The following is a 57415-nucleotide window of genomic DNA, read 5'->3' as shown; positions in this document are numbered from 1 at the left end:
TTTAAGGGTGTTTGGTGTTTTTTGGAAAGAGAAGCAGTTTTTTTTCTTTCTCCTTTTTTTTTTTTTTTTGCACTGTAACTTCCGATTCCATCAAACACCATTTAAATGCACTTGGATCCTGTAGTGGTGAAGAACGTGCATTTAATGTACATAATTAAGTAATTATATATATATATAATTTACTTTTCTTTTTTTAACTTAAGCACTAGTGGCCTTTTCTTTCACAAACTGTAATTTATATATATATATATATATATATATATATATATATATATATATATATATTATTAGACGTATAGTGTAATTGAAAACTTTTCCGGGATCATAACATGTACCATCATCATTCCTACTAACCTCTTCATTGCCAGAAGTGACTCTTGCTAACCCTTTATGTCTGAATGGGTACATCGCCGATGGCTTTTGCCTTTTCTTGGAAGGAGTTAAACGGGTAAATGACATTTGCTTGGTCTTGAATGCTCCAAAATGCCCAGAAAGTAAGCAAATGGATCCCCAAAACCCAATGAAATGCACTACATGATGGCATGCGAAGCACTACCTAATACTTAACATTCCTGCTAATGGACTCAAAGGAAGATTGTTACGTGTGCAGAATTTCTAACGTGCCTTTTAAGTTAGCAGGTAAAAGCCAGATTTCATCAAAACACTTGCCTGAGATGTCAGAATTTGAAGTTTACTTGCCGTCTTCGCTAACATTTTGATTTCTGCACCATCGGCAATGTTTTGTCTTAAACCCCATCCCAGGCGCTTGAAGACTTAGGTTAACGGACTTTGGTTGAGGGATGGAGTAGGCAACTGATAAATGTTTTGTGTTGTCGGCTACTAGCATTAGAATACCTTGTCTTATACACGTGTTTTAACACTTAAAGAGACAGAGCGGTGGGTGCCACTGCTTTGGCATGCGGGTAATTAAAGGTCTTACCTTCAGGTGTAAATTGTAGACCAAATTAACGAGGCCTGAAATAATGTCTTAAGTATCACCGTCTGTAAAGTGAAACGTGCCATCCCCTCATGGCAATTCAAAAAGTGATTTTGTAGAAAGTTGCAGCATCCTTCACTAGCGTTCTTTCTGCAAATACAAAAAGATTAAAGGACTTGCATTACTCAGATTTCAAGAGTTGCTACAGAAGGCGCAGATATATATTTTTTTCTTTTATATTTAAGGAATAAAGAGCTAACTTTTCTTTAAGGCGTTTCTTAGGATCGCACTTTTCTACATGTTTGGCCTGAAAACATGCAAATCATGCCGTTTCTCTACTAAACCAGGAGGCTTACAGGTATAATGTCAACATTGGGGGCTGGAAACCACTATGGCCTTTGTGGCCCTAGCACGTGAGTTAAAGAGAATCTGCAGTGTGAATGTTAAAGCCTCCTCACCCTAGAACACATACTTACCACACAGGTTCCGGACGAGACTTTTCTCCTTATGTCTTTTCCGTCCCGTGTCTTACAGCGGCCTCCGGGTCTAGTAATAAGGAACTGCTCAGGAGGAGACTTTTCCTATGCTTTTAATGTGGATAACTAAACGTCATCAGTACTGTTTAAATACAATTACCGTTGACATACCCAATGGCTACAATTTTTTTTCTCCAAAAATGTCCGAATCACCATACTAGGTAGCTGCCTGATGCTTTTGGGACAGCAGGGTGTATAGAATGGCTATTGACTTAAATCAAGTCATTTAAGAGGGAGTCCATAAACTGCCATTAAGTCTGTTTTGAAGCTGAGCCAATACAGTTTAAAATAAAATATTGCACTTTTTCATTCAAATACCATAGAGATACTACTGGTGAATTCTCCCAAAAGTTTTTCTTAAAATATCTTCCAATTCACTAATTTATACAAAATCCGGCTGTGGTGTCAGAAAACAAGTTGGGTTAATCCAGGATAATATGCGCGAATCTGGAAAAACTTGGAGGTAGTTATGGATATGCATGTTCTGGGCAAAGCTTTAGGGGCACTTTTTTTCTCTCCGTCTGGATGCAGACCACAGTTTTCCGTGTCTTAAGAGCCATGACAACACATCTCAATAAACTGATGAAATAATCATAATAAAGATAATTTTCAATGAAAAGTGCTAGAAATGTATGGCAGACGATAAAAGCTGCTGTGGCTGTTATTATGAGCTGTCCACCAAAAAATAGAGATAATTATGTTAAAACTATCTAAACATAAAGTAGCTCTCCCAGACTTTATCATATACACAGCATATGGTCCATAGTAGCTTAAAACATTTTATTTTAAAAAACGTAACAAAACTGCAATGAAAAGGCAGACCTCTTGTGAGTATTATGGTGACTCTTGCTATCTAGACAGTTTGGAGACAGGGACCTCAATGACTTTCCGCAGAAGCTAGATCTCCTTTGCTTTACTTGTAATTTTTGGAAATCTAAACCTTGATGTTGGAAATCATGTCTTTAAACTATTATAAGTATTTGTTTTTATCTTTCCATCCCATTTCCAAATGAGGACAGACTTTGGAATGCTGCAGAATTATTGAAAATGGCATATTTTAGATTTTCCCCTACAGAGCCTTTGATTGCACGCAAATTAGCGTCACAGGAGCAGTGTTTGTACAGATGTTAACGAGCCACGTTTTATTCCTGTTCTGTGGCCTTTTATTGTGCTTTGTATCAGTGTTCCTAAAAGTTGTAATAAATCACCTTAGTCTTATCCAGCTGTTCACTTGTTTTTATTGTGTATTAAAGTGAATTTGTGAATTTTAATGTAACATTGATAGATATAGGTGGAACTTTGTTTTTGCTTAAAGGGACAATCTACTGTCTCATGGTTACCAACAAATAATGCATATTAAAGCACCTTCTAAGCATTTGGGAAATGTGTTAAAATAATGATTTACCTTTCAGAGACCCTAAATCCTACATTCTACAGTTTACCGTATTTCCCCAAGTATAGGATGCTCCCTTGTATAAGAAGCACCCCTATTTTGGGGGGCCAAAATAAAAATAAAAAAAATACATAAAGTTATTGTACTGGCTGCCTGTGCATGATATGAGTGTGATTGATGTTGGCTGCTAGCAACTGTTGGCAATCGCACTCAAATCATGCTCAGGCAGCCAGTACATGCACATCACTTTCAGCCTCCCTGTGCCCCCTACACACGGATCCATGCTAACATACATACATACATACATACATACATACATTTACTCCCCAACCTTACCTGAACTGCAGATCTTCTGCTGCCGCACACCGACTTCCGTGGGGGCCGCTGTTTCCCCTCTGCCTTGCTCGACGCCACTGCACAGGAACTGAGCGGAGTCATGTGGATGCGATGTGCATTCACGTGACTCCACCGTGTTCCTGTGCAGCCGCGGCGGATGAATGTAAGCAGCAGTTAGTTAAAAAAAAATAAAAATCTACCACCACTGTATAAGACGCACCCAATTTTTAGACCCCATTTTTCTAAAGAAGGGGTGCGTCTTATACATGGGGAAATACGGTAATTTGTATAATAAACCTATTAACTCTTTACAGATGAAACATTGATTTATAGATCCACTTTATTGGCATGCTGGTGACAGCATTTGTGTTACATGCATGACACATGCTTTGTGTGAACCAACGTTCATAACAAAATAAATTGTATTGATAAATAGTAGCCAGCCAAAATAAACTAAAAGCTCACTGGTGGATACAACTCCTGTTTAGTCGTATAACTAACTTGTATTCCTAGAGCTTGAGAGTGATTGAGGTCTCTACACTAACTAATTAGTAATAATTAGGCGGTAAAAAAATTTGAATATTAATTTAGGAAAAAAAGAGCCTGAATATAAGACTACCCTATAAGAAAAAAGTTTTACTAGTAAATATTAATTCATGTAAACTAATTTTTCATATTTAATAAAAGCTATGATTGAGAAAAATGCTTTTTTTTATCTCCTTTTACCTCCTCTTATAATCGAAAAAATACAGTAATTCAGGTCACCAGTAATAGTAAAAATCGCTGAGCTGCTTAACTGACTATTATTCCCCCAAGGCCCGTTTGCCTCTGATGAAGCCAACGCGAGGATCGGCGAAACGCGTGTCGGGTGCTTCTGAATCCGGTGTTTGTGGACTTGCTCATAATTTCATTTATAGTTGCCCTATATGCGAACCTTTCATTTCTTGGGATATACTCACACTCTGTGCAGCTGCAGCAGACGAGCTCCCTCCCTATCCTCCTCGTTGAGGGATAGATTGGCAGCCTGTGCTATAAAATAAAGTATTCGCTGCTGATACAATGTATACAGATCTCACACCACTTGGCTGTGTTCCCAGGCATGTTACAAATCGCTCAAAGTACTACGCTTTGCTTGATTATAAGACGACCCCCTAAAATCTGAATATTAATTTAGAAAAAAAAGGAAAAGCCTGAATATAAGACGACCCTATAGGAAAAAGGTTTTTCCAGTAAATGTTAATTCATGTAAACTATTTTTTTTGATAAAAGCTATGATTGAGAAAAATATTTTTGTTTTTATTTCCTTTTATTTTCTAACCTGCCCCCCAGTTATGTACATCTGCTCCCAGGCTTGCCACTCTGCCCCAGAAATGCCTTATACCCCCTATATGCCACTGTGCCCCATGATATGCCTTTTAACCTTCTAAATGTCACTGTGCCCCATGATATGCCTTTTAACCTTCTAAATGTCACTGTGCCCCATGATATGCCTTTTAACCTTCTAAATGTCACTGTGCCCCATGGTAAGCCTTTTGACCTCCTATGTGCCACTCTGCCTCCAGAAATGCCTTATACCCCTATATGCCACTCTGGCATAACCCCTAAAGGGGGTTAAAATGCATATCTGGAGGCAGAGTGGCATTAAGGGGGTTAAACTGCATATCATAGAGCACTCTGCATACAGAAATGCCTTGTGCCCCCCATTTAACACCCCCCCCAAACTTACCGGTGCTTCTGACTCCCTGGTGTGTAGTCGGTAGAGAGGGTAGACGTCTATGCGATTCGCGTAGACAACTTCCGCTGCAGCCGGAAGGAGTTGCCGTTAGCAGCGGGGGTTGTCTGCCTCCATTGCGCATTTACACCCTCCAGCTGTCAGAGAGCATTCCCCGCAGCGGTGGGGGGAACTCTCCTCTCTGACAGCCAGGGAAGGTCTGTGCGATGGATGCAGACAACCCCCGCTGCTAACCGCTCCTTCCGGCTGCAGCAGAAGTTGCCTACGCGAATCACGTTGACGTCTACCCGCTGCCCCGACTACACACCAGGGAGTCAGAAGCACCAGCAGCGGAGGTTACCAGACAGGATGATCCAGGTCCCCTGCAGCTCTGTGGGGGATCTGGATCTTACTCTCATAATCAGACCTCTATTTGAGGTCTGATTATAAGATGACCCTGATTATAAGACAAAGGGTATTTTTCAGAGCATTTGCTTTGGGGGAAAAAACCTTGTCTTATAATCGAGCAAATACAGTATAGAAAGCAGTCTCTTCATTATGAGAGAAAGAAGCCGTCTTCATCTCCTATTAATCATCCTTAAAGCTCCTACTCGCATTAACCCTCTATATACCACATCACCACATCATGACATCATGATAACTGTGCTTATACACCAAGCATTGTTAGTATTATACACATAAAGCGCACCAGATCATGTTTCCACCATGAGCCCCTCACAAAAATTTCATTTTATTAAGTTTAAAGATGAACGAAAACATAAAAAACATATTAAATCTTACAAAATGGTGAATGTGTATTAGTAGTGATGTATCAGTATCCCCATATAGGTCAAGAGTGAGGTTTAATACAGTGATGTAAGTTTGTTTCCCAAAATCACATCCTAAACATTCTTCTATAAAGGCAGTTAAGGAGAAGCCCTCATCCAAAGCCTTCATACAGTCGCATTCTAGTGATGGGAAGTTTGGATCATTAAAGTGAATCGGATCATTTCAACTCGTTCACTGAAATGATCCAATTCATGATCCGAATCTTAGGATCACTCAGTGTGACTGTTTCCCAGTCCCTCCCTGCAGGCACACTAATGATTGGCCCCGCCCCTTTCATTATAGTCAATGAACCCTTCTGTCTGCCTACTCTAGTGATGTCACTGAAGGCAGAGAATCGTTCAAAGATTTGAATCTTACAGGGATTACCTCTAACTGCACCTTAAGTTAACATTATTAAATTAATTAAATTAACCCTCAGTTCTCAGCATTAAATTAATCCTTAACATCCCATCAACCATAACTGCCCCTAAAATTAACCCTAAAGACCCCATTAACCATAACTGCCTCCAGGGCCGGCCCAAGGCAAAATGCCGCCTGGGGCAAATTTTAAAATGCCGCCCTTCCTCTCCCTCCGTCCCTGCCGCCCCCCCCCCATTATCTACCCTTCCTCTCCCTCCGTGCCCCCCCCCCTTGTACTTACCTTTCAGCAGTCCTGCGGCTGAAATCTTCCAGCACTCAGCATTACAAGCCGGCACCGAGACCGAACAGGGAGACTCGCCGCAGAGGAGAGAGAGAGAGAGGCGCCGAGCGGGTACTGACAGCTTGGTAAGTGAAAACCACTCAGCGCCCCTTTCTCTCTTTCGCTTTTTTTTTTTTTTTTTTTTTTTTTTTTTTTTAAAAGGGCTTGGGGCGGCAAAGTGCCGCCCCTTCAAAAGTGCCGCCTGGAGCGGTTGCCCCATTTGGCTCCATTGTCGGGCCGGCCCTGACTGCCTCTAAATTAACCCTTAACACCCCATCAACCATAAATGCCCCTAAATTAACCCTGAAGACCCCATTAACCATAACTGCCTCTAACTTAACCCTTAACACCCCATCAACCATAACTGCCCCTAAATTAACCCTTAACACCCCATCAACCATAACTGCCCCTAACTTAACCCTTAACACCCCATCAACCATAACTGCCCCTAAATTAACCCCAAATACCCCATCAACCATAAATGCCCCTAAATTAACCCTTAACAGCCCATCAACCATAACTGCCGCTTAATTAACCCTAAAGACCCCATCAACCATACCAATTTATTAGGTAATTTATCTGGAGTACATGCAATTAATTTAGGGGCAGTTATGGTTAATGGGGCATTTAGGGTTAATTTAGGGGCAGTTATGGTTGATGGGGTCTTTAGGGTTAATTTAGGGGCAGTTATGGTTAATAGGGTCTTTAGGGTTAATTTAGGGGCAGTTATGGTTGATGGGGGTGTTTAGGGTTAATTTAGGGGCAGTTATGGTTGATGGTGTGTTAAGGGTTAATTTAATGCTGATAACTGAGGGTTAATTTAATTCATTTAATAAAGTTAACTGAAGGTGCAGTTAGAGTTAAAGGGGGGCAAACTAAGGGGAATCTAAATCCTGGGGGCAGTGAAGATTATTAATGCATTGATTTATAAGAGTATGGTGTCAGTGATATTCTCTGAATGATTCGATTCTCTGTAAGATCCGGATCCCTGTAAGATTTGAATAATTTGAATAATTTGTATCAATTTGTATCACTGAAAAGAATCGGATCAAATGAACGATTCGTTCATGATCCGGACATCACTATCGCATTCACTCTGCAATTGCCTGATATTAATGTCACCTTTTTTATGGGGTACTTTTTCAATTGTAATAAAACTGAGACACACAATGTCTACCGGCATGCTGCTGTTGAACATGGTGGGAGATATCGGTGAACTCTTAGTAATGTACAGAAGAGAGCTGATATGTTCAAGAATCCTCAATCTGAACTCCATAAAAGCTTTCCCTGCATATCACTTGCCGGAGAAACATTCAATTCAGTAAATCACCCCGGTAATTCAGCAATTGATTAAGTAGGCTTAATAACATTGATATCTTGCTTTGGTTCCTATCAAGAGTAGTGACCGCTCGGGATGCGGTAATTAGGATGGTCGGGCAGACATGGTGGGTGTAGAGAGGTCATTGGTCATGTTTTTGCATGTAAAGCACACACGGGTTGTAGTCATATTAATACCGTGTAACTGCAGGTCTGTTTCAGCCGGCTCTCGTTAAGGCATGTCACAGTTTTCTTGGGGTATCTCTATAAGATCCAATGCTGAAGAACGTCGTTACTGCAAAACACGATCAGCATTTTACCAGTTTATCCAAGTGTAATGAGAATGCAATAAAACGTCTGAAAATGTTACCAAACCTCCCGCTTTAAGGTCTTTATTTTTGTTGCAGGAATAATCTGCAGGAAGGCGCTGGGGTCATGGCATCTGATGGCTGGAGGTCTACCTGATTTCTCTAAATTAAAGCTGCTGTTCTACTTAGACTTTTTCCCAAACTATACAAATATAACTATATAAATTCCCTAAATACCTATATTATTATATGCTAATGTAATTTACATGGTAAACAAACATTTGTTTTAATATAATATACTGTTTGTAGTTTATTGTTGAAACTGTAGTTATTACATCAAATACATTGTGTTCTGGGCTTATACGCAAGGTGGACAACAAGTAGGACAGAAGCACACAGGGACTGATATGAAACAAGTAAACTAAAACTTTTATCATTAATACCTTTTCATTGTATTAAAAAGAAAGCTTAATACACCGGCATAACTGCTACTTTGCAAGGCTATTGAATTCCACATTAGTTTACATCATCACCATGGTAACTGGTCAATTGTTGTGTCATAGCTTTGTGATGTCACACATTCTAAGTGTATGCATTAGGGGATCACGAGCCCAGACAATCACTCTATTACTGAGAGCAGCGATAGTAGGTCACGTTTGGACAAACTGATTTATTCTGAGTTATAAACCCAGAAATTCTAGCTTGCAAGCCAAGCTTTTGTAGCAAATCCCTGTAGTTGTTATACTGCAGGACTATTGCTATTACTCATCTGTTGCGCATCCACTCCTCATCTCATTGTAACAGGTATGTTAGGGCTTTTTGTTTCATTTTACTATTGGATTAAAACACCAAAATCACTCATAACATCAAACAAGGAGCATGCACCCCGTGCATCATTAAGTGACAGGGTTATTGTACGGGTTTTTACTATTTCTTTCTTTAACAGTTATTTCTGTTTTTCTCGGTTAGTGTACCCACTCAAATTATATATACTTTTTGGGGGGCAAGAAGGGATTACCATTTGTCTGTAGCTTCTTGTTGAAACTGTAGTCATTACACCAAATACATTGTGTTCTGGGCTTATAAACAAGGTGTACAACAAATAGGACAGCAGCACACAGGGACTGATATGAAACAAGTAAACTAAAACTTTTATCATTAATATCTTTTTATTGCATTAAAAAGAAAGCTTAGCAGGCCAGCATAACTGCTACTTTGCAAGGCTATTGAATTTCACATGACGGTTTACATCATTGATAGGTTTATGATGTCACTGTGACACACCCATTTCCCACTACAGTTTTGGCATGGCAGTGCATCATCTCCATGATAACAGGTCAATTGTTGTGTCACAGCTTTGTGATGTCACACATTCTAAGTGTATGCATTAGGGGATCACGAGCCCAGACAATCACTCTATTACTGAGAGCAGCGATAGTAGGTCACGTTTGGACAAACTGACTTATTCTGAGTTATAAACACAGAAATTCTAGCTTACAAGCCAATCTTTTGTAGCAAATACCCGTAGTTGTTATACTGCAGGACTATTGCTATTACTCATCTGTTGGGCATCCACTCCTCATCTCATTGTAACAGGTATGTTAGGGCTTTTTGTTTCATTTTACTATTGGATTAAAACACCAAAATCACTCATAACATCAAACAAGGAGCATGCACCCCGTGCATCATTAAGTGACAGGGTTATTGTACGGCTTTTTCCTATTTCTTTCTTTAACAGTAATTTCTGTATTTCTCGGTTAGTGTACCCACTCAAATTATATATACATTTTGGGGGGCAAGAAGGGATTACCATTTGTCTGTAGTTTCTTGTTGAAACTGTAGTCATTAAACCAAAATGCATTCTGTTCTGGGTTCATAAACAAGCTGGTCAACAAATAGGACAGAAGCACACAGGGACTGATATGAAACAAGTAAACTAAAACTTTTATCATTAATACCTTTTCATTGCATTAAAAAGAAAGCTTAGCAGTCCAGCATAACTGCTACTTTACAAGGCTATTGAATTCCACATGGCTGTTTACATCATTGACAGCTTTATGATGTCACTGTGACACACCCATTTCCCACTACAATTTTGGCATGGCAGTGCATCATTTCCATGTTCACTGGTCAATTGTTGTGTCATAGCTTTGTGATGTCACACATTCTAAGTGTATGCATTAGGGGATCACAAGCACAGACAATCACTCTATTACTGAGAGCAGCGATAGTAGGTCACGTTTGGACAAAACTTACTTATTCTGAGTTATAAACCCAGAAATTCTAGTTTACAAGCCAATCTTTTGTAGCAAATCCCTGTAGTTGTTATACTGCAGGACTATTGCTATTACTCATCTGTTGCGCATCCACTCCTCATCTCATTGTAACAGGTATGTTAGGGCTTTTTGTTTCATTTTACTAATGGATTAAAACACCAAAATCACTCGTTGTTGAAAAAAAGATATTGTATAAAACTAACATTAAACAAGAAACATACACAACATGCATCATTAAGTGACAGGGTTATTGTACGGGTTTTTCCTACTTCTTTCTTCAACAGTTATTTCCATTTTTCTCAGTTAGTGTCCCCACTCAAATTATTTATAAATTTTTTTGATAGGAAATGTTTTTAAATTCATATATGTAAAGAAATTTTTTTTTTATGAAATAAAGTTTATAGCTATATAAATTATACACAGCTATTATAAATAGGAATAATTACCAACCATATATTCATTAATTTGCTCTGATTGAGAAATCATTCTATATAACTATTTCATTTTTTTATATTTTTAACCCCTTCCTAAGCATAGCTAACACATTTCCCACTAATTACCAGGGTAACTACACACAATAACCAAAACAAAAAATAACCATATAAAAAAATACTGCTAACAATCACAGAGAGCCAAGATGCAAGCATCACCTTTGTCTTTGGACTTTTTCCATGCATGTGATTGGTTGTAGCATTGATGATCTGCCACTGATTGTGGGCTCTGAACGGGGAGCCATCAGAAGCAGTGGCGCCCCCCCTCCATACTCTTGTTGATCTCTGTGATGTGGGAGCGATTGAACCGATGATGTACCAGGTACATCATGGGTCCTGTGTTACCATCTTTTCATGGGAGTAAACCTAAAGCAATTTTATTAATGTTATGCAATATTATAGTTATTGTAGTTTTAATGACTCTAATGTTCTTGGTGTCATCTTGTTTTCCCAGCTTCAGTGATGGCAGGTAAAATGAAGATTTATTCGGATCTACCTGGCCGGTCTGATAACTCTGAAAATGAAAAGGGTGAGAAGCAAGCGCCGGATGAATCTCTTGCTGAAATCCCTGATTTTGGAGGAAAATCTTTGGATTTGACAACAGCGATTTCTACGCCTAAAAAGGAAAAAATAAGGTTTGGTGGTTTCCTTGTAATATTCTGTAATCATTAATCAGCAATGCCTTTTCTTTCAACATATATGTAAGAACTTGAAACTTCTGAGTGTATCAATGATGTATTTTCCCTACTTCTGATAAATGTTATCACAATGCTGGAAAAATCTTGGGTCATTATCGATATCCTGTGCATTCCATACTCAGAAGTATACATTTTTATAAGATATATAGATGTGAGCATGTACTTATAGAATTTACACTCTTGTTTCCAACTATTGCATATTTTATGTAACATGTAACATTTTAAATGTGATGACTGATAGATTTTTCTTTCTTGTTTTTAGACCAATTGGAATAAATCTGACCAAGTGCAAATATGATAGTGGTAAGTATGATCTTTAGTAATCAATTACCGTTTAATATGAAGTTCCAAAAACATTTGAATTATCAGAGATCTGCAACATGCACAGAAACAATATATTCTTACACTTCTTACATCATAGATATTTTGCCCATACAAGTATTTTAGAGGAACCTTTCTATGTTCTGCATTCATAAAATTGGTTTCTCGGATTTATACATCCAGTCGTTATTATTCTATAAATGTAAAATAACGCTTTCACTTATATTTATTCCACGTGAGAAATGCCATCATATGACAAATGAATTAAAACACTAGTAAGTTTTGCTTTTTGTTGTATTCCAGTGCGTCGGGCTGTCCAACATTGTGGATTTAAGGAGGTCGGAGATGATCAAGATTGGACAGTATTCTGGTCAGATAGTTATGTTCCTTCAAAACAGATCATGGACATGAAGCAATTTCAGGTAAAAACCACATTCCCGTTAGGGGCTGTAGATTAAATAATTGGGGTTTCAGAACATTATATTTTCTGTCACTATTTAAATGGGATAAGGTCAGAATTATATGTATGTATTTTTCATCTAGCTGAAGAGAGACATATTTGTGTAAAATTATGCATTTTTACTTGAAACGCCTTTTTTTTTTTCTATTCATTTTTATTTACAGATAATCAACCGCTTCCCCGGAATGAGCGAGATATGCAGGAAAGACTCACTGGCGCGGAATATGAACCGAATGTTCAAGTTTTTCCCCAAGGAATATAACATCTTCCCACAAACGTGGAGTCTACCTGCTGAGTAAGTCTCTAAGTAATGGATATGAAGTCTGTAGAGCGTTTAATGTAGATAATGAGTTGCCTCTTCTCTATATAGCAACTCCTCCATGTTCTTCTATCAGTAGTAAAGCATGGCAGTTAATCCTCGCAATGTGAAGCCAGTTTATATATTTAATATTTATTTTATTTATAATTTATTTATTTTTATAAATATTTATTTGCATTTAATGTTTTCCAATGAGTATCATCACTTATACAGCCTGTTCTTCATTGATAAGGGACAACACAAATTACCTAACCACTATGATGGTCAGCCAGCATCCTAAAAGAAATGGACTGTGTCTGTGGTTGACTGAGCATTATGGGAGTTGTTATTCCTGACCTGAAACCTTGTTGACAAATGCAATTTTTTTCTTCAGCATCAGTAATTCTAACCCCCTTTCTAAAATCCATTTGTTTTTCCCATAGCTATGAGGATTTCCAGGCATACAGTCTCAAAAGAAAAGGAGAGACCTATATCTGTAAGCCAGGCAGGGGCTGCCAAGGCCAAGGTATTTTCTTGACGTGCAATGCGGATGACATCAAGCCTGGAAAACCCATGATCTGTCAGCAGTATCTCGAAAAGGTAATAAAATGTGGAATATTACAGAATTCTATGCTTACATTATAACTGAACAGACATATTAAGTGCTCAAAACATTCAATTGTAATGTTTATGTAGTATGCTGTATATGCTATATACCGTATTGGCATAGCAGTAGGCAGTAGGGTTAGGATACAGATCCCCCACAGCGGTGCAGGGGACCCGTAGCCTACTCTCGGATGTGCTCAGACAGCCTCCCCTGCCTGCAGAGCCGGCCTTAGGTGTTCTGGCGCCCTGTGCGGACTACTCCTCTGGCGCCCCCCCATCCCTAAAAAAGAAAGGAATAAAAACTTGTAAGAAAACCCCAATCACTATATACTATGCCAAACATTGATGTGGTGTAGGCCTACCACTTCATTGTCTGGCTTAGTAGTAGGGATGCACCGAAACGAATTCTGGACTGAAACCGAAAGTGCAGCATTTACCTGGCCATACCAATCCACATATACACTAATCCACACATATACACTAATCCACACATATACACTAATCCACACATATACACTAATCCACACATATACACTAATCCACACATATACACTAATCCACACATATACACTAATCCACACATATACACTAATCCACACATATACACTAATCCACACATATATACCAATCCACACATATATACCAATCCACACGTATACCAATCCACACGTATACCAATCCACACATATACACCAATCCACACATATACACCAATCCACACATATACACCAATCCACACACATACCAATCCACACACATACCAATCCACACACATACCAATCCACACACATACCAATCCACACACATACCAATCCACACATATACCAATCCACTCTCACTGAATGCTTTCCTACCTTTCCTCTTTTCTCCTTACAGCTCCTTTTCCTCCTCTTCTTCAGTTCTTCTGTCTTCTTCCGGGTCAGAGGGCACGGACAGCGGTGGGCGCGGCTTCAGTGTTGTGCGCCGGGATCTGACAACAAACCCCGGCGCACAGCAGCTGTTGCCGCGCGGATCACAAGGGAGCGGTATCGGAGGTCTTTAACAGACCTCCGGCTCCCTTCAGTGATTTTAAGACGGGTTCAAGGGAGATCCTTGAACCGGATTAAAATCACTCAAGGGAGCCGGAGGTCTGTTAAAGACCTCCGATACCGCTCCCTTGCGAGCCTGCTCCTCCAGCGGCGGACATTACTGTCTGTCTCTGGAGGGGTGCCGGGTGCCCCCCTGATGAGCGGCACCCGGTGCGGACCGCCCCCCCCCCCGCTAGGTACGGTACTGGCGGCAGCAGTACGTTACGGTGGCGTCGGACCCGGCGGCAGCGGTGGAGCTCCCTGGAGTGTGGCGCCCTATGCGGTCGCACAGGTCGCACACCCCAAAGGCCGGCCCTGCCTGCCTGCACTTCCCACGGGGGGGAGTGCCGGCACGGGAGATTGTCCAAGCGCATCGCGCAGATGTTCAACGGCAGCGGCGATGCACGTAAACAGCCACCGCTGCCGGCACGTCTGCACGATGTTCTTTAACAATCTCCCTTGGCGGGAATTCCCATTTTTAAAGCGCATCTTGCAGACGTGCCGGCAGCGAAGGTTGTTTATGCTTGCATTGCCGCTGCCGGTGAACGTCTGTGTGAACAATCTTCCTTGCCGGTAGTGCTGGCACCGGAAGTTGAATACGTGTTATGTGTAGATGTCCCCTGCCGGCCCCGCAAGACCCCGTGGAGTCTGCACCGGTAAGTCTGGTGGGGGGGGCATCTTGGGGACAGAGCGGCAGCATATCTAGGGGGGGTAGAGTGGCAGCATATCTTGGGGAGGTAGAGTGGCAGCATATCTCGGGGGGGGTAGAGTGGCAGTATATCTTGGGGGGGTAGAGTGGTAGCATGTCTCGGGGGGGATAGAGTGGCAGCATATCTCGGGGGGGATAGAGTGGCAGCATATCTCGAGGGGGTACATCTTCGGGACAGAGTGGCAGCATATCTCGGGGGGGCAGAAACTTTTTTCATTAAAAAAGCACCTAACTTTTAGGGTGCGGCCTATATGTGGGTGCGGCCTATATCCGAGCCAATACGGTATATAGAAATAGGGAAATATGAAATACTTACCTAAAGCACTTCTATGTAAGTACTGTAAGTAGATGTTGTATAAGTATCTGTATACAATATAAAGTTCTGATCACTGTAAAGTTCTATAGACATCTGATGGTTCTTGTCTGCACTTCATGAATTATACTAATATATATATATATGTGATTTATCCACACAGCCATTCCTGATAGACGGATTTAAATTTGACCTTCGTATTTATGTCCTTGTCACTTCTTGTGACCCTCTGCGCATTTTCATCTATAACGAGGGTATTGTGCGGTTTGCGACCACCAGCTACACCAAACCCAACAGCAAGAACCTGGTAAGCATCTTTCATTGAAAATATAATGGTTACTGATTGTAAAACAAACAATAAGAAATGATTACATGATGTAGTTTTTTCATCTTAAGGAAATATGAGGGGTATGTATACTTAAATGTATGTGAGCATCAATGTCTACGTATAAGTGCACGTATGCAGAATCTGTATAAATTGTGTGAGTATAGATATGAATGCGTGAGTGTGTGAGCACAGATGTGTATGTTTGTGTTGGGGTGTGATCATATGTGTAAGTGGTGTGAGATGGTATGTGAGTTAGCATGAATGTGTCAGTGTAAGTATTTACGTGTTGATGTAGATGTGTTTTATGTGTGAGCATAAATGTGTATTGCGTATATAAGTGGTGAGAGTGTTTGTATTAGAATGAGTGTATATGTGTGTTTATTGAGTTTGAGTAAGTGTATGTGTAAGCATGTGTACGTTTGTTAGTGCATCTACATATGTGTGCCAAAGTGTACCCAAGGGGGCAGAACAAAGGTCAAAGAAGGCATAGACAAGCTGTTTGAGGGCAATAATGGCACAGACTAGCTGTTGAGGTAAAGATGACACAGATAGGCTGTTTTTCTTTTCCCTGTTTGAGGGCACTGACAAGCTGGGGCACAGAGGGCACAGAGAGACTTTTTGGAGGTTGGGATGGCACTGATAAGCTGCTTGGAGTCAAAGTTGCCACTCACTAGCTATTTGTGGAATATGTTGCTTCTTGAAGTTACATTTTTTCACACCGGGGACATATGGTTTCTAGGTATGCCCCTACATGGTTCTAAGTAATCTCAAGGGCTCATGCATAGCTCCTAAAATGTCGAAGGAAGAACCCTTCTTTTTGTTTGGGGGTTACAGTGAAATTCCAAAGGAATCTTTAATCTAATCCTCATGGGAAAGAGGATTATGCATGAAGTACCCTGGTCAATAGTCAGATATTATATAATGATACAATTCTAAATACCATAAAAACAGCTAGCCACAGGCAACCTTAAATAGGCTGGGAGAAGGGAGATAAGTGACCAGGTAGTGGATGTAGCTAAATACCCCTATCCTGCCCAGAGCCGGCCTTAAGTGTTCTGGCGCCCTGTGCGGACTATTCCTGTGGTGCCCCCCCATCCCAAAAAAGGAAAGGAAAAAAATCTTGTCACAAAACTCCCCTTTCTCACTATCTACCACCTCTGCCCCTTCTCACTGCCTTCCCTCCCTCTGCCCCTTCTCACTGCCATCCCTCCCTCTGCCCCTTCTCACTGCCCCCCCGCCCCTTCTCACTGCCTTCCCCTCCTCTGCCCCTTCCCACTGCCTTCCCTCCCTCTGCCCCTTCTCACTGCCATCCCTCCCTCTGCCCCTTCTCACTGCCCCCCCGCCCCTTCTCACTGCCTTCCCCTCCTCTGCCCCTTCTCACTGCCTTCCCCTCCTCTGCCCCTTCTCACTGCCTTCCCCTCCTCTGCCCCTTCTCACTGCCTTCCCCTCCTCTGCCCCTTCTCACTGCCTTCCCCTCACCCCCTCTACCTACTTCTCATTATCCTTACTTACCTTGTTGAGTCCTGCGGTGGGAACGGGAGGCGCCTGTCTTCTCGCTCTGGATGTTAAATAAAGTTAAAACAACAACAAAAAACCCGATGCTTTAATTTAAGTCCCGGGCTCAGCATGAAACGCCGGCACCACGACGGCGTCATGGAGAACGAGGGGCGCTGAGCAGTTGCTGAAAACTTCACGAGCAACCGCTCGGCGCCCCTGCCTGGGACTTAAATTAAAGCATTGGTTTTTTGTTGTTGTTGTTTTAACTTTATTTTACATCCTCCATGTTAAATAAAGTTAAAAAAAACTTTCTTTAACATGGAGGATTTAAATAAAGTAAAAAAAAAAAATGATGTTTTAATTTAAGTCCTGGACAGGCGCCCCTGTTGCCATGGCGCCCTGTGCGGCCGCACAGGTCGCACACCCCTAAGGCCGGCCCTGATCCTGCCTGGAGCAGAGACAAGAGACCCAGGGAAGCAGGAGACTCTGGGTCCACCCTGGACAGTTCCCAGGAATTACTGTTTAATGTAACGATATCAATAATTTTTTATATTTTTTTTCTAGGATAATGTCTTTATGCATCTGACCAACTATGCAATTAACAAACATAGTGCAAACTTCATCAGAGATGACGTGAAAGGGAGTAAAAGGTGTGTAATTATAACCAACAAATATTATTTATTATATATATATATATATATTTATTTTCTGATGTTTGTTTTTTTTAATTCTTTACCTCAACAGAAAACTTTCAACACTGAGAAGTTGGCTGGAAAACCATGGGTACGATACAGTGAAAATATGGAGTGAGATCGATGATGTCATCATCAAGGCCCTGATTTCCATTCAACCGATCTTGAAGCGCAACTATCAGACATGCTTTCCATACTGTGCTGGTAGCAACTCCTTCGAGATCATCGGGTTTGACATCATTCTAGACCAAAAGTTGAAGCCATGGCTCCTAGAGGTAACAGTAAACATTTTAACTGGAAATATGTATTAATGTATAAAAGGCAAGGAATAAACTCATAATCATACATAGAGCTAGAAAAAACTGTAGAAAATGGCAGAACATTAAATTTTCTATGCTGTAAAGTTAATCGCATGCATCATAAAACTAGTGTCAGTACATAACATCATGCTTATAACACATGCAATATAAAATCGATCAGATGCTAATATTTCTGCATTTCTTCCTGTTTTATATTGTAATTGGTGTTAATTCCTCTGTATTTGCAACCTTTTTGTATTCCACGGTTCCTCATCATCTGCTCTGGACATCCAACAAGCAATGTTAGCAATGTTCGGAGCTGATGTCCACCATCCTAAGTGCCGGATATGACATCACAATCCAGTGCAGTCTGGAGTTAGGTTGTGGTGAGTCAAGTGTGTCAAGTGTGTACGTGTAGTATAATGTGTGTATATATATATATATATATATATATATACTGTTTGTTTTGGTGGATTCCAGACTCTTTAAACATGTAACATTCCCATGAGGCTATTTTTTCCTAGGACAAACTTCAATTCAGTAATTAGTTTCCTAAACTCATATTTTTTTTCTATGCTCATGCAGGTCAATCACACTCCAAGTTTTGCCACAGACTCACGGTTGGATCACGAGGTCACAGATGCACTGCTGCAGGACACCCTTAATATTATCAGAATCCGTGCCAGCGACAAAAGACAAGTTATTGAGGAAGAGCGCAGAGTTAGAGAGCATTCAATACAATCCAAGCTCTCGAAGGTAGCAAGGTGTGTTTGAAGTCATTCCATTTCATATTGCCTTAGAAGCAGAATTCATTTTTTATTATTATTATTATACTTTCAATGACCTCATAACAATGAAAAACAAACTTAGCTTCTCCCATAGCTTTACATTGTAATAATATATAGCCAATTGTAGTCCTATTAACTCAAGGCAATAAAAGAACAACAAGGATGTTATGAAAACAGATACAAAATATACATAAATGTATATGTTTCAATGGAATTGTGCACACAACATCCAAATAATCTAATGAACCAGAGAGAACCATCCATAATAATAATAATAATAATGTGTGTTTTGTAAAATAGGAGACAGGGATTGGTGAAAACCCAGACATCTTGGCTGGAGCAGGTAGAACAGTATGAGGACAGTCACCTGGGAGGCTACCGACGGATCTACCCCAGTGACAAAGCTGAGCAGTACGGGAAATTCTTCAAACCCGGGAGTTTAGTGTTCAAGCAAACTGCAACTTCCAAAGCAAGAGCGGAGTGTGTCAGGTCAGTTATTATTACAAATACAGTGCCTACATTTACACCTTGGTTTCAGCGGCTTCAATGTGAAATGCAAAGCCATCAAATTATGGTAGAACTATTATCCGTATCGTAACCATTTTCCCAAGTAACTGGTGATCTATCCACTGCTCAATGGGTCGGTGGAATGGCAGAACTTCTCCAACCTGCCCGTTTACACCACAGAGGACTTTGCCCGGCCTCATAGCATGGTGGGTCTGCACATCGTAAGAACTGAAGTATAGAAGATTAGGAAGAGTCTGCCGTATTTTGTCTTGTTGTCCATCTTAAACAACATGAAAGGTTTTCTGTGACCAATTATTTGAGGTCATAATAACGCAAATAAGGAAACCCAAGAAACTTACACTATTCTCTTTATTATTCTATATTTTTGAGCTAATAATTTTTTCATAAGAACCTTGATTTTTTGTTTGCAGGAAGCAATTGGAAGAGTTTAATCAAAAGCAAGAGCCAAAGCGCGTTCCCTTTGGAATGAGCCAGAGATTAAATCCAGATGCTGTCCGAGGAGAATCAGCGAGTGAAAAGCCTGTCACATATCACGTACCAACGAGGCCAACTTGTCCTCCTCCTACTAACATTAGGAGCATGGAAAGAAAGGTATGAAGTTCCACAAGTATTAAAGCTTATAATGCCACCATTGTATGAGGGCAGTTACGCAGAACCAGTTAAATGTTTACATCGAAAGCTTGGTGTATAAATGGTGGGTTAAGCATGCTTTTTAGCTGTATAGTACTTACTATTTAGCCCTTTGGAAAAACATACCAGTAAAATGTATACTATTTATTTTTAACTTACCCCAGGGAAAGTTTAACAAGAATAGTAAGGTATCTAACATACAATACAAACCCAATATTCATCCCTTAATGCATGGAGTAGTTCCTCAAGGGTTCCTTGACATTTAAGAGCAGGAGAAACATATTTGTTAATTTTTTGTATGTATGATGTAGGCAAAAGATCTGAGATAAAGCTTCCTTAACCATTTTTCCATCTATTTGCATCTTTCTGAGGTTGTTAACTTACGGCTAAAGGCTACTGTTCAGCTGATAATGATAGCATGTGTCATTTGGTCTTTATTTATGTTTTGGTAGCTAAGTTGCTGTTTTGTATGTACAAAGTGACGTTGATAGAATAGTTAAATCGTCTTTTGGATTTCCTTATGGTTAGTATATGACGATAAAGATCATGTGATGATAGTGATAACTCACATCATGTTTTTTTCTTACAGCTACGCTTTATCCGCCCGCCGGTACCGTGTCAGGAATCAGAAACTGTAACTGTTCTCCCGTTACCTAATTTGAGATCAAGGCACACAGCATCATTTCCCAGTGCTCACACTGCTCCCAGCCATCACTCCAACAGGGATGTGCCACAGTTGTCCAGACTCTTTCAGCCAGGAAGAGCAGCGCCTCCATCTTCCCAGTATCCTGCGGGGAGACAAATACACCAGAGAGTCGTGCAAAACGTTCGGGCAACTGCTGCCGTCAGTGAGCCAGTTAAACAGCCGGCACGTGACAGCCAGAGGAGTCTCTCCGGTGCCCGAACCAAGGCTGCACAGAGTAAGAACATTTATTTATACAAATATTCAGTTTGAGAGTAACAGCCATTATCTTACATACTGGGGTTCATTCTTGAGAACACAATCTCCAGAAAATGGTAGATAAGCTAAAACCTTTTTAAGCTCCACTCTTCTTGGAAGCAAAGCTATTGAGTTTTTCCCTTCATAATGCATATCGGAGTCAGGAAGACCCAGCGGGTATTTTTTGTGTAGCGTATTCCAACATGCATTTATTAGTTTAAAAACTACCAATGAAACTTCCAGTATTGCTACATGTTTTTAAAGCACATTTTACAGATAAGGAAGAAAGATGTGTTTTTCCATTAAAAATGTAGTAACTATTGATTACATTGTAGCTAAATCTCTATATCATTTGAAGTCTGTTTACAAAGTTATATACCTAATAAAAAGGTTAATATGTAGCAATTCCTTATACATGTTTGTGTACTAGAAGTCCGAATTTGGTTTACTTTTATGTATAGTGTGTCTACTACAAATTAATTTTTTTATTTTACAATATTTTTCCTCTCAAAAGACCCAACATGCAAGAAAGCATCCGGTGTTTCTTCTGGCTCTCTGAAGAACATTATCCCTGGAGGAAGACGTCCTGAGGAACCTCGAAGTGGTTTACTTCCTGTTATTCCTGGAAATCGGTCTTTAGTTGCTGCTCCATCTTCTGCACAAGTTACCCGACGCACACGTCATTGAAAGCAACAGACTGCGGGTGTCGCAACCATGAACAGGAACAGGTAATGAAATGATTTACTAGAATCTTGGTCATTCTACAAAGAGGCAGCATGAAAATAACGGATTCTTCATACATGGTTAACATTTGTGTTTCTGTTTTAGGAGATAGATCTGGACCACCACACCTTCGAGATGCATAAAATGGGGCAACAGTTCAATGTAAGTACTGAAACTACTGGGGTCGTGTCTTGCACTTTATAAATGTAACAGAAAATATATAAAAGCTGCACTGGAAACAAATATCTCTAGAGCTTAAATCAAAGCGCACGCCTATATTATTGGTTTTTAAATTATATAATATGTTAATTCTTCTCCTTAACAAGATAGTTTGTTTTTTTTCTTTATATGCATCAACACTAATAGTATTTTGTAGCAAACATCAAAATGCAATTTCTAACATTTTATTATTTTATCTAATACAGGGAATTATACCATCAAATTCCATCATGGGGAATTATACCATCAAATGCCATCATGAAGAAATATACCATCAAATACCATCATGGTTAAATATACCATCAAATACCATCATGGTTAAATATACCATCAAATACCATCATGATGAAATATACCGTCAAATACCATCATGATGAAATATACCATCAAATACCATCATGATGAAGCAGACTGGGCCCCAAATAAACATCATAATGTTGTACCCCAAACTGTTATATGTCTTTTACTATGAATCCATTACATGAGGGTGGGGAATTGTGACTGGGCCGCCACTCTAGGGCACCCAGACTGGAAGCATAGGACATCCTTGCCTCAAACAGCCTCCCTGTGCCATGCTCCCCCTCCTCCACTTATTCATCCATGCTATCACACACATATTCATTGACTCATACACAAATATTAATTCATTGACTCATTCACAGATACTTATTCACATATACTCATTCACAAATATTCCTTCATTCATATATTCACTCACTCAATCACACATACTCATTCATACCCCCTCCTCCACCCCCTTACCTGAACTGGAAAGGTCTCTGTGTTGCTCGCAGACTTCAGCAGAGGCCACTGCTTCCCTTCTCGATTACCTCCCAGGGGAAGCAGGAATGCACCAGGGTCTTGTCACTTAACAGTACAAGAGATGTTCCTTGCCAGGGCTGACATGATACTAAAGAGGGGCTAGCTTGAAGGCATAAATACACAACGTGAGGCTGGCTGGGGGCAATATGCAGGGGTGTGGGGACATTAATTCACAAGGGGGTTCTGGTTGAGGGCATCATATAAATCAATACTAAAGGGGGGGCTGGGTGGTGGGATAAATATACAATGTGGGGCTGGCTGGAGGCAATACATAAGGGTGTGGGGGGCAATGGGGCAATAATTCACAAGGGGTGCTGGCTGGGGGGATCCTATAAACCAATACTAAAGGGAGGGTGCCTGGTGCGATAAATATACAATGTGGGGCTAATTTTGTATGACTCATGAATGATGTTATTTTATATTGCAATACTGATTTATTTATTTTTAAATGTGTATATATATATATATATATATACTGTAAACATACTGTACGTACAGATATATAAAGAAACATACATACTATGCCCCTCTCCCTCTTAACTCAAGGAGTTATGTCTCCCCTGCAGCTCACACTTTTTGTGCCATGCATTGGTACTATAGCGGGGTCATGTGTAACGCACCTTGCATGACCCTGCTACACTAGTAATGCAGAGCACTAACAGTGTCTCTGCATAGAGTGGGTACCGTGTACCCATGGCGCCAGCTTCAACATGCTTTTGCTTTCAGCCTTGTTGTCACTAAGTACAATCTATATATATATATATATTTGCCTAGTATTTTTCTTTGATTGACATGTTGAGAAACTCCTACATAATTAGCTGTATCATCTTCAATGTCAGGCTCCGTATTTAGTGGTGGGAGTTATGGCGAACAACAATCATTCCTGGCTTACTTTAAAGTGATGGGAGTTAAAATGTATCACCATTAGTAGCTTGCTCAGTATATAGTGATGGGAGTTATAGTGTACAACCGTCAATGCCTGCCTCTGTATATAGTGGTGAGAGTTGTGCTGTACCACCATCGGTGTTTGGCTCAGCATGTAGTGATGTAAACTTACTGTACCATGGTCAGTGCTTGGCTCAATCTATAGTAATTGGAGTCAAGGTGTACTACTGTCTGGGTTAGTACATTGTTATTCTCTAGAAATAGCTGAGCCTCAATTATCAGTTCTTGTTTATTTATTGGGTTTATCAGTATAGGTTCATTTAACCTCCAGTTATTTCTAATATTATAATCTAAGTTATTAGAGATCTCCAAAAACACCGGGGCATGATCCGATCTTGGAATCTCTCACTACATTTAAATGTTTTGCTTTTATCAAGAAATAATCTACGCGTCAATATGTTTGATACATATTTGAATAAAAGGTATAATCTCTCTCTGTTGGAGAAACTCTTGAACAGTCATACAGAGAGTTCTGTAACAGAAATTCTTGAATTCCAGGAGAGGAATAGCTACGGTCAGCATTAAAATCGCCTCCCATCAAGAGAATACCACTCTGAAGTGTGTCGATTTTAGTAATCAAAGATTCAAAAAAACGTAGCGAGAACCGGTTAGGAGCATATACATTAACGAAAGTGTTAATTTGGTTAATGAGCCAGCCCAGTAGTATGTATATTTTAATTCGAGAGCCAGCCCTGTATGATGCATAGTTTAATCCGTAGGCAAGCACAGCATTTCCCCGTCTTCCTTTAAGTAAGAGAATACATATAAAATTACTTCCAAAGTGCCTTGGAAAAAGTGGGGCCCTAAAGTGTTCCTTTAAATATAAGCCAGAGAGGTAAGTGTTAATTAGTTTAACCATTGCATTGTGTATTATTTCTGTGTTATTAGAATTTGCCATGGTGTGATCTCCCTGAGTCGGACTCGGTGGAGACAGAACTCTTATCGTTGCTGCGTGAGTAGATAATCCCTGGATAAACTGAGGAAGTGCCATTTACCCGTCTGTGATGCCCTCTGCGAGTCTCCTCACACTCTTCTGCCATCTGCCAGTCTCCTGAGACTCCGCTACTGTCTCCCCGGACACGGCTGCCACCTGAGAGTCTCTCCGGACTCGGCTACTGTCTCTCCGGACTCGGCTACTGTCTCTCCGGACTCGGCTACTGTCTCCCCGGACTCGGCTACTGTGTCCCTGGACTCGGCTGCCACCTGAGAGTCTCCCCAGACTCGGCTGCCACCTGCCAGTCTCCCCAGACTCGGCTGCCACCTGCCAGTCTCCCCAGACTCGGCTGCCACCTGCCAGTCTCCCCAGACTCGGCTGCCACCTGCCAGTTTCCCCAGACTCGGCTGCCACCTGCCAGTTTCCCCAGACTCGGCTGCCAGTCCCCACAGACTCGGCTGCCAGTCTCCCCAGAATCCGCTGTCATCTGCCAGTCTGCTCTGCTGTCTGCCATAGTCTGCTGCCATCTGCCAATCTCCCCAGACTCTACTGCTTTCTGTGAATATCCTCAGACGCCATTGCTACTTACCCATCTCTGCTACTGTCTAACAGTCTCCCCACACTCCGCTACCTTCTGCCAGTCTCTTCAGACTCCGCTGCTTTCTGCCAGTCTCCCCAGACACCAGTGTCATTTACCCGTCTCTGTAGCTGTCTGCCAGTCTCCTCAGAGTACACTGCCGTTAGCCAGTCACACCAAACTTCACTCCCATTTGCCGGTCTCTGCTGCCGTCTCCCCGCACTCTGAAGCCATCTTCCTTTCTCCCCAGACTCTGCGGCCATTTTTCTATGTCCACTGCCTTCTGCCAGTCTCCCCACACTCTGCTGCCTTCTGTCTGTGTCCCCAGACTTCGCTACTGTCTCCCATCTCTGCTGCCCTCTGTCAAAGTCTGGTGCTTTATGCCAGTCTCGCCATACTCTGCTGCCCTTTGCCTGTCTCTGCTGCCTTCTGCCACTCTCCCAAGACTCCACTGCCATTTGCCCGTCTTCACTGCCATCTGCCAGTCCCCCACCTAGTCTCTGCCATCTGACAGTCTCGCCAGACTCAATTGCTATTTGCCATTCTCCGCTGCCAGTCTCCCCACACTCTACTGCCATTTGCCTGTCTCCATCGTCTCCTGACAGTCTTCCACACTCTGCTGTCTTCTCCCAGTCTCTCCAGAATTCGCTGCCATCTGTCAATTTCCCCAGACTGCTCTGCCATTTGTCTCTTTCCGCTGCTGTCTCCCAGTCTCTCCAGCGTCTTTTATGTTGATTGTAATGGACGAAAGTAAAAATTCATTACAAATAGACGCATCGCCCACCATGTGCCCTTTCAATGTGCCCGCTTTGTATGGCAGGATTCCCCATTATACCCAGATGAGCGTTACTGGGATTTGCTGCTTCAGTGTCACTTTGCGCTGGTCTCAGATTTGATTTGGTCTCCCATGTATTATTGTCACGTTCTACCCAGGCTGCAGTCTACAGGTATATCTCATTGCTATGTGTTGGGATTTCACGTTTGGTTTGTTTAGTACCTTTGTAGGAAGGCTTTAGTGTTAGGACCCACCGTCATTGGAGTACTTTGGCGTAGTGGTGGGCTAAGCATACTCTAGCCATAAGATGTGACGCAATCTCCAATAGTTATCATATAGTCCTAGGCTAATTCTTGTATTTATGTGTGTCAGTCTGTGATGTAACCTGTGGGGTGTCCTGTCCCCCCGGCAGCGGGGTGTCCTGTCTTGTTCATGTCTGATCTTGAGTATTCCTTCTCCTGTTCCATGTAGTGCCCTGTATCATGCATATCTTGTCTGGTTATGTTTATTCCTTGTCTTGTTCCATGTAGTGCCCTGTATCATGTATATCTTGTCTGCTATGTTTCTTGCCTGGTCTCCCTATCCCTTACTCGTATGTTTCAGCTATTACTCTGCTTAGCTTCAACACTCCCATCCAGCAGCATTCTGCACATGAGTCTTGTGTCATTTCTCATGCCTGTTCCAGGGTGCCTGCAGGATTTATCTTCGTTCTGGACTACATCCGCTGCTATATCAGGGCGCTGGTATGTGGCTGCACAACCCTAGATGCTCACCACCCAGGTGAGTGCAGTCGCCCTGCACCAGGCCCTGTCCTGTGACTCCGCTACTGCATCCTGAACTCCATCTTTGGACGCCCTGGGTCATTACAGTCGGCTGCACGGACCCAGTTCCTGACAATTATATATCGGATATTTTATTCGATTACAGCTCCCAAAATGACCCGAACAGGGACAGCAAACATAGCGTTAGCTGGCTTCAATAAACTATCAGTGCAGTAAGCCCCGTCTGCGTGTGCTTATTTGTAATAATTACTGAATGTGTCGGCGTCAGACTGTTCGTTCTAGTAATGACGCTTTTATTGTATGGACTGTAAATAACTGCGGAAATTATAAGCACCGATATTTATAACCTGTGTGGGTACTGATTCCTAAAACATTACTTTGGTTTTGTTATGGGGTTAAATAAACCCTACATTCATATTGGGGGATGGACTGTATGGGAACCCGGGGGGAAGCATTTCAGAAATGGGTCAAAATGTGGTATTATATATATATATTTTATTACCCCTCCAGTGGATTTATCTCCTCCTTCTCTGCCAATCAACACACCCTCAACAGTGACTCTCCCTGTCCAAACTCATAAGTGCAACTCTCCCAAAGCATTTTACTGTCCCTTGAAGATCCCTGAGAAAATCAACGTGTGTTTCTATAATAAAACATGTCCGTAAAAACTGCTGTGAATGCGTTTATTTTATGTGATCCAGACTGGAAGACCAGCCGAGCATCACCAAACCACCCAATGTTTCGCTGAAAAGCTGCGGTTTACACAAGAAACTCAAAATAAACACATAAGGAGTTTCATTTTGGTGATAAAGTAAATTTTTTTTATTTACATAGAATTATAAACGCATCATCTTTGAGATATTTCATGCATCTAAACTCTCAGAAAAACACATAAGGTGACAGAAGGATTCCCACTAGAAATGGGGCATTTCGTGAGACGGTCATCACTTGGGGACATGAATCGCATCCACATTGGGGAGATTTACTTGGTTCCTTTCGCTCCGGTGGGCATCTTAGCAGAAGACCTCAGGGACTGTTGTCCGCTCTCAGCCGGTGAGCCACCTGGGGGTCGGAGCCAGAAGTATATTATACATAATTCTTCATTAGCGAGTCGTTTAAATAAGCGTCTGTCGGGTTACAAGGTGAATGAGACATGTAGTATGCAAGCTGAGAACCAACAAAAAACCACAAATAATGGAGAAGACAAGTCCACCCCTGCAGCTGCCAGACTCAACAAACTAACCTCGTGGCGCGGTCCATAGGGAACGGCACCGCTAATGAGAGGTTTGTGGGTTCGATCCTGACCTCAGGCCTTTAGGCTGCTCAACAAACTGGAGAATCTAATAATGAATAAATGAACCCATTATTATTATTATTATTAACCCAAATTATATCCCCCCTGTCCACTTTATTAACGCGGTGAGAGATCGCTTAGACATTCCAAGGCTGGAGGGTTACCATAATAACTGCAGCCAGAAATGGAATGGCGCCTTGATCCGTTTAGCATACCTGTCCCTGTGGAATCTTCTTGGATCATTCAGAAGCAGCAGCAGCGAGATGAGGTCCTGCATTCCTTCGTAGCATGAAAATAAAGTGTTACATATGAGTATAAAACATACAAAATACCCGCTTTCTAACTAGAAAGCAACACATTAATTTGCCAATTCATTTGATCTAATCCTACACGGAACCATTAAACAGATTACTTTTTATATCTGAAACGGTTGCTATTAAAGGCTATGAAGCTGTGTGAATGGCAGGGATCATCGCGTGCCATCAGTATCGGGATTGGATTAAAATCAGATTAAAAGACAAATTTTATTTTTTTTTTTGCCGCAAACTCAAATTCAAAAGTGGCGCACCGTGTACAGCGCAGGACCAGCAACGACGAGGTCCAGAGTTCGAATCCGACCAGATGACGGCCGACTAAATCAAGGTAAGACTCAAGTAATAAAACTTCTCTCCGGTAACTCCTCCCCCAGAGAATGAGTACACCAACCGAAAAACCCGCCTAATAAAAAATAATAATTCTTATTTATGCAAGCTGACAATCAAGATTTGCATAATCACTATGTACCGCCCAAATCGGGCACCTGCGTAAAAAGGGCGAAGACATGGTAATTAGTGGGTGGACCCACGCATGACATCATACCATTTGACAAATACCATTGGTCAGATCAGCATAATACATCATATCACCGCCCCTTGGTGGGCGGTCCAGCACAATGACACCACCCATTTAGGGGCGTTGCTTAGTTTGAATGACAGGAGCTTTAAAATATGTCAATCACCCACTTTGACAGGCAGCGCGACCAATAAGAGAGCAGGAAAGCCAGTACAGTTTTCTCTGTTCCACCCACATCTACACGAACATGTAATTTTACTCCGTATCTGCCGACTTTTGAGCATTTTTCTATTTATTCCCCCCCCCCGATTAACAGCTAGAATCAGACTGTGCAGGAAACGCGCGGACTGCGCTCAAAAAAACGAAACAATGACCCAAAATAGAGCGAATGCTTACCTGATAACTTGAGCCCGGCGCGGATGGTATGAACCCGGTGGGCGGAGCAGCGAAAATTTGATTGGCTGAGGAAAGGCCGGGTTAAATGCAGAAAGAACTTGGCTGTGGTAGAGAGCGGGTGTGTGGCTGCAGAGCTCCGTCTCCGCTCCTGCAGTGTCCTAGGGCACGAAGTCGGTACCGACCCCGCCTGGGGCTCGCTGCATGCTCCTCAGCCGGCCAGCACGAGCTCGTGGGTAAGCGCGCCAGTTGGTGGTTGTAACCTGCACTCGGGGGCCCCCCAGGTTTGAGGGGGGCGGCAGTAGACATGGATGGCTTTGAGGGAGAGGCTTCTACGGACTCCATGGTATCCGGGGCCAGCAGCCCTTACCAGCCCACCACACAGCCTGTAATGCAGAGCACCGGCCTAAGAGGCTTCAGCTGCGACCTGGAATACATCCTAAAATGGTAAGAGACCGGGGTACGTTAGGGGTCGGCGCCCGTCTGCTTGGGTTATCGGTAACACTAATCCTAAAGAGGGTATAACAGGTGCAGATGGGTCAGTCCTGGAAATAAACTTGGAACCAACTTATTTTAAGGCTAAAAGTGTTTTAAAAAGCAAATTCTGTTTCCCCGGGGAGTTTCAATTTACCGAACCCGGCTTACAACATTGCCTGGGACCCGAATTACGGTGCAAGTGTCTGGTGGACCCACCCTTGGGTAATTGATTAATTGGATGTGGGGACCCACCCTGCCGGGCAGTGGATTAATTGACCTGCGTGCTCCATCCGTTACTTTACTCGGTATTTATGAGAAGCGCAGACGCCGTGTTGGGTTTTTAAACTGATTTCACAGAACTTACCCGAGTTCCAGGCGGTTTTGGTTCCGATTCGCCCTTCAGAAGGTCGGTGCCGGGAGCTTTATGTATCAAACGCACCTAAGGAGTAAGCAGCCAAAGCTTTACCTGCCGGGGCATTGCTGTAATAAGTCTGTCTTACCGGTTACCGAGTTGCGCTGTGACCTCGATGCTCGGGACCCGAGGGTTTGATGAGGATGCTGCGTTGTGGTGCCGGCCGGGAACCTGTATAATGAAATGCAGTTGTGTTGCTGAAATTTAGTGTCTCCTTTGGTGTTTATGCATCGGGGTGAAGGTGTGCTGTATATATTCTATGTGCGGGTATATATTATATTATATATGTGTATATATTCTATGTGCGGGTATATATTATTATATATGTGTATATATTCTATGTGCGGGTATATATTATATATGTGTATATATTCTATGTGCGGGTATATATTATTATATATGTGTATATATTCTATGTGCGGGTATATATTATGTGTATATATTCTATACATAAAGATAAAATCGTTCTCACCTGGCTGAGCGTCTCTGCCTCCCGGGATCTCCCGCGCTGTTGGAGGGCCCTGTAAGGGAAGCGCGGTAACCCGTAAGCACGGATGCCGCCGGCGAGTGTTGAATATAGTATATAACGGGGCGGAGAGTCGGTTCCGCTCGGGTTATCCGCCGGCCGGGATGTCTCCGGCGTGTGATCCGGGTCCACGCGCTCTACTGACCGCCTAAAGGCCGGGTTTGGCTTCTGTCGCCCCTTAAATACGGCCCTGGAAGCCCAACCGCTCAGCTGCCGCTCGGGAGAGAATAATCGGGAAATTAACCCCAAAAGGGCCGAATTACCCGCTTCACACAGCAGCCCCCGGAGCTGGATAACAAAGGGTTAAATCGCACTGTTAGAATTTCCTCAGAAACGATCAGTTCTGTTTTTTTCCTCCAGTTTTTAATAGAGATTTTTTTTTTCTATCACACAGCGGCCGTTGTGCGTAAAGAAGGATTCCGGCGCAAACGGTTTAAAGCGGATCAATCGGCAGGAACGCTCCATTGGTTGCTATGGGGATTGCTCCACTTCTGCTGCTGCACGGGAATTATTCTTTATACACGTTGCCCGCTGTGGATAGAGAAATCAAACCCTGTTTAAACTGGGAGAAAACCAGTATCCTGAAGTATAGAAAATACTAAAACCAGATGCGGGGACTTTCCCTTTAACAATGAGCAGTGTTTGTCATACAGGTGCAGGGGCCTCATCTTTTTCCCCCTGCCATTTAGTGAATATTGCCCCTGGCATAATATAGCAGAATAGGGGGGGGGGGTGTATTTAATTAAGCTGTCTGTGGGAATTAAATGCCGGCTCGGGGTTAACCCCGGAATGTTTCTTTCCCCGTTATTATAAACTGCTATAAAATATGCATTATCAGGGGTTCGGTTCTGAAAAGCTGGGAGAAGATGAAGCTCTTGGGCTGACGTTTCTTCCCCGTCTGAGAGCCGTCCGGCCGTCCGCTCGATATTCCTTCTGCAAACACTTGGTCGTTGGGCTCGTCTTATATTCAGGAGCCGTATATACATTCCCTCACTGTATAACCTCTACCACTTCTGCTGGGAGGCTGTTCCACTTGTAAATAAGTGGTAGAGGTTATACAGTGAGGGAATGTATATACGGCTCCTGAATATAAGACGAGCCCAACGACCGAGTGTTTGCAGAAGGAATATCGAGCGGACGGCCGGACGGCTCTCATAGACAGGGCAGAAAATTTCATATACACTCCCCTGTCATATGTATAAAATAAAACTTGAGGCTCAGAAATAATGCAATGTTTTTGTTTTGTTTTGTTTTTTTTTTTCTTTCTTTTCTTTACAGAGAAGGTGGTAGATAAATGGAACTGCCTCCCAGCAGGAGTGGTAGTGGCAAATACAGTGAGAGAATGTAATACGCTTCTGCTGGCAGGCTGTTCCACTTATCTACCACCCGATTTCTCATTAGAGGTTATACAGCGAGGGGATGTAAACATGCAGGGGACGGGGATACGGGGCCCCGAATCTGATTGATTAATGTCAGAGTGGTTACAGCAGGAATAACGGGCGACTAGCCGGGGGCTGAACGGCTCCGATGTGCCATTACATTCTGTTTGTACGACGAGTGGCTCCGTGAGTCCTGCTGGATTCCAGCTTCTTATTGAAACCGAGAATTTTCCGGCAGATCGGCCCCGTTCCCACGTCTACTCGCCTGTTATTCCTGCTGTAACCACTCCAACATTAACCAATCAGATTCGGGGCCCCGTATCCCCGTCCCCTGCATGTTTACATCCCCTCACTGTATAACCTCTACAACTTCTGCTGGGAGGCTGTTCCACTTATCACCCTCTCAATAAAGTAAAACTTCTTGCATAGCTTCGGAGTCTCTTGTTTTAGAAGGTTATTATTTATACAAATGACAGGGCAGTGTGTATGCATTATGCTGGGGGGTGGAAGATTTTCAACTTGCTGATATTACTCTGGATTATGAACGGCCGTCTCAGGCGAGCTTCTCCTGCAAAAGAGAACCCCGCAGGCCCTGCATAATGCATAGTTTAATCGGTGCACATGCGCAAGAAATCTTCCCGTTATCTGTGGATTGTTCGGCGACGCCAGAGGTTCCGGGAAAGGAGAGCCTTTCACCTCCCTGACTCCGCTATGCATCGTACGGGGCCGGCGCTGGCAAGAAGAGCTCACCGGGGCCGGCCCTTCATAATGCTGGGAGTGATGGGATTGGGGGCGCAACTCTCCTGTAAACCTCTGCTGTGTCAAAGAACCCACGGCTTCTGCGGACAGATTGCTTGAGGATTGCTGCTGATTTTACTATACATTGTGCAGGGCCCACTCAGTTCCCTTTTCAGGGGAAGCTCACAGGGGCGAGCGCTTCATAATACATCGTAACGTAAAGAAATGTCCAAAACCTAACTTGTGGGGTGTATTCACTAAACCTGTTTGTTAACCCCCTGATGTCACTCTGTATTCTGAAGGGGAGGCATCAGGGGATTGAAGTGTAAGCTCCTGTGCTCGCAAATACACCCCCCATGTACAGAACGAGATGAGGACGTTATCCCGCAGGAAGCTCCTAAACCTGTATAAATCATATCTGTGCATTAAGCCTGGGCTATTAGCGCGAGAGGCTGAGCGGCTCCGATGCGTTTCTGCATCTCGATATTTCTTTGTATTCTGTGCCGGTGATCGGGAAATATGGAATAACCATAAACCGTGCCGGGGGCTCCCTGTGCCGGGGGCTCCCTGTGCCGGGGGCTCCCTGTGCCGGGGGCTCCCTGTGCCGGGGGCTGTGACCCGCCGGGCGTCTCGGTGCTGGGAGGGTTTGGGTGATGCAGGATTGCGGGTCCCGGCGATGTCACAAATCACTTGTCTGTGTGTCCAGCGGGGTTATTAAGACCGAGCTGTTCTATTGTTTAGCGCAGGCTGTGTAAGGAGTCGGATAGAACGGCTCGGGATCCGCGTCGCGGCGCTGTTGGGAATCTCGTTTAATGCGAATTAATGAAATGTGAGAATTTACTCCGTTCTGCAGAAAACTGAAAATCATTTCTCGTCTCTGCGCTTTTTCTGGGGATTTCCTCGTTAATCCGGAATACTTTCGGGAGAAGCGGCGTATTCCACAATCGCTCGGCGGACGGACACACAGAAGGCCGCGTCTTCGCCGTGTTTAGAAGGTAAATGCCGTTTAACAGCCGTTAACCCTTTCATGCAGAGCCGTTTCACCTCGGCGTCCGTACAGGGCGATACGCAGTAAGTATTCGAGACTTTACGGGCGCTTGGAGGAAAGTCGGCAGGTACACACACTCCTTGGTGTCGCCTTATTCTAGTCCTGGCCCTCCCCGTCGGTGCCCGGCGGCCACACGGGAAGCTTGAGCGCGGTTTAGGCAGAGGCTTCCTAACGGGTTTGGGATTTGGTTTAATGATCTTCAGAAAGCCGCGGCTGACAAACATCGCTTTTGTCTCCTCGTCTGTCTGCAGAAGAAGCTTATCTGCTGCCCCAGTTTATTAAACCCCCTCGTATTTAACCCCTCGAAGAACGGCAGAACCTGAACTCCTAAACCCATCGTCCTCGGCTTGGATCGTCGGGTCCGTTGGAAAGAAATGTTTCCAAAAACTCGAATCCTAAAACTACTGAAAACAAATAAATCCTAGAATATTGGACTCGAGCCGGAAGATAACTGCAGCCGGCGTCCGCCCCGTAAGCGGTTGTTTGCCGAGCGGATTACAGGACGGACGCCGTGTACAGGTATCTTCCACGCGTTATCTGATGCATATCGTTTGTATCCAGGGGCGTCTAACTCCAGCCCCCGAGGGCTATAACTAGACCAGGATACTGAACGCACACATGATGTAATATGTTCCGAGCTGCCAGTGCCCGTCCTGGATATCCAGAAAGCCTGGCCTGTTTGTGGCCCCTGGGGCCTGGAGTTGGACCCCCCCCCCCCTGTCTCTAGTAAATGCCAGTCTGATCTCTGCTGTCTCCTGTCTGTAGATCCCGGCTCTTCTCTTCTTCATCTCTTCTCCCCTGCGAGGGACTCTATTTCTTGGAGCTCGTGATGTTCAGCCTGCGCGCCAACGTGCTGCACGTCAACTGGGACCCCGCGGTGAGTTTCATAAATCTCTCTGCACTCTGCTTTTCCTGTAACGTGCCGTTTGGTGCGGGTCGGGTTAATGTAATCATTAATGTCTCCTATTCTGTGCAGCTCTGTAACCCAACGTTTATCACGAGCCGTAATGTATGAACGCCGGCAGAAAATGCCCCAGGAGCCGTTGCCTGATTCAGGGGCTTGTTGCTCACTTTGCCGACTGCGTGTGAAGCTGGCGTGCGCAAAACGTCATCCTGCGGCCTCCTGAGTAGAGAGGAAAGGGAACTTTTCGAGGCTTCCCTGTACAGTGACTCGGCGTTGGCTTCAGTCTGACTGCCGACGGCTTCCTGCTTAACTCCGGCGACTGCTTGGGGCCCCTCGACAGAAGAGACCTGAACGGGTAAGAGACGCGTTCCTTTTAACAGTCTCTACTTTACATGTAATAAAAATGAATGCAAGCAATAACTCCTCGTCTTATAATCGAGCAAATACGGTATATTCATGCCCCTCGTGAACATGCACATTCCTGCCTCTGTACACAAAAGAGAATTTCCCAATTCCTACTCTGCAGACCCCGTGTTGTTGAACCCTCTGGAGCTTCCCAGACAAAATATCTTCCTAGCAGAAATGTCATGTGACCCAAACGCCGGCGCCGACAGCTTCACCAAACCAGACAAACATTAGGTGGTTGCTTGCATTTTGTGCCGCTCTTGGGTCGCTGTGTGTGTGTGGTTTGTGCCGCTCTTGGGTCGCTGTGTGTGTGTGTGTGTGTGTGGTTTGTGCCGCTCTTGGGTCGCTGTGTGTGTGTGGTTTGTGCCGCTCTTGGGTCGCTGTGTGTGTGTGTGTGTGTGTGTGTGGTTTGTGTCACTCTTGGGTTGCGGTTTGTTGCATTTTCAGTGAAAGGGACATTCGCTTCACACTCTAGAGAATAATGACCTCCCCCGGGTTTGCCCCCCCATATTAAGAATTTTTACAAAAGATCATTGCATTTGTTAGATCCGGTTTGATCAACTGTTTTTTTTCGTTAGATCTACTCTAAAATAGGCAATATTAACAATCTCTTTCAGGGGGGGCTAACCCGTAGCCAGCCCCCCCTCAACAAAAATTTCAACAAAATGTTACTGATTATGATAGCTCTGCGTTAGATCAGGTTTGATCAGACAAAATTTTTGTTACATCAAAATAAACAGTTGATCAAACAAATGCAATGATCTTTTGTAAAAATTCTTAATATGGGGGGGCTAACCCGGGGGGGGGGTGAATAATGTTGTTTCTTCACATTTTCGCCTCCCGTGGGCGCTTCGATTATCCAAACCGTCTTGCTCCTATTTACAAAATGTAATTTAAAACCAGAAACTGCAGCTTTCGGCAGATTAATTACATTTTACAGACTTTTGGGCCGGAACTTCAGTCCGTAAAACGTCGTTCAGATTGTAAAAGCCGTCGCTTCTGTTTTGAAATGGGAAGGAATGCAGTAAATAGAGCCGGAGAGACTCGATGTCTGATAACTTTTAGTGGCCAACATGTCCCAAACCGCGTGTATATTCTCTCTATATTATATAATATATAATGTGTGTATATTCTCTCTATAGTATATAATATATGTATATTCTCTCTATAGTATATAATATATGTATATTCTCTCTATATTATATAATATAATATGTATATTCTCTCTATATTATATAATAATATATGTATATTCTCTCTATAGTATATAATATGTATATATTCTCTCTCTCACTAGATATATAATGCGTTTATGCCCGTAATGTGGTGTGCGTGTGTAAATAAGGCCTGGTGCTATTAACCCCTTCATGCCCACGTTCTCCACACAGTCACGGCTTGGCAAGTAGTCCTGACCGTGACAGGTCCCATCTAGCATAAGTCACCCTGTTTACAGGCGATTTCCCAATTCCTCCCCGTACGCCCCGGGTTACATGAGGCCGTCGGGCATTGTGTATAAGTGATAATTCTGGTGGTAAAAGTGGAGTAATCCCCATAGCAACCAATACACCGTTCCTGCCAATTACTCCACCTCTACATTCTGCACCAGAATCGCTCCTTATACAGAACGCCCGTTCCCTGCGCGGAAATCTGCTGCTTCTACATTTGCATTTAAACCCCCCCCCCCGGAGTGCCCCTCAATTGGTTAAAGACCCCGGGGGTAGAAATCTGTACGAGATGCTTCCTCCGCTCCATTTCCAGAGGCGTTTCTTTTATGTGCTTCTGTAGTTATGGGGTCCGTAAGGACTTCGGGTTAAACAAGGCCATTGAGGATTATGGATAAATAGCGCTTCTGGTGGTAAAAGTGGAGTAATCCCCATAGCAACCAATACACCGTTCCTGCCAATTACTCCACTTCTACATTCTGCACCAGAATCGCTCCTTATACAGAATCGGGTTGTCGGTTTCTTCCTTTTATTACACAGAAATCTCCAAATACTTCCCTCCTATTGTCATTTAATATTACATTTCATTCTCCTCTTCTCCCCCCAAAAGCTTGCATTTAAAAACCTCCATAACCAGCCACAAAATAACATCTCCTCTGAAACCTAACCAAATCAGCCCCTTTCGGCCCCCAGCTAGTCGCCCGTTATTCCTGCAGTAAAGACTCGGCGCTTAATCAATCCGATTCAGGAGCCGTATCCCGTCCCCTGCATGTTTACATCCCCTCACTGTATACCTCTACCACTTCTGCTGGGAGGCTGTTCCACTTACCTACCACCCTCTCAGTAAAGCAAAACCTCCATGCATTAAAACAAGAGGCTCAGAAGTAGACTAAGGCTATTATTTATACATATGACAGGGCAGTGTATGCATTATGCTGGGGGTGGAAGATCTTCAACTTGCTGATATTACTCTGGATTATGAAGGGCTGACTCAAGCGAGCTTCTCCTGCAAAGAGAACCCCGCAGGCCCTGCATAATGCATAGTTTAATCAGTGCAAATGTGCAAGAAATCTTCCCGGTATCTGTGGATTGTTCGGCGTCACCAGAGGTTCCGGGAAAGCAGAGCCTTTCACCTCCCTGACTCCGCTATGCATCGTACGGGGCCGGCGCTGGCAGAGCTCACCGGGGCCGGCCCTTCATAATGCTCGAAGTGATGGGATTGGGGGCGCAACTCTCCTGTAAACCTCTGCTGTGTCAAATAACCCACGGCTTCTGTGGACAGATTGCTGGAGCGTTGCTGCTGATTTTACTATACATTGTGCAGGGCCCGCTCACAGGGGCGAGCGCTTCATAATACATCGCAACGTAAAGGGGGTAATTAGAGGGGCATTTCATCCAAAATGAAAGCTTTTTTCATAAGACGATGATGTATTAACCGGCCGGGTGAGAATCTCCTCTGTAGCTCGTCATGAAATCGGACGACATCCTTTACTGTCGGATGGTTAGTCGGCGTCCCCTCTGTTCATGCGCGGGGCAGGAATAGAAGAAGAGGGAGAAGAGAACGTTAAGCAGAAGGCCGAGGTGAGTTGAATCTAAGACGAGACCAACGACTGGTTAATGTGGGAGTCTTTACAGCAGGAATAACGGGCGCCTAGACGTCGGGATGGGGCTGATCTGCCGGGAAATTCTCTGCAATCCAGCAGGACTCACGGAGCCACTCGTCATACAAACAGAATTTAATGGCACATCGGAGCCGTTCGGCCCCCGGCTAGTCGCCCGTTATTCCTGCTGTAACCACTCTGACATTAATCAATCAGGTTTGGGGCCCCGTATCCCCGTCCCCTGCATGTTTATATTCCCTCGCTGTATAACCTCTACTGAGAAATCGGGTGGTAGATAAGTGGAACAGCCTGCCAGCAGAAGCGTATTACATTCTCTTGCTGTATTTGCCACTACCACTTCTGCTGGGAGGCAGTTCCATTTATCTACCACCTTCTCGGTAAAGTGAAACTTCTCGCATTACTTCTGAGCCTCTGACTCTATAGTTTCAGATGACGGTCTCTTATTCTAACGTTTTTTCCTCCGTTGTACTTTATCGCAGTTACTCCCCGAACGCTCCGGGTTACATGAGGCCGTCGGCCAATTCTAGTGGTAAAAGTGGAGTAATCCCCATAGCAACTGCCAATTACTCCACTTCTACATTCTGCGCCAGAATCGCTTATACAGAACGCCCGTTCCTTCCCTGCACAGAAATCTACATTTCTATTTTCCCCCTCAAACACCCAATAATGGTATAAACCCCCCCCCCCCCAACTCTCCCAATACTTGGGTTTAATTCCCTCCAGGAAAACCTCTAATCACTGAAACAAGTGAATTCACCCAAAAAGTAAAAATTATATTTCCTGAACATCCCTTTTCCAGCATCTTCCAGATAGAGCTCATCAGAAACGGGGAATAAATGTCAAATCTCTTGATTGCTCTGAAAACTCACTGATTTAAGGGAGCCAAGTGGAGTAATCCCCATAGCAACCAATGCACCGTCCCTGCCAATTACTCCACTTTTGCTCCTTATACAGAACGTCTGCGGGGTTTTTTTTTTTTTTTTTTTTACATTCTCATTAGTCGTGTCCCCCCCCCCCCCTTATAGAAATGCCCCTCCTAATGGCTGCTTTTGGTAAACAGATGCCGAGGATGCGTAATGCCTCAAAATCCCATTCAAAATAATAAAAGACTTTATGGGCTTCTTGTAACTTCCCCTGTTTGGGCGTTATAGCTGCTTTTCCAAAATGATTTTACATTTTCGCAGGATCCCTCTCCATAGATCTAAAGCCTCAAAAAGCTGTAAATCCGTTTTACCCGAGGAAAGTGAAGTAGCGCTGCAGATAATTTATTAATCAGTATGTTGATTTGGGATCTCGTATCTTTCTCATAGATCAGTACTTTTAGCGCCGGCTGTCGCATTAATTAGTGGCGGCATTGGTGGTGTTGGCGGTATTGGTGGCCAGGCCCGGACTGGCCATCGGGCATTTTCTCGGTGGGCCGGATTGGTTAGGGGCTGATGGAGCTGCAGCTCCAGGCCCCTACCTTTTAAAATAGGCTCAGTCAGGACCGGACTGACTGGGCCTATGTGGCCGCATTAACGCAGGACATAAGGGGCATAATGAATGAATAAATGTGTGGATGAAGTGTGTGAATGTGTATGAGAATTAATGATTTGTGTGAATGAGTAAGTGTTTGTGTCTATCATGAATGTTTAAGTGATTTGGGGAAATGGAAAGATGGTACATGAAGGGTGGGCTTTAAAAATAAATAAATAAATAAAAATGGGCTGCTCAGTCTTAAATGCCCGGGCCTATTTTTTGTCCCAGTCTGGGCCTGTTGGTGGCGGTATTGGTAGTGTTGGCGTTGGTGGTATTGGCATTGGCGGTGTTGGTAGTATCTATTATTAGTATTAGGTGCTCAAACGGGAGGTAAAACTAGGATTAAACTTTACAGAACAATGGAACAAAAATGTACTTTTTCTTCCCAAAACATCGAGATGCGCTGATCACAACGAAATAAAAAAAAACAAAACCATATTGTATAGATGATATCACACCCCATAGATATGATATCATGTTTCCAAATATTTCTCCTTTGTTGGGGAGAATGTGGAGAAAGGCGTCCTCTGGGTCACATTCTGTGATATTTATGGACTAGAATGTTTTTTCTTCTCATCCAAACTACGGGAATATATAGCATTAACAACCAAAATCGCCATAGTTACGGAATGTAAAAATAACGTGGGTCCGCAATTTTCAGAAGCAATACATAGTCTATTAGAAATAAAGAACATGGAATCCACGTCTCATTCTCTTCCACATTCAGTGGCTTTTATAAGATCGGCTCCTCTATCCAATATCACCGCCCAAAAAACTCGGTACTCGGTACGCTCCTTTGTAACGGGTTACTTTCCTTCCTCTGGTGTGTGTGTGTGTGTGTGTGTGTGTGTGTGTGTGTGTGTAGGGATATATATTTGTATGTGGGCCCATGGAGATACGTGTATTCATTTTTTCTTCTTGACGTAATGGTAATGAATATTTCTACATATATCGCATATATCATATACTATGTGCAGTGATGTTTGGATACCGCCCCAAGTCCCTACGCATTACCGGTTAAAGGGGGGGGGGGGGGTATTAAGCAGCAAGTGGAGTAATCCCCATAGCAACCAATACACCGTTTCTACCAATTGCGCCTGTTCTACATACTGCGCCGGAATCACTCCTTATACAGAACAGGGTTTTGCTACTTTATATTCAACAAACAGCCCATAGTATACGGTTGGTGGATTTATAGTTTTGGGCTCCTCTGCAGCTCTCTCTCTGGGGCCACATCAGAGATCACTTGTTGTCATTAATAGGTCTGTATAATAAGCAGTTTGTTATATTATTCAGATGTAGATTTTCCCTGCAGTCTCTGGTGACTACAGATGGACTCTTCAGTACCCTAGACAGGGCAGGACTCTAAAAATATGAAACCGCTCTAGAACATTCTAGGTGGGGAGGACTCATCGACCTATTTTTAGGACTTGGGCGAGTCTGGTTCCAGGGCTAAGCCCCCTTGGTCGGGGAAAACCCTCTGCGCCTTTAGCCCCTGTCTGGGCTGGTGCTCAGCTGACCCAGCGAGTTACCCCTGTGGGGGTGGAAATTCTCTCCTCTGCCGCTCACGGTGGTGGTATTGGGGGGGGGGGGGGGGGTTGTTTCGAATGGGAGGTGAACCGGAGCATCGCGGCTCCCTGTCTGCCGTCTGTCCCTCTCTCATGGCAGCCGTCCTGAGTAGTGGGAAGACGGGGCTGAGCGCCGAACGCCCTGTTTACGTTCGATCCGTATGTCTGGTTTGGGTTCCAAGCCTCGTTTTGGGCGCATTGTTTCACCGCTGCTGCGTTCGTTTTAAACATGGATTTAATTGGTCGGATAGGATACTGTTGTATTCTGTGCCTGTATTGCTTTTTCTGGGTGCTGCTACATCTTTGTATTATATCCGCTCCTGATATTCCTGAACTGCTCTCTGTGGAGAAGCCTTAAAAAGCTCTTATGAAACCCAAACGTGCAATTCTCAGGATGTCACAAGTCCTAGGGGTTCCAGAAGGAAACTTTGCCGGCCCGTACGTAGTCTGTGGCTGACACGGATCCCCTGCGGGGAGAGGGGTTTATGGAGCTGGGAGATACATCAGAGGGGAAAGCTCTTTTCCTGCGCTATGCATGCTCCAAAGTGCGACCCCCCCCCCCCCCCCCCCCCATAGTGAGGTCAACCTGAAAGGCGGATGAACCTGTCCCGACGTACCAGACATTTGTTTCCCTTTGATGGGTTTAATCAGGTTTGTGATGCACCTCGTGGATCCAGCAGTCATGAAAGTTTCAAAATAAGACCCCCTTGCCGCTAGAAGATGGTTCTCATTTATCTCATCAGACGGAGAAGGCGGCAGAACCGGTTATCGAGAAGCCTCCACCTCAGCTTTGAACACCGGCATCTCCTCTGCTTCAGTGGGTCTTGGCTGTCACAGACTGAGGAGAACATCGTTGCTAAGACTTCTAAAGAAGAAATTATCTAGAGTATCGCTGCCGCCAAATTTTATTGTGTGACGCTTCTATCAAATCCATTAGTATGGCAGCAACAGAAAGCAGAAGCACCGGCTGACAGAGGTGCTCTATGGTTGAATAGGCTGCTTAATATCCCTTTCGGGGGCAGATCCATGTTTGGGGAAGATCTTGAATCCCAGTTAGATAGAACTACAGGTGATTTTCTTTGAGGTATTCAATGCTATACAGTGGTGAAAAGATTTCAGCTTTCCGCACCTTCGTGGTCAGCCCCAGGGATATGGCTCCAGGCACCCAAAGACTCACAGGGAGCGGGGACACAGAGGCCATTCCCTTGGAGAAAAAGAAGATGGTACAGACTCCCCTTTCCCAAAGAGCCCCAGGATCCTAAGGGTTCGGCATGACGCCGCCTGTATTCCAGTAGGAGGAAGGCTCAGGTTCTTCAAAGTCAACTGGTTTTCAATGACTCAAAATCCCTGGGTCAGAAGGCTACCTGTTGGTTTCAGACCAGACTGGTTTCTGTCTTTCCTGAAGATCAGACCAGACGTGCCTTTCTTCTGTGCTCCAATCCGTTCCAAGACTTTCCGGCTATTATTATACCCATCCCTGAGCTAGAAAATAATTTTGGAATTTACCCTCCGGCTTTCCTGGTCCCAACAGTGATTTCCGTCTTATATTAGGCCTCCGTTATTTCAATTCAGGATGGAGACTATAAAATCTGCTCTGGACACTTTATGTATCAACGACTTGGTCTCCATAGACCTTAAAGATGCTTATCGTCTTGTTCCTATCCTCTTGTCTCATCGACGGTTTCTTCATATAGCGATTCCTTGGGAGGCAGAGACTTATTTCCAGTTTCAGGCTCATCCGTTTGGCCTCACATCAGCCCCAAGGTTTTCACAAAGTTTTTGGCTGTGGTAGTGGCCCGCATGAGGGAATTTCTGTCGTTCTCTACCTAGACGATTGGTTCATCGGGGCCCCTTCAGCATTCGGTCGCTGATGATTCAAGTGCTTTCCTCCCAAAAAACTTCCATAAGGACTTGGATGTCTTTCGCTGGCAAAATTGCTTCTGCAAGGTACGCAGTTCCCTGGGCCAGATGTATCAGTGAGCGACAGACTGTCCATTAGGAACCCTTTCTGCGCTTACTCGTGGATAAAGCGGGGCTTTCGTTACGTGCTGGGTTTTCACCCAAAGTCCTTTCGGCTTTCCCCAAGAATCAGGACGTTGGTTGACCGAATTCTTTCCGTCTCCTCGGCCGACGGGAGAGATTGCGCTGCATTCCCTGGGTTTGAAAAGGTGTCTGTTTATGTAGAGCGAGCCCGGTCCTTCCGGAAGTCTCTGCGGCTGTCTCTGGCCTTCTCTGGTATTTCCGAACGCTCTATCGCCAATTGGATTATCGGCCTGGCATGTTCAGCCGCGAGACGGTGTCCGTTATCCTGGTCACTCAACTCATGCAGATTCTGCCTCATTTCCGGTAAATCTGCTGCCGGGGTAATTACTTCTATTCCCCGTGTCGTGCGCTCGTTGCTGTGTGCGTGGAAGACGTTTCTGGTTCCCGACCCTTCGATGGTTTGTTTATTTATCTATCGGGTCGCCGGGGGCTGCATGTTGGTTCCTACTGAGAGCTTCTTCTCCCTGCTGGTCGCTGGTGACGCTTCTTCCCTCCCTTCTTTCTAATATTTACACATCGAATTTCATTGTTTTGGGGTATTTTGTTATTAACTGGGGTGAGGGCTTAGTTTAGAGTCCTGTCATATCTACTAGTATCGCCAGGGACCAGCAGGGAAAAGAATACACACCAAAGGCACCCCCCCATTTATAGAAATGCCCCTTCTTTTGGTAAATAGTGACAGCTCGGGTAGGAAGCCGTGCCATGCGTTGGCAACTAAAGAGATAAAAATATTGCAGCAGCAGAGATGCGGTTTCTCTGTAAAGCGTTGATCACGAGGTTGCCGTTTAGTAGGCGCGCAGCGTATTATTCCTGCGGACACCGCATCGCTTTAACGAAACCAGAGACTTGTTATAATCTTTTACAGCGTCTCGGGCCGCAGATTATCGCTCCTGTCTTTGGGTCACATTGTGAATCGGGTTTGATGCAGAGCAACAAACTTCATTCCATGACTGATGTATCAGAAGGCTGGAGGACAGCCGGGGAGCGTCTCCAGCAGACTGTCAGCTCTTGTTCTTTTACGCACAGCGTGGCCTTTGGCGGTTATGCTAATGTGTATAATATATAAATGTACACTTACAGGAGCGGGGATGGAAAGGCGTCTCATGAAACGGACATGCGCCGCACCAGAATCTCACATGTCGTCTTTTCTCGTAGGATTTGGTGAATACCGGGGTCAGCGCCCTGTTTTTCTTCATCGCCTCTAACTTTGACCTCCTTCAACCACAGGCTGGATTGGCGATCGCAGCAGCGGTAAGAGACTCTCTTTATTAACCTTTCCCAATCAAACCAGAACTGTACTTTTAACCCTTTTGTTGCTGCGGGCTGGGCCGGTGAACCAGAGTGTCGGTATTATGGTTAAATCTCGTAGCCACTAACATCCTGCTTGTAGCCCGAGAGCCGCGTTACTCCAACCGTGCAAAAAGGAAATGGCGAGTTCTGCGACAGAATAATCGCCTTTTATTGGACTAACGATCCCGAGAATCGACCTCCTTTATCAAGTCAGAAGCAGTGCGGGGGTTAAGGGGGAATTATGGACGGATAAGATGCGGGTCACAGCGGTTTAGGGGGTCTGAGATTGGGGGGGGGAGCGGGAGAGAGAACGGCATTCTTAAAAATCTCGTATATATCGTTAGGCGGACAGTGAAGTCTGTTACATGCAGAGAATCCAGACATTAGAATCAAATCACGGAAACGTCATACGAAGCTCCGGTAACGCGGCACGAATCCGGTGCACATGTTTAGTCCGTGTCCTCAGTGCTGAAATGGTTAATCATCCTTATTTCACATGTTGTGGTTTGTGTGTCTTTATAGTTCCCCCTCAGTGCTCTTTATTCTGAGATCCCCAATAGAGCGGCTTCGGGGGTAGTTTTTCTTCTCGTGGTCCGTCCGGGTGACTTGGTGGCCGGCGGGGTGCAGTTGTTGTTGTTCTCGTGGTCCGTCCGGGTGACTTGGTGGCCGGCGGGGTGCAGTTGTTCTCGTGGTCCGTTTGGGTGTCTGGCTGTCTGTCCGTTGATCGCACGGGATCGTATACACGCCATTTGCAGATGTCCCCGTGTGTGATGCGGTTCGGACCCGTCCTGGTTTACCGCCTGTTAGTCTGTCCGGGATGGGCGGTTCGGAGCTTATGTTTTCCGGTTCCCTCTAGTGTAGGATTGTCATCTATTAACCATTTCAGCACTGAGCACACGGACTAAACATACGCACCGGATTCGTGCCGCGTTACCGGAGCTTCGTATGACGTTTCCGTGATTTGATTCTAATGTCTGGATTCTCCGCATGTAACAGACTTCACTGTCTGCCTAAACATATACACAAGATTTTTAAGAATGCCGTTCTCTCTCCCCCCCCCCCCCCCAATCTCAGACCCCCTAAACCGCTGTGACCCGCATCTTATCCGTCCATCATTCCCCTTAACCCCCGCACTGCTTCTGACTTGATAAAGGAGGTCGATTCTCGGGAACGTAAGCCCAATAAAAGGCGATTATTCTGTCGCAGAACTCCTTTTTCTTTCCAATATACAAAGAATTCTACGTTTCTTGTGGGATTAAAGCCCCAGAGGACAGAGGCCCCTAAAGCTGTAACAATCATAATGTCCTCTCATCAGCACGAAAACCGCTAGTGTTACCGAGACAAGGCGACCCGCGATTAGGGGTTAATCCCTACAGAAGCAGCAGACGTTTATAACAAAATGCTTTAAATGGTAAAGTAAATGCGGGTGTGACGTGTGCTGCTGCAGAACATTTTACATACATGTAGTGTGGTGTTTACACACGGTACTCACCTCTGGCACCCGACGTGTTAAACGAGCAGAACAAGTCACGGGATTTCCTCAGGAACAGCGGGATTCTCGTGTGCTGCCTCCTGGTGGGCACTCAGTGCATGCGCACCCCTGTAAATACAGAAGAAACATTACTAAGCGAATGCGGCCCTGAGTGGCCACCGTGGATTCCGGGGGCCGCACACAAATGCAGCTGTGACTCGAGTGAAAGCCGTTATTTATCTAACCGGGGAAATGGGCTCCAAATATTGAGGGCTCAGAGACAAAGCAGATTTAATGCTCTGCGCAGAGAGGAAACAATGATAACTGAAGGGGTTAATAATGGGATGGAATAATTGATGGAATGGAAGCGGATACATTAATGTTTGTGTCACTGATGGGAGTAGTTGTATCTGATCTGTCTTCAGGGAGGGGGAGGGGGGGGCGGGGTAGGAAAAAACGTTCTAATGTATAGAAAGCAGGTTTATTGTTGATGCGTAGAATTGTTCCCCGTCCTGTTCGGTGGTCTCGGGACCGGGGGGGGGGGGGGGTTACACACCTGTATGTGGGTTAATGTTCCATATAACCTTTAATCATTGGGGGGCCGTTCCGAGGTCTCTCTTTTAGGGTTCTAATAAAGATCCGATCTCCGCAGTCTCTTTTCTTAATGTGTCCAATAAAATACCGCTCTGTCTCCGAGTCGTTTCTTCTTGCTTGGTTTTGATGCGACTTGTTTAGTGAATAAAGCCTTTTATTGCATTGTTTGGGTTGGAAATGTTCTTTTTCAGTGTGGAATCGGTTAAGTACGAAGCGTCTTCAGTTAATCAGACGGTGAGTGCTGCGAGACTCTCAGGAGTGTTGGCGTGTTACAGGTACGATACTTTACATACATGACTCTCACACGCGTGTGTTTACTGGCATTGGGGGCTTTTAGCTGCCGGCACAGATGTATGTTCATGTAATCGAGCACCAGGGTTTCTTTTGCTTTATCCGTGGCCAGCTTGGCCCGTGATGCAAGAGAGGCGTGTTGGGGTTGGCCATCATGCATGTTCCACCCGTGATTCCTATTGAACTGTACATGATGTACGACGAGTAGTTTGCTGGAGCCGATCTTGTGGCTTCTCATGCTCTCTGCCGGCAGTGAGTGCAGCGCGGGGCTTCAGGCGCAGTTACTGTACAGCCTCTGCCGGGAACAGATAACCTAAACCCTGAGCCATATCACTATACATAGAGCAGGGCCGTCTCAGCGCTGCTTATCGGAGAAGCAGGCTCGGGCTGGCCCTTCCTCATGCATAGTTAACATGTGTTTCCCAAAAGCCATCTTGCAGCTTTCGCTATCCATGATGCAGGGGAAGCCGGCCAGGGTTGGCCCTGTGTCGTGGCATAATAAAAACTGCTGAGATGGCTTTTGAGAGGCCCATGTTAACTATGCATGAGGAAGGGCCGACCCGAGCGGGCTTTTTCTGCAAGAGGTGCTGAGAACCTTTCCTTGTGTGTAGTTTATGTGGCGCATGATGTGGGGCCAACCCTGGCCGGCTTCCCCCCGCATCATACATCAGAATGAGTTTTTCTGCGCTAGCAGTCTGAATAAAAAGAACCCTGTAAATTTTTTATGCATTTTTTGCTATACCAATTTTAGGTTATGAAAAACGCATGCTGCAGGGCTACTTCTCTGGCACCGCTAGCACAGGGAAAAAAAAGAACCCTGTAATTTTTATGCATTTTTTGCTATACCAATTTTGGGTTATGAAAAATGCCTGCTGCAGGGCTAGTGCAGGAAAAAAAGAACCCTGTAATTTTTTATGCATTTTTTTGCTATACCAATTTTGGGTTATGAAAAATGCATGCTGCAGGGCTACTTTTCAGACACCGCTAGCACAGGAAAAAAGAACCCTGTAATTTTTTATGCATTTTTTGCTGTACCAATTTTGGGTTATGAAAAATGCATGCTGCAGGGCTAGCACAGGAAAAAAAGAACCCTGTAATTTTTTTATGCATTTTTTTGCTATACCAATTTTGGGTTATGAAAAATGCATGCTGCAGGGCTACTTTTCTGGCACCGCTAGCAGAGGAAAAAAAAGAACCCTGTAATCTTTTATGCATTTTTTTTGCTATACCAATTTTGGGTTATGAAAAATGCATGCTGCAGGGCTACTTTTCTGGCACCGCTAGCAGAGGAAAAAAGAACCCTGTAATTTTTTATGCATTTTTTTTGCTATATCAATTTTGGGTTATGAAAAATGCATGCTGCAGGGCTACTTTTCAGGCACCGCTAGTGCAGGAAAAAAGAACCCTGTAATTTTTTATGCATTTTTTGCCATACCAATTTTGGGTTATGAAAAATGCATGCTGCAGGGCTAGCACAGGAAAAAAGAACCCTGTAATTTTTTATGCATTTTTTTGCCATACCAATTTTGGGTTATGAAAAATGCATGCTGCAGGGCTAGCACAGGAAAAAAGAACCCTGTAATTTTTTATGCATTTTTTGCTATACCAATTTTGGGTTATGAAAAATGCATGCTGCAGGGCTACTTTTCTGGCACCGCTAGCACAGGAAAAAAAGAACCCTGTAATTTTTTATGCATTTTTTGCCATACCAATTTTGGGTTATGAAAAATGCATGCTGCAGGGCTAGCACAGGAAAAAAGAACCCTGTAATTTTTTATGCATTTTTTGCCATACCAATTTTGGGTTATGAAAAATGCATGCTGCAGGGCTAGTGCAGGAAAAAAAGAACCCTGTAATTTTTTATGCATTTTTTGCCATACCAATTTTGGGTTATGAAAAATGCATGCTGCAGGGCTAGCACAGGAAAAAAGAACCCTGTAATTTTTTATGCATTTTTTTGCCATACCAATTTTGGGTTATGAAAAATGCATGCTGCAGGGCTAGCACAGGAAAAAAGAACCCTGTAATTTTTTATGCATTTTTTTTTTGCCATACCAATTTTGGGTTATGAAAAATGCATGCTGCAGGGCTAGCGCAGGAAAAAAGAACCCTGTAATTTTTTATGCATTTTTTTGCTATACCAATTTTGGGTTATGAAAAATGCATGCTGCAGGGCTAGTGCAGGAAAAAAGAACCCTGTAATTTTTTATGCATTTTTTTTTGCTATACCAATTTTGGGTTATGAAAAATGCATGCTGAAGGGCTAGCACAGGAAAAAAGAACCCTGTAATTTTTTATGCATTTTTTTTGCTATACCAATTTTGGGTTATGAAAAATGCATGCTGCAGGGCTACTTTTCTGGCACCGCTAGCGCAGGAAAAAAGAACCCTGTAATTTTTTTATGCATTTTTTGCCATACCAATTTTGGGTTATGAAAAATGCATGCTGCAGGGCTACTTTTCTGGCACCGCTAGCACAGGAAAAAAAGAACCCTGTAATTTTTTATGCATTTTTTTGCTATACCAATTTTGGGTTATGAAAAATGCATGCTGCAGGGCTAGCACAGGAAAAAAAGAACCCTGTAATTTTTTATGCATTTTTTTTTTTCTATACCAATTTTGGGTTATGAAAAATGCATGCTGCAGGGCTACTTTTCTGGCACCGCTAGCACAGGAAAAAAAGAACCCTGTAATTTTTTTTATGCATTTTTTGCCCATACCAATTTTGGGTTATGAAAAATGCATGCTGCAGGGCTAGCACAGGAAAAAAAGAACCCTGTAATTTTTTTATGCATTTTTTGCCATACCAATTTTGGGTTATGAAAAATGCATGCTGCAGGGCTACTTTTCAGGCACCGCTAGTGCAGGAAAAAAGAACCCTGTAATTTTTTTATGCATTTTTTGCCATACCAATTTTGGGTTATGAAAAATGCATGCTGCAGGGCTAGCGCAGGAAAAAAGAACCCTGTAATTTTTTATGCATTTTTTGCTATACCAATTTTGGGTTATGCAAAATGCATGCTGCAGGGCTAGTGCAGGAAAAAAGAACCCTGTAATTTTTTTATGCATTTTTTGCCATACCAATTTTGGGTTATGAAAAATGCATGCTGCAGGGCTAGTGCAGGAAAAAAAGAACCCTGTAATTTTTTATGCATTTTTTGCCATACCAATTTTGGGTTATGAAAAATGCATGCTGCAGGGCTACTTTTCTGGCACCGCTAGCACAGGAAAAAAAGAACCCTGTAATTTTTTATGCATTTTTTGCTATACCAATTTTGGGTTATGAAAAATGCATGCTGCAGGGCTACTTTTCTGGCACCGCTAGCACAGGAAAAAAAGAACCCTGTAATTTTTTATGCATTTTTTGCTATACCAATTTTGGGTTATGAAAAATGCATGCTGCAGGGCTACTTTTCTGGCACCGCTAGCACAGGAAAAAAAGAACCCTGTAATTTTTTATGCATTTTTTGCCATACCAATTTTGGGTTATGAAAAATGCATGCTGCAGGGCTAGTGCAGGAAAAAAAGAACCCTGTAATTTTTTATGCATTTTTTGCTATACCAATTTTGGGTTATGAAAAATGCCTGCTGCAGGGCTAGTGCAGGAAAAAAAGAACCCTGTAATTTTTTATGCATTTTTTTGCTATACCAATTTTGGGTTATGAAAAATGCCTGCTGCAGGGCTAGTGCAGGAAAAAAAGAACCCTGTAATTTTTTATGCATTTTTTTGCTATACCAATTTTGGGTTATGAAAAATGCATGCTGCAGGGCTACTTTTCAGGCACCGCTAGCACAGGAAAAAAAGAACCCTGTAATTTTTTATGCATTTTTTGCTATACCAATTTTGGGTTATGAAAAATGCATGCTGCAGGGCTAGCACAGGAAAAAAAGAACCCTGTAATTTTTTTATGCATTTTTTTGCTATACCAATTTTGGGTTATGAAAAATGCATGCTGCAGGGCTACTTTTCTGGCACCGCTAGCAGAGGAAAAAAAAGAACCCTGTAATCTTTTATGCATTTTTTTTGCTATACCAATTTTGGGTTATGAAAAATGCATGCTGCAGGGCTACTTTTCAGGCACCGCTAGTGCAGGAAAAAAGAACCCTGTAATTTTTTATGCATTTTTTGCCATACCAATTTTGGGTTATGAAAAATGCATGCTGCAGGGCTAGCACAGGAAAAAAGAACCCTGTAATTTTTTATGCATTTTTTTGCCATACCAATTTTGGGTTATGAAAAATGCATGCTGCAGGGCTAGCACAGGAAAAAAGAACCCTGTAATTTTTTATGCATTTTTTGCTATACCAATTTTGGGTTATGAAAAATGCATGCTGCAGGGCTACTTTTCTGGCACCGCTAGCACAGGAAAAAAAGAACCCTGTAATTTTTTATGCATTTTTTGCCATACCAATTTTGGGTTATGAAAAATGCATGCTGCAGGGCTAGTGCAGGAAAAAAAGAACCCTGTAATTTTTTATGCATTTTTTGCCATACCAATTTTGGGTTATGAAAAATGCATGCTGCAGGGCTAGCACAGGAAAAAAGAACCCTGTAAATTTTTTATGCATTTTTTGCCATACCAATTTTGGGTTATGAAAAATGCATGCTGCAGGGCTAGCACAGGAAAAAAGAACCCTGTAATTTTTTATACATTTTTTGCTATACCAATTTTGGGTTATGAAAAATGCATGCTGCAGGGCTACTTTTCTGGCACCGCTAGCGCAGGAAAAAAGAACCCTGTAATTTTTTTATGCATTTTTTGCCATACCAATTTTGGGTTATGAAAAATGCATGCTGCAGGGCTAGCGCAGGAAAAAAGAACCCTGTAATTTTTTATGCATTTTTTGCTATACCAATTTTGGGTTATGAAAAATGCATGCTGCAGGGCTAGCGCAGGAAAAAAGAACCCTGTAATTTTTTATGCATTTTTTTGCTATACCAATTTTGGGTTATGAAAAATGCATGCTGCAGGGCTAGTGCAGGAAAAAAGAACCCTGTAATTTTTTATGCATTTTTTTGCTATACCAATTTTGGGTTATGAAAAATGCATGCTGCAGGGCTAGTGCAGGAAAAAAGAACCCTGTAATTTTTTATGCATTTTTTTTGCTATACCAATTTTGGGTTATGAAAAATGCATGCTGAAGGGCTAGCGCAGGAAAAAAGAACCCTGTAATTTTTTATGCATTTTTTTGCTATACCAATTTTGGGTTATGAAAAATGCATGCTGCAGGGCTACTTTTCTGGCACCGCTAGCGCAGGAAAAAAGAACCCTGTAATTTTTTTATGCATTTTTTGCCATACCAATTTTGGGTTATGAAAAATGCATGCTGCAGGGCTAGCACAGGAAAAAAGAACCCTGTAATTTTTTATGCATTTTTTGCCATACCAATTTTGGGTTATGAAAAATGCATGCTGCAGGGCTAGTGCAGGAAAAAAAGAACCCTGTAATTTTTTATGCATTTTTTGCCATACCAATTTTGGGTTATGAAAAATGCATGCTGCAGGGCTAGCACAGGAAAAAAGAACCCTGTAATTTTTTATGCATTTTTTGCCATACCAATTTTGGGTTATGAAAAATGCATGCTGCAGGGCTAGCACAGGAAAAAAGAACCCTGTAATTTTTTATGCATTTTTTTTTGCCATACCAATTTTGGGTTATGAAAAATGCATGCTGCAGGGCTAGCGCAGGAAAAAAGAACCCTGTAATTTTTTATGCATTTTTTTGCTATACCAATTTTGGGTTATGAAAAATGCATGCTGCAGGGCTAGTGCAGGAAAAAAGAACCCTGTAATTTTTTATGCATTTTTTTTTGCTATACCAATTTTGGGTTATGAAAAATGCATGCTGAAGGGCTAGCACAGGAAAAAAGAACCCTGTAATTTTTTATGCATTTTTTTTGCTATACCAATTTTGGGTTATGAAAAATGCATGCTGCAGGGCTACTTTTCTGGCACCGCTAGCGCAGGAAAAAAGAACCCTGTAATTTTTTTATGCATTTTTTGCCATACCAATTTTGGGTTATGAAAAATGCATGCTGCAGGGCTACTTTTCTGGCACCGCTAGCACAGGAAAAAAAGAACCCTGTAATTTTTTATGCATTTTTTTGCTATACCAATTTTGGGTTATGAAAAATGCATGCTGCAGGGCTAGCACAGGAAAAAAAGAACCCTGTAATTTTTTATGCATTTTTTTTTTTCTATACCAATTTTGGGTTATGAAAAATGCATGCTGCAGGGCTACTTTTCTGGCACCGCTAGCACAGGAAAAAAAGAACCCTGTAATTTTTTTTATGCATTTTTTGCCCATACCAATTTTGGGTTATGAAAAATGCATGCTGCAGGGCTAGCACAGGAAAAAAAGAACCCTGTAATTTTTTTATGCATTTTTTGCCATACCAATTTTGGGTCATGAAAAATGCATGCTGCAGGGCTACTTTTCAGGCACCGCTAGTGCAGGAAAAAAGAACCCTGTAATTTTTTTATGCATTTTTTGCCATACCAATTTTGGGTTATGAAAAATGCATGCTGCAGGGCTAGCGCAGGAAAAAAGAACCCTGTAATTTTTTATGCATTTTTTGCTATACCAATTTTGGGTTATGCAAAATGCATGCTGCAGGGCTAGTGCAGGAAAAAAGAACCCTGTAATTTTTTTATGCATTTTTTGCCATACCAATTTTGGGTTATGAAAAATGCATGCTGCAGGGCTAGTGCAGGAAAAAAAGAACCCTGTAATTTTTTATGCATTTTTTGCCATACCAATTTTGGGTTATGAAAAATGCATGCTGCAGGGCTACTTTTCTGGCACCGCTAGCACAGGAAAAAAAGAACCCTGTAATTTTTTATGCATTTTTTGCTATACCAATTTTGGGTTATGAAAAATGCATGCTGCAGGGCTACTTTTCTGGCACCGCTAGCACAGGAAAAAAAGAACCCTGTAATTTTTTATGCATTTTTTGCTATACCAATTTTGGGTTATGAAAAATGCATGCTGCAGGGCTACTTTTCTGGCACCGCTAGCACAGGAAAAAAAGAACCCTGTAATTTTTTATGCATTTTTTGCCATACCAATTTTGGGTTATGAAAAATGCATGCTGCAGGGCTAGTGCAGGAAAAAAAGAACCCTGTAATTTTTTATGCATTTTTTGCTATACCAATTTTGGGTTATGAAAAATGCCTGCTGCAGGGCTAGTGCAGGAAAAAAAGAACCCTGTAATTTTTTATGCATTTTTTTGCTATACCAATTTTGGGTTATGAAAAATGCATGCTGCAGGGCTAGCACAGGAAAAAAAGAACCCTGTAATTTTTTATGCATTTTTTGCTATACCAATTTTGGGTTATGAAAAATGCATGCTGCAGGGCTACTTTTCAGGCACCGCTAGCACAGGAAAAAAAGAACCCTGTAATTTTTTATGCATTTTTTGCTATACCAATTTTGGGTTATGAAAAATGCATGCTGCAGGGCTACTTTTCAGACACCGCTAGCACAGGAAAAAAAGAACCCTGTAATTTTTTATGCATTTTTTTTGCCATACCAATTTTGGGTTATGAAAAATGCATGCTGCAGGGCTAGCACAGGAAAAAAAGAACCCTGTAATTTTTTTATGCATTTTTTTGCTATACCAATTTTGGGTTATGAAAAATGCATGCTGCAGGGCTACTTTTCTGGCACCGCTAGCAGAGGAAAAAAAAGAACCCTGTAATCTTTTATGCATTTTTTTTGCTATACCAATTTTGGGTTATGAAAAATGCATGCTGCAGGGCTACTTTTCAGGCACCGCTAGTGCAGGAAAAAAGAACCCTGTAATTTTTTATGCATTTTTTGCCATACCAATTTTGGGTTATGAAAAATGCATGCTGCAGGGCTAGCACAGGAAAAAAGAACCCTGTAATTTTTTATGCATTTTTTTGCCATACCAATTTTGGGTTATGAAAAATGCATGCTGCAGGGCTAGCACAGGAAAAAAGAACCCTGTAATTTTTTATGCATTTTTTGCTATACCAATTTTGGGTTATGAAAAATGCATGCTGCAGGGCTACTTTTCTGGCACCGCTAGCACAGGAAAAAAAGAACCCTGTAATTTTTTATGCATTTTTTGCCATACCAATTTTGGGTTATGAAAAATGCATGCTGCAGGGCTAGTGCAGGAAAAAAAGAACCCTGTAATTTTTTATGCATTTTTTGCCATACCAATTTTGGGTTATGAAAAATGCATGCTGCAGGGCTAGCACAGGAAAAAAGAACCCTGTAAATTTTTTATGCATTTTTTGCCATACCAATTTTGGGTTATGAAAAATGCATGCTGCAGGACTAGCACAGGAAAAAAGAACCCTGTAATTTTTTATACATTTTTTGCTATACCAATTTTGGGTTATGAAAAATGCATGCTGCAGGGCTACTTTTCTGGCACCGCTAGCGCAGGAAAAAAGAACCCTGTAATTTTTTTATGCATTTTTTGCCATACCAATTTTGGGTTATGAAAAATGCATGCTGCAGGGCTAGCGCAGGAAAAAAGAACCCTGTAATTTTTTATGCATTTTTTGCTATACCAATTTTGGGTTATGAAAAATGCATGCTGCAGGGCTAGCGCAGGAAAAAAGAACCCTGTAATTTTTTATGCATTTTTTTGCTATACCAATTTTGGGTTATGAAAAATGCATGCTGCAGGGCTAGTGCAGGAAAAAAGAACCCTGTAATTTTTTATGCATTTTTTTGCTATACCAATTTTGGGTTATGAAAAATGCATGCTGCAGGGCTAGTGCAGGAAAAAAGAACCCTGTAATTTTTTATGCATTTTTTTTGCTATACCAATTTTGGGTTATGAAAAATGCATGCTGAAGGGCTAGCACAGGAAAAAAGAACCCTGTAATTTTTTATGCATTTTTTTGCTATACCAATTTTGGGTTATGAAAAATGCATGCTGCAGGGCTACTTTTCTGGCACCGCTAGCGCAGGAAAAAAGAACCCTGTAATTTTTTTATGCATTTTTTGCCATACCAATTTTGGGTTATGAAAAATGCATGCTGCAGGGCTACTTTTCTGGCACCGCTAGCACAGGAAAAAAAGAACCCTGTAATTTTTTATGCATTTTTTTGCTATACCAATTTTGGGTTATGAAAAATGCATGCTGCAGGGCTAGCACAGGAAAAAAAGAACCCTGTAATTTTTTATGCATTTTTTGCTATACCAATTTTGGGTTATGAAAAATGCATGCTGCAGGGCTAGCACAGGAAAAAAAGAACCCTGTAATTTTTTTATGCATTTTTTGCCATACCAATTTTGGGTTATGAAAAATGCATGCTGCAGGGCTACTTTTCTGGCACCGCTAGCACAGGAAAAAAAGAACCCTGTAATTTTTTTATGCATTTTTTGCCATACCAATTTTGGGTTATGAAAAATGCATGCTGCAGGGCTAGTGCAGGAAAAAAGAACCCTGTAATTTTTTATGCATTTTTTGCCATACCAATTTTGGGTTATGAAAAATGCATGCTGCAGGGCTACTTTTCTGGCAGCGCTAGCACAGGAAAAAAAGAACCCTGTAATTTTTTATGCATTTTTTGCTATACCAATTTTGGGTTATGAAAAATGCATGCTGCAGGGCTACTTTTCTGGCACCGCTAGCACAGGAAAAAAAGAACCCTGTAATTTTTTATGCATTTTTTGCTATACCAATTTTGGGTTATGAAAAATGCATGCTGCAGGGCTACTTTTCTGGCACCGCTAGCACAGGAAAAAAAGAACCCTGTAATTTTTTATGCATTTTTTGCCATACCAATTTTGGGTTATGAAAAATGCATGCTGCAGGGCTAGCACAGGAAAAAAGAACCCTGTAATTTTTTATGCATTTTTTGCTATACCAATTTTGGGTTATGAAAAATGCATGCTGCAGGGCTACTTTTCTGGCACCGCTAGCGCAGGAAAAAAGAACCCTGTAATTTTTTATGCATTTTTTTGCCATACCAATTTTGGGTTATGAAAAATGCATGCTGCAGGGCTAGCGCAGGAAAAAAGAACCCTGTAATTTTTTATGCATTTTTTTGCCATACCAATTTTGGGTTATGAAAAATGCATGCTGCAGGGCTAGCACAGGAAAAAAGAACCCTGTAATTTTTTATGCATTTTTTTGCCATACCAATTTTGGGTTATGAAAAATGCATGCTGCAGGGCTAGCGCAGGAAAAAAGAACCCTGTAATTTTTTATGCATTTTTTGCTATACCAATTTTGGGTTATGAAAAATGCATGCTGCAGGGCTAGCGCAGGAAAAAAAGAACCCTGTAATTTTTTATGCATTTTTTTGCTATACCAATTTTGGGTTATGAAAAATGCATGCTGCAGGGCTAGTGCAGGAAAAAAGAACCCTGTAATTTTTTATGCATTTTTTTTGCT

At 42.9% G+C, this 57415-nt stretch overlaps 1 protein-coding gene across 1 annotated transcript; it reads left to right on the top strand.

Annotated features, from left to right (window-relative positions):
• The first annotated feature begins 11800 nt into the window (after nt 1-11800).
• On the top strand, nt 11801-25738 carry LOC149271758 (tubulin polyglutamylase ttll6-like). The gene is made up of 12 exons (XM_089507131.1): nt 11801-11834; nt 12156-12274; nt 12477-12607; nt 13054-13210; nt 15469-15612; nt 17695-17780; nt 17875-18097; nt 18707-18885; nt 19210-19398; nt 19848-19971; nt 21836-21892; nt 24764-25738. Exons 2-12 carry the CDS (start codon nt 12254-12256, stop codon nt 25736-25738), a joined length of 2286 nt encoding a protein of 761 aa, XP_089363257.1. The 5' UTR covers nt 11801-11834; nt 12156-12253.
• Nucleotides 25739-57415: the final 31677 nt, after the last annotated feature.

This window comes from Sceloporus occidentalis, unplaced genomic scaffold, assembly GCF_023333645.1.
Source record: "Sceloporus occidentalis isolate IW3139 unplaced genomic scaffold, rSceOcc1.0.p SCAF_460, whole genome shotgun sequence".
Lineage (NCBI taxonomy): Eukaryota > Metazoa > Chordata > Lepidosauria > Squamata > Phrynosomatidae > Sceloporus > Sceloporus occidentalis.
This window is presented reverse-complemented; position numbering and strand designations above follow the sequence as displayed.

Bases quoted from the DNA above. Each gene is read 5' to 3' on its own strand.
- LOC149271758 (XM_089507131.1), top strand. From the start codon at position 12,254: ATGGACATGAAGCAATTTCAG. The intron at 13,211-15,468 runs GTAATAAAATGT...TTATCCACACAG, and splicing joins GTCAGCAGTATCTCGAAAAG to CCATTCCTGATAGACGGATT. The intron at 17,781-17,874 runs GTGTGTAATTAT...TTACCTCAACAG, and splicing joins GACGTGAAAGGGAGTAAAAG to AAAACTTTCAACACTGAGAA.